This window comes from Populus nigra, chromosome 6 (genome assembly GCF_951802175.1).
Source record: "Populus nigra chromosome 6, ddPopNigr1.1, whole genome shotgun sequence".
Taxonomy (NCBI): Eukaryota; Viridiplantae; Streptophyta; class Magnoliopsida; order Malpighiales; family Salicaceae; genus Populus; species Populus nigra.
In genome coordinates this window covers 9532491-9590142 of record NC_084857.1, presented here as the reverse complement: position 1 = coordinate 9590142, position 57652 = coordinate 9532491, and the positions used below count along the sequence as shown (strand labels likewise).

General features: G+C 34.4%; 5 protein-coding genes and 1 non-coding gene across 8 annotated transcripts; 2 read left to right on the top strand and 4 right to left on the bottom strand.

Moving 5' to 3' along the window:
* Positions 1–384: 384 nt before the first annotated feature.
* Positions 385–4976, bottom strand: LOC133696309 (uncharacterized). The gene is made up of 7 exons (XM_062118468.1): positions 4248–4976; positions 3668–3909; positions 3422–3544; positions 3124–3240; positions 2853–3035; positions 1720–1861; positions 385–812 (listed from the first exon to the last, which is right to left on the bottom strand). The coding sequence occupies exons 1-7, from the start codon at positions 4606–4608 to the stop codon at positions 634–636; spliced, it is 1347 nt and encodes a 448-aa protein (XP_061974452.1). The 5' UTR covers positions 4609–4976; the 3' UTR covers positions 385–633.
* Positions 4977–21897: 16921 nt separating this feature from the next.
* LOC133696583 (uncharacterized) lies at positions 21898–26948 on the top strand. Of its 2 annotated transcripts, none has more exons than XM_062118801.1 (7): positions 21898–22107; positions 23519–23758; positions 23935–23990; positions 24079–24157; positions 24230–24368; positions 25739–25852; positions 26331–26948. In XM_062118801.1, exons 2-7 carry the CDS (start codon positions 23589–23591, stop codon positions 26520–26522), a joined length of 750 nt encoding a protein of 249 aa, XP_061974785.1. In that variant the 5' UTR covers positions 21898–22107; positions 23519–23588; the 3' UTR covers positions 26523–26948. The 2 variants fall into 2 exon arrangements, with proteins under 2 accessions (XP_061974785.1, XP_061974786.1); XM_062118802.1 differs by lacking the exon at positions 21898–22107 and adding an exon at positions 22190–23236.
* A 1326-nt stretch (positions 26949–28274) lies between these two features.
* Positions 28275–30286, top strand: LOC133696104 (WUSCHEL-related homeobox 6). Its single transcript, XM_062118148.1, has 4 exons — positions 28275–28490; positions 28602–28913; positions 29210–29289; positions 29546–30286. The coding sequence occupies exons 1-4, from the start codon at positions 28355–28357 to the stop codon at positions 29966–29968; spliced, it is 951 nt and encodes a 316-aa protein (XP_061974132.1). The 5' UTR covers positions 28275–28354; the 3' UTR covers positions 29969–30286.
* A 6290-nt stretch (positions 30287–36576) lies between these two features.
* Positions 36577–44569, bottom strand: LOC133697594 (protein ESMERALDA 1-like). 2 transcript variants are annotated; one of them, XM_062120249.1, is made up of 10 exons: positions 43837–44569; positions 43368–43437; positions 42334–42401; positions 42112–42200; positions 39914–40111; positions 38801–39005; positions 38519–38686; positions 37671–37838; positions 37397–37587; positions 36577–37203 (listed from the first exon to the last, which is right to left on the bottom strand). In XM_062120249.1, the coding sequence occupies exons 1-10, from the start codon at positions 44224–44226 to the stop codon at positions 37041–37043; spliced, it is 1710 nt and encodes a 569-aa protein (XP_061976233.1). In that variant the 5' UTR covers positions 44227–44569; the 3' UTR covers positions 36577–37040. The 2 variants fall into 2 exon arrangements, with proteins under 2 accessions (XP_061976233.1, XP_061976235.1); XM_062120251.1 differs by lacking the exon at positions 43837–44569 and having other exon boundaries at positions 42334–42423; positions 43368–43430.
* Positions 44570–50498: 5929 nt separating this feature from the next.
* LOC133696711 (10 kDa chaperonin, mitochondrial-like) lies at positions 50499–51373 on the bottom strand. The gene is made up of 3 exons (XM_062118977.1): positions 51075–51373; positions 50823–50962; positions 50499–50693 (listed from the first exon to the last, which is right to left on the bottom strand). The coding sequence occupies exons 1-3, from the start codon at positions 51177–51179 to the stop codon at positions 50645–50647; spliced, it is 294 nt and encodes a 97-aa protein (XP_061974961.1). The 5' UTR covers positions 51180–51373; the 3' UTR covers positions 50499–50644.
* A 951-nt stretch (positions 51374–52324) lies between these two features.
* On the bottom strand, positions 52325–52406 carry TRNAS-AGA (transfer RNA serine (anticodon AGA)). The gene has a single exon. It is a non-coding gene; the product is annotated as a tRNA-Ser (tRNA).
* Between the last annotated feature and the right edge of the window lie 5246 nt (positions 52407–57652).

Genomic DNA, 57652 nt, shown 5'->3' with positions numbered 1-57652 from the left:
AATAAAAGAAAACAAGGTTCACATACTTTTGTTTTAAAGTATTGCAATTGAATCATTTCCTTATTTTTTAAATTTATTTTTGCTTTAAATTTATTTTTTTAATATTTTTTATTTTAATGTATTACTTTTAAAAATAAATTATTTTTAAAAAAACATTTTAAAATAACTCTACCTCACTCCAGGTACCTGCATTTTAGTTTTCCAACATCTTCGAGGCTTGCCCAAAAACTTCAGCTTGATTACCAAACCTTATAGAGCGATTGGACATGCAAGTGGCACGGTAAGTTTATCTTCTGCAGAGCTTTCACTCTAATAACAGGAGATTCTTTTCAGAGAGAGGACAGAAAAAAAAGGAGAAGTTTCCTTTATTCTAGCAAGAACACATAGAAGAAATGCTTAAATTACGAAATGAGAGATTGCAAGAAGGCAAGTATTATGTAGTTGTTTTTTCTGTTTTCCATTCCTTGTATAAATATGTATGTATATGCACATATATACATGTCAGGGTCTTGCTTCGGGGGTCACCAGCTCAGGCCGCCGGCAGCTATTCAAAATTAGGACTTCGGTGCTATACAACTATATAAGATGATATAAAATTTGAGGGGAAAGGGATGATAAGGGTACTGACGTGTCTTACTTTTTTAATATTTTAGGAACATCTTTTTGGGAAATGACCCTAACCGGTGAGGTAGAGAAATCATTTTGCTTATCCGAAACCAGGAGGTGATCCACCTTCTCACTTCTCACTTCATCTTTGCCAGATACACTAGAAGATGATGATGATCCACATATTTGCACCATCAAGCTTCCACCTACAACAAGTTTTGAAAGATTACCACCCGACATCAACAATCAGGGAACAAGAAGCAAGTAAAGATATCTAGGAGGTGTTTGGAGGGGCATTTCAATCGGAGTTTGGGAAAATTTTGAAAAAAAAAAATATTTGTTTCAAATTGATTTTTTTATATATTTTCAAATTGTTTTAATATATTAATATCAAAAATAAATTTTAAATATATATATATATACATATATTATTTTAATGTATTTCTATATAAAAACACTTTAAAAAAACAAGGCATAACACTATCTCATTCACCACCTAATTAGTTAGATAAGAAAGCCAACGTACTCATCCCAGTTCAAGTTATTAGGATGCCATCATCTAGGTAATAATGATATCCACATTTTGCTATCCCCAAGTTAAACACGTGGCTCTTTTCAGTTTCTTGAATCCAGCACAGCATCCGAAGAAAATCTATAATCTATGGGTTCATTTACTTAATAACCAAATCAATTTTTATTTTTTTTTGTTTCTTAAGCTCACATACCTTTTCGGTTATAGAAATAGTTATATTTACAAAAACATATTCTTTCCATCTAAATGAATTTTCTGGGAGGACAAAAGAAAGAGGAAGTGATACATGAATGCAGCCATGAAGCTAAACTGGCAGAGGAGAGGAGAGGAGAGGAGAGTGGCGGTTTAATCCAAAAAGGGTAAGAAATGGTCAGTCTGTGCAAAAATAAACTTGAGAAGGGCATAACCTTGTTAATCTAAATATCAAGAAATCAAATGAAAGAATAGTATGCATTCTAAATTAAAGAAGAAAACTGATTGGCTGACTTTATGTTCTAAGCATATCCTGAGCCACTCTTAAGTATGGCAATCAAAAAATAGAAAGTAACAGCGAACAAGAGCCAGAGGGTGGAAGATTTTACCAAGTACAAGAGCAGCCCCAATCCAACCAGTGGCACCCCACCTTTCACCGAGAAGAAACCATGCAAATCCCGCACCCCAGACTGGCTCCAAACCATAAATTATTGCAGTTTCTGTTGCTGAAACATCTCGCATAGCAGTCATCTGTGTGGTTAAGAAATAGAGCAAATTATGATCACATTTACTTTTATTTGACAGGAAAAAACTTAAAAGGCACAATTTTCTAAAGCCGAATGAAGCCATGTTGTTTGAAACTCAACAATGGTGTTTCAGTCCAGAGGCAGGAGTCATCCTGATCCCACAAATCATCATGCCATGTTAGGGTCACTGAGAACTGGGAGATTTTAATTTCTTTCCCAAACAGATTTCTCATTTACTTTTAATTGAAATCGAATCCACAAAATAATGGTTTCGATGATACCATATAAAATTTGTCTTGCTTGTAAAATATTATAGTTTTTTTTATGCATTTGTAATTTTTGTTATCATGCATGCCCAAATCCCAAATGAACCAACTGCAGTCGTGGAGAATTTTATGCATACCTGCCACAGACAAAGTCCCCAAGAAACACAAAACATATAAAAGAACAATCCAAGGTGCTTTTAATCATAAACATTACAAACATGAATTTTCCATGGAAAGGAAAAAACCAAAGAATCTTTCATCATGAGTCCTCTTTCAACTATTGGCATCAAAAGATCTATAAATCACATTAGCAAAAATAGACACAAACTATACAGGACTATATGGAAAAACTATCAAGCATAGAGAATGATGGATCACAATTAGTAAAGCGCATTCAGAAACAGTTGCACTTGCAAGGGAAGTAACAAAGAGGAATTTCCTGGAAACATGCTGGGAAGGACAAGTGGAGAGGTACAATTGAGGGTTCCGTGATTTACTTGGGACAAAATTTATGAGAATTAAGTGTGAAAAGCCATTATGTTTAAGTCCTGGATGGGCTTTCCCTTTTTTTTTCTTCTTTCAAGTTGGTTGAAATGCAGAAATACAGCAGCATGACAAACAAGAACGAGGAAGGAAAAAGAAAACAAAGAGAAGAAACTTATTTCAGAATTTTGCAGTTTTCTTTGGAATGTAGGCAAATTAAGGAGAGAACCTAATAATTCATCGTACCTCTATCCATAAGCATAGCCCTGTTGAGAATATGCCGGTGTAAAGTGCAGGTATCCATGGGAAAACAGCCAACCAATGCCAAACAATTTCCCATGTCCATGATGATGGATCACAAGTTTGGACATCACCAAACCAGCTTCCAAGGAAATACCATATTGTTGAGGAGATAGCAATAACACATACCTAAATGAAGAATCTGTTTTTCAAACCATGCAAGAAGATAACCAGACTACATTTCTGTGTTGTGTGGACAATTGGGCAGTACACGCACCTCAAATCCAAGAATAGGTAAGAAGTTCTTTTTATCTGTGCTTCTTGATATATGTTCTGTTCTAAGCATATGCACGCCAAAAAACACCGCGCTTAAGAAGTTCAAGAGATCACCAATCTGGCAATGTGCAAATACAAATCCATTATAAAAGGTTAAAACCAAGCTTCCTTTTATTCAAACCAGATGAAGAAAAATTAACATACAAAGAATGCTTGGTCTTCCACTTTGATCATCATCAAGGAAATGCAACAAACATGAAAATAATGAAACAACCATTAAAAACAAGGAGAAAACCTACACTGGGAGGGGACCCACTGGATTCCAGCATTGCAACCCCTACAATGGACATGAGAGCTCCAAACCAGGTATGTGCAGGAACTATTGCTCCTAGCATACCATCAAGCAAAGGAACCACAATTACCTGATAAATTCATACAAAAATGCGCCCAATTTTGTACCTTTAAGTACAATTACCAACACACAGAAAAAAAAAAAAAAAAAACTTTGATTGATATACAACCTAGAGGCTGATAAAGAAACTTACAGTGAACATGGATATAAATGATGCACGACCAGCATCTGATGTGAGCAGACCAAGTGCCTGCGTTAGGTACCCTAGACTAACCCAAAACCCTAACTCTATCCCGGCATTACGGATTCGAGCATCATCCCATGATTGCAAAGCAAATGGCAAGAATGGTATGGCAGAGACAACAAATCTCACAACAGTGAAAGTTGCTGGATCCATTACTGCTTCAATTTCTTTCACAACTGGAATATTACTCGCTGCAATATAAAAAAACACAAAAGGTAATGTGGATATTATACAAGGACATGTATAAAATTTAAAATGGATGATGGAATCTCTATAATTGCATGCTTAAATCTAAAATCAAGAACGTAACATTAATAACAAAAAAGCCCCAATCACAAACCAGTTGGGGTCAGCTAGCATATTTCTGCGCTATCTATCATATGCTAAATCAGCCTTAATATCTAGATAATTTAAAAGAACCAGCATTGATTACAATGAATGCCTCCTATTGATTATATATTAATTCCAATTCGCCACAACAGCAGCAGCAGCGATGTTATAAAAATAAAAAATAAAAAAGGTAACGTACCATAGACAACGGTGATGACATTGAGTAAAATGATGGACCTGACTTTCCTGGACGCGAAAAGTATCCTCCGCCACAAATATTTCTTCCCAAACAATGTCTTAAAATTTAAGCTTTGTCTCTTCTTCTGATTCGAGGCAGAGCAGACTATCGCATTCTTTGATTTCTGTATTCTAACACCTGAAATAGGTCTGCGACGAGAAGAAATAGGAGAGGATAAGGAATTGCTATTGTGCAAAGAGAAGGTGGTGAGACGGTGTCGTTTAGAAGGAGATAAATGAAATGTGAACAAAATTGAAGGAGAGAGCTTAGTGGTGATAGATGCAGAGTAGGCAGGAGCTCTTAATGGACATTTACAAGCCATCGACCTTCTCTCCCTCTCTCTCTAGTATCTTCGATTCCTCCTCTTCTATCTTCTTGTCTTATCTCTCTGTTTTTTTTTTCCTTTGTTTGTCTGTCTTCAGTCTTTTCACCAATTTACTTTTTTTCTTCTATTTTATCAAATAAACCAAACTCCTTGAAGAACAACTTGTAGAACACAACAAAACACTCTCAATCACTAAGAAAAGAAATGGGCGATCATCTAAGCAACCAGGATTCAGCACGTTTCAAGATTTTCTCGTCAATGACTGAAATGCCACTGAGGAGCGCATGTGTTTGTTTTTCATTAGTTGTTTCATGTGTTTTTGTTAGCGGACTGCTGCGGAGAAATATGGAAGTAGAGAGACGGGGCAAAAAAGCATCTTCTGCCCGAGGGCGAGAGAAAAAAATCAAAACAAAAAAACTAATTTTTAATTTTTTTAATATATATAAAAAATATTTAAATATAGATAAATTGTTAAAACAACTTTTTTAAAAATATATATAAATTATATCTATACTATTCAAAAAATTATATTAACAATTTAATTCTTCTAAATAATTTTTGCCATTAAAAATGGTCTGTGATGCCGTTTGCTTTTGGCCCTGTCGTAAAAAAACACGTGTTGTATTTTGCAGGGTCTGCCAGGAATCGGTGGCGGGCAGACCGTGATGTTGCGGCTGAGAGATTGGTCTCTGTTTTTTATAGAAGAAGAGAGAGAGAGAAAATGGAGGTTGGTACGGATTTTTTAAGAATAAAAGATAACAAATAAAAAGAAATGGTGACTTTTTTGCAATGGAAGAGATTGGAATGAGATGTGGGCTGGATTTCTTATTGGGCTCGGCGATCCAGATTGGTTTTCCACTCTGGCTTATAGCCTTAGCTCCTTTCGTTGACCTGTACTGGACCCGTATATGTCGGGCCTCTCATAACGGGGGTTTGGAATCTCCCCGTTAATTGTGAAACCAGTTGAAAAATATTTATTCATAATTAGTCCATATGCAACCCCACTTGGGATTGCGGCCTCCAGCTGATCAACGGTGATGATGATGGTGATGGACGGTAAAAGATGATGACAAAGATGATCATAATATCTCGTGGCCAATTCCATCATTCACTGCTGATTACATTGGCCACGACAGCATAATTGTCCAGGCCTCGGGTGCAAAGAATCCAACCAAAGATTTGTCTCCTCCAGCTCGCATCACGTGCATGATTTGCTCCAGCTTCTTAGATCAAGAGAGTGAGATGGGCAAGCAAGAAGGATAGCCTGCGAGAAAGACACGCGATTTTGATTTTGAAATTAAGTCGCGTCAGCCTACACCCATTACATTATACATTGTAACAGTATAATAATAGTTTTGCTCTTTTCATCAAAACTTACAAAGATTGTAATTGAAGGTAAACTCATCTTTTTAAAAGGATCTATTAGGCATTTCAACATTTAATTGGGAATAAATTGGTCAGTGCAATTTGTTTAGCACATTTAAATTACCTTGTTGGCTTTAAAAGTTAAAACAAAAAAATTTATATGCCTTTTGGTAAGGGTTTTCTTGTTTTTTCAAAATTACTTGCATAGTATATTTACTCTCGTACCCTTGAAAGGAAAAAAAAAAAAAAGACTTGCACAGGTAGGCAGGCTTCTTTACATGATCACCCTTTTCCTTTTGTTTAAACAGTAAATTTACATGATCACCCTTAAATTGAGAAAAAAATGTTGCATTTTAATCCTTTTCTTTTAATTTTTTCATTTTAAAATTTACTCAGGATCTTTTGAAAATTTCAATTGATCAAATAACATTAAAAAAATAAGTTAGTAATACGAAAGGGTTATCACATGATGACCCCTATGCTCTTTTAGCAGCATATGCAGGATCATTTGATTACCGAGTTTCGTCTTCTAGGAAGGTATTAGGAGCGGCATGTCGTTTTTTTCAGACAATGTGGCGCAAGCTTAAAGTGTGGGTGTGGTTGGCTTATAATAGACTATTTTCTCTTTTTCCTCACTTTTGCCCTAGAAATTTACGCTAATCCTTTCAAAAAAATAATTGTATCCTTTAGTTTGTATTTTTATTAATTTTGATCATTATTTTTTTTTTTGTTATTGGTTTTGCTTTTAAAGCTTTTTCAGTTTTATAATTTTTTTTTAATTTCATTGAGAACTTTATTTAATTTGATTTTTGTATTCAATTTGGTCCTTATTATTTTGATTGCTTTTTTTTCACTGTTTTATCCTTCTATTAATTTATTTGTTTTTCAATTTTCATCCCTGATTATTTTATTGCCATTTTTTTAATCCAATTTTGAACCTTATTTTTTTTATTGCGATTTTCTAATCCTTTTTTATTTATCTTTCTTTCAGTTTTATCCCTCAATATCTTATTTTATTAAACTTTTTTTTATCCATTTTGGTTTCTCATTCTTTTAATTATTATTTTTCATATTTTTTTGTTTTTCAATTTAGTCTTTAATTATTTTATTTTATTTATTTTTTATATTAGATTTGGTTCGCATTGTTTAGATTTTAAATTGTTTTGTGATTGAAGATTTTACTTTTTTGTTTTTTCATGTTTGTCTTTCTATAAGATAATTCCAATCTTATGACTTGGGTATGGCTTGAGATCATTTTTTTGTTCTTTTTGTTAGGAATTAGTTTTTTAAAAAATGTATCATTTGACCTCTTTATTGCTAGGTCTTGAACTTTGTTATTTGTTTTTTTTTTTGTTGAGTTCTCTCAATCTCATATCTTGAGTGGTGGGTTAGTCATGTTAACTCGAGTTGACTTATGTTTTTTTCCTCAATGCTGTTTTTCTTGAATATTTTTTTTTGCAATTTTATCATTTGAAATTACATTATTGGCCCTTAATCTCTATGATTCTTTCACTTTTATTTTATGTGGGGTTATACTAAGTGTCGGTTAATCAAGTTAACTCGGGTTAACTCGTTTTTTTTTCAATGTTTTTTTTATTTAACTTCGGTCTTTTTTGCTAGGTTATTCTTTTGAAAGTCTAATCTTTTTATCTCAATCTAATCATAGGTGGTAGGTTAGTCGAGTTAATTTGGGTTAACTCAATTTTTTTCTCAACCTTTTTTTTATGAAAATATTTCTTTAAAATTTCATTATTTGACATTAGATTATTGACTTTTGAGCTTTATTGTTTTTTTGCTCTTTTTTTTGTGAGATTATTCCGAGTGCGAGTTAATCAAGTTAATTTAGACTAGTTCAATTTTTTTCATTGTTTTTGTATTAAACTTCAGTCTTTTTTTACAGGCCCTTGCCTTGAGAGTTTATTTTTTTTTTAATCTTGATCTCATATCACGGGTTGTTGGTTAGTTTAAGTTAACTCAGGATGACTTGTTTTTTTTTCTTTGACATTATTTTTTTTAAAATGATTTTTTTGTTTTATCATTTGAGATTAGGCTATTGAGCATTTAGCTTTGTAATTTTTTTACTCGATTCATATAAGGGATTGCGTGCTAGTAAAGTCAACCCGAGTTAACTTGAATTATCATCGCCTAGATATTTTTTTATGTTAGAAAAAAGTTGACTCAGCTTGCGGCATAGTGCGAGCCTTCTATCTGTAACAATCTGGTGGCATTCATAATTACTTTGCTTGCTACTTGCTAGGCATCTATCTACACATTTTTGAATTAAGTGTATCACATTTACATGTATAGATTCAATTAGGTAGGCCCATGATATGCCATGGGTAACTCAAAATATTTTCAATGTAAAAAAAATTACTAAGATGATGCAAGTATTCCTAGAAAAGAAAAAAAAAGACTCAAATTATTAACTCAATCAGGTTTAATAAGGTCGGCTAATTTAAATAATATGAATAAAACATATAACGGCAAAAAATAAATTGACAAAAAAAATTGATAGTGTAAAAAATATTAAAAAAAAAACCCATATCAATTCCATCTGAGTTAGCATGCCAAATATGCAACCTGGTCATGATATATCAAGGTAACCCCGTCAAAAAACTAAATAAAATTATGAAGTTCAATTATCAAACAACTCAATGTTCAAGGGTCAAACTGAAAAAAATGAATTAAACAAATTATGTCAACCTGGATTAACTCGCTAGTCCCAAGATCACAGGCACAAGATTTGGATAACTCTATAGAAAAAAAAGTTAAAAAAAGCACAAATATCAATTCTCGATGAATCAAATGTTCAAAGATGAAATAAAAAAACAAAGTTAGCACATGTTAACTTTTAAAACTCGTGACTCTAGTCATGAGTCCGGAACTAATTCTATAAAAAGTAAACCTAAAATATAACGAATTAAAATTTCAAAATTTTAAAATAGTAAGGGATGAAATTGAAAAAAAAACAATAAAAAGGCCCCATAAAAAAAGAAACAGCAATAAAAAAAATATAAACTATATTTGATAAAAAAAAATAATTTGAAATCAAATGTCGGTGAATGAAATTGAAAAATAAAAAAATGATAAAAAAATAAAAAATAAAAGAAATATAAATTAATTTTGCTATATAAAAAAGATAAAACATAAAAAAATAACAATAAAAAAATAAAAATCAAATTTAATAAAAAAACAAATGAAAGATACTTTTATGTTTACAGAGAAAAAAGAAAAAAAAAAGAAAAAAAAGAAGAAAAGCCCGACTATTATATCACATGACAGTCTTTACATTGAAGCTTCAAAATATATAAAAAAAATCAAATCATCTCTGATGAATATTTTAACAGATTTTACTTTAAAAAATAATACACTCTTTGCATTCTGCTTTTAAAAGGTTAAAAAATGGAATAATGCTCAATCAATCTCATAACACCGGCTTTCATTTTTTTTTCCTAATGCTTTTATTCTTCCTTTTTTAGTTAAAAATCAAGGTCAATTGTTTGCGTGTTAAATGAGAGGACATTCTCATAAAACACAGATTTGCCAAGGAATGACTAAAACGAAGGCAGATTTTGAAAACCAACGGTAGTGTTAGAAAACAACCACCGTGTTTTTGCCATACTCGAGGCGGAGAATGCGACCTCCATTGATTAACATTAATAGAACCTCTTCGGTGGTTGATGCAGTGTATTAAATTTAGCATTTCTAACCAACCGTACCATTGTGGGCCCCTTCTATTGCTCCCATCATTTTTTTAAATGGTGATAAAAATGATAATAATAGCGCAAAATGAGAAATGCAAGCTAGCAAATTAAAAACAAGCAGGAGCTTGGGTGGGTGGACGCCATAAAAAAGAGTTTTATGAAAGTTGATGAGAGGGAGAGATCGAGGAGGAGGAGGTAGTTGCACTCTCATCACACCCTCTTTAACTCGTACACTTAAATGCTCTATACTGGCCTCAAGCAAACATTCATTTCTCAGGGAAAAACTATCTCCCTTTCCACAAAATATATTAAATTGATCTTCAGTCCTTGGCTTCTCATGCTTCCACAGAATCTTTTGAACTTGTCAATATAGAAGAAAATATCTACCCTTCTCTCCAGCCATTGCATGGAGATTTTCACAGTTCACCAGACAGAACTGATTCCAATGAAAAGATCACACATTGAGAGCTTGCTTTGTCCGAAGGTGACATAATAAGACCAAAAATTAACATGGAATCAGAGAGAGAACGGGGCCTACACAAGTAATTTAACTTCTTCTTTCTTTCTTTTTTTCCAGTAAATAATCGGAGCTACCCCAAAGGGCATGGAATAGAGATTTCCCTCCACATTCAACAAGGGAGTAGTATAGGGATATTGTAGTCATCATACAGGAGGAAGGCGAGGACCCCCGACTGGAGGCTGCTTAATTGACTCTAGGCATACCATATATGTAGAAAACAGACCACTGTTGATTAGACTCCTCCTGGTATTAATTAGTATATTAATATTTGATGGGCGGTACAGTGTCCCAAGACTTGAGAAAGCGTGTTGGCCCAGAATAATGAAAAAAAGGTTGGTTTTTTCAGGAATAATCAACCAAAAGAGCCCTCCCTCCCCCCTCCCCCCTGCCCCAAAGCCAGGTCTGTTTGTGCCACGGTCTCTGAACCAGATACGTGATTGGCATACACCACAACAACATTAATGTTCCAATGGTATCTATTTTCCAATCTACAAGCCGTCCATCTATTCTCCTACCAATATCGAAACGTTCTTGATAATATGTATACTGGGTTGTTAACGTTATGCGAAGACACGAATTTTTTTTTTTCTCTTTTGACGATTTGGTACATGGTAATTTTAATGATTAACATCATAACATCACGGTAATTCTGCTTTGTCAAAAACATATGCTAGGAGTAGCAGCAAGCTAGCACTTCTGTTCTCAATCTCCATGCAAATAAAATATGCATCAAATCCCACTCCTTCCACCTTTTGTTTTGCCTTTTCGGGTACTGAAACTGATGAGTTTTGTTGACCATCCGATCGTATAAAAGAAGGAAAGAAGGGTTAGGCATCTGACCTTGCTCTCCACTTTTGATTAGAAAAAGAAAAGCTCCTTTCAACTGAGAAAGAAATAGTATATTTAATTAAAGTAGAATTTCTTTCTTTTGGGGGAGTCAAAGTAGAAATGTTCTTCACTGCATGAAGCATACACAGACACTGTTTAGCAGGTTCTTCTGTGTATTTTATTATAGCAGGAACTTAAGTGAATCAAGGCTATGAGTCTAGGTTATGCATCCATTTTTTTTGTGCAAATATTATTTGGGTGTTTTAATCTGTAGGGAAATTTTGAACCAAAAATTAAGAATGATGGTGAAAAGGAGAGCAAGAATTCAAATTTAGTTGATGAGATACCTGGACATGTGTGGCTAAGTAGATGAATAAGAGTAACTACAATTAAATTCAAAGACAATGAATTATAGCAGAAGGGTACAGCAGAAGAAAACACTGAAAAAGAAACCAGAGCATTAGCACTAGCCCTCTCATTTGCCCTCATCGATCCTCACACACCATTACTACACTACTGTCGCAACCTTACTAAACATGACTGAAAAGGCTAAAGACAATGCTCTCTTCTCTCTCATACACTCTAATATTCAAAAGGAAACAAAAGTAAAGAACAAAAAGCGGAAAGCAGAAACCATCTTACACATTTATCTCACTCATGAACTTCTAGCACTAAACCTTATAGTAGCTTACAAACGTACCAGAACCTACCATTCTTCCTTCCTAGTTGTGAAGAGGATTAGGACCTGTGTGAATTATCCTTTTATCGTCTTCGTATACTGCGTCTGGATCTCCTCCATCAATGTTCACAGGCTGATCTTGGTTTGGAGATGCATGAAGAGACCCTGTCTCAAAAACCCTGGCTTTTCTTGGCAGGGATTTCACCGGCTTATCAGTTTCTTCATGAACAACTAAAAAGACACCTAACTGAGCAAGAATTAACAGAATCCAGAATAAGAAGATAATCGCAGCTCTAGCAGCCCCAGCATATCTTCTACCTCTTGCTGCTTCTACTCCAACTTTATGGTGAGATATCATACTGCACCAAATATATGTAGCAAATATCAAGGACTACTTACGCCACCCTCAAGCAGACCATAAAAAAGGCTAACTGGGATCTCTAAATTCACACAATGTTAGTTAGTGTAAAAGAAAGTAGTGGGGTTTGGATAATTCTGTGAAATCTTTTATGGAATTTTGAAAGTTGCTTCCAAACAAGAGATCAATAACTGGAGCCTGGAGAGAAATAAGCTTTTTAGCTTTGTTTGCTCCTTATCTCATGGGTCTACTCACATGATCTTGACCCTTGATTCCTGGAACCTTCTTATATTTTCTCAAGTATTTCACACAGTGAATAATCGGACTTAGCACCTTCCACTCTCACGGTCTCACACCACGTACGCTAGTACTATTATACTACTAGATTTGCTTTCTCTTTGCTTTTGGGTATCTGTTGTTTTGTCTTTGTTTTTACTGTTTTATGTAGTTCTTTTTTATTCTCATGTTGCTTGGAGTGCTGTGGGACTGTCCAGTATTAATAGCCGCTGTCTCCGGAGTATTATTCAAATTTATTTGTGTCAACGAATTTATAGAGAAAAACAGGCATTGGTAAACAATAAACTTTGTGTTTCCACTGTATTTTGCATATCATATCCAACTTGTGCTTATCTTAATATAGTTTTTATTTTGTTAATTCTAGTTTAGGGAATTTCTCTCTTTTCTTTGCCCATCTTACTGCAGCGCACATACGTCTTGGAATCACTTAATTGCCCATTTTGTCCACAGCCCTTGTTTTGGTAAAGACTTTTGATCTTCTTGCTCAATGTTTGGATTCAAATTCTACCATAAATATATATAATTCATAACAACTTTACATGTTACAGCTCCAGTATTCTTATAGATACTTTAAATTAATACCGTTCTCCATGAAATTAATTAATGCATCGGGGCAACGAGATTATCTAAAAATTAGTGCGCGCGCGCCATTGTAAGTACAAATTTGTTCGAGATTTTTTGTTATGACAAGGTTTTATAAGATTAATTTACTTAGTAATTAAAATCAAGTCTTTTTTTATGATGTTGAATACTTTCCATGTTAACTTGATCATGCGGTAAGAAGAATTTAATAAATTTTCTAAAATACCAACCTCAAGATTTGAACTCGGAAAATTATTAGGAAAAATGTTTGAGATAGCTATCTACATTTAAACATCGCGTTAAAAAAAATCCCTTAATCCCTCTTTGTCAACTGGGTTTGACTTCTAGGAATTAAGCTTCAATGGAGGCCTTCCTTTACTTTTTTTTACCACATAAGTTTCTACGTACGTACATCGATCTTGCATACAATACATACATTGAAAATCCCAGCATTCCAAGACATTCAACACAACCATACGTACATGTATATCGCACAGTCGTTTTATACAACGTACTTTCTGATCAGAATTAAGCCGATGTTATCCTTTTTCTGTGTCCATACGGTTAATTGTCCTCAGGCAGAAACGATTCTTTCCCTTGATTGCTTTCCTTACGAGTGTAAACGACATTAAATTCTTAACTCTCAATCCTTTTGGACAACGTCAAGTAATTGATGCTAAACCAAGCATGCACGATTAGGGCAGGTAATTCAAGGATCTTATTTATATCTCTATCTCGTAATTAATTTCTATATATACAACCACAAAACTTTAGAGAGATTATTTTTCATAAAATATTTCCTACTATATATGCTCATCACACCAGGAGGAATCAAAAGAAACATAAGAGAAGGTGGTTTTTTTAATTTTTTTCACCTTCGTATTGTTTCCTTCTTTTTTTCTTTCTCCCTGGGAGTACTGGCATGCATATTACATACACACAATATACAGAAGGTAGTTTAAAGTGGGAACCGTATAAACTATACAAATCGGACCCGTTGTATAAAAATACATAGAGAAGCAGCGAGATGTTGATGTTTGTGGCAGCAATGCAAATCGGGAAGGACAGCTAAAACCATCATGATCTAATCTTTTAGTTTAAAGCAGCAAGAGGTACAAGAGAAATGGCCTGTGTATGGGACCGCATGCTTCTCATTTCTCAACCAGTGATACTTAGCTGATTTCATGATGGTTTTGATTTATTTTTTTTAACGCGGTCCGTCCAAAACGTGTTATTTTAAATTTTAATTTTTTTTATATAATTTTAATGTGTTAATATTAAAAATAATTTTTAAAATATAAAAAATATATTTTTAAACAAAAAAACTTTAAATTACCTTTACCGTCGCTGTCTAAAACAGTACGTACTTATCAGGTCTTGATGACACTTCTACTTATTTCTTAGGATACCGGTGGATTGATTGATTGATTGCCAAGGACGGACGGATGCCTGTCTTAATTTGCAGCTATTTTCTTTTCTTATTTCCATTTAAGTAGCACTTATTATTAACATCATATTTTATATCCCCTTTGATTAGCGCTACGGGTGAACTCTGCTGAGAAATATTTATGCCTCTTTTCAAAATAAATAAATAAATAAATTTATGCCCTGTTTGGTAATGTTCCTTCAAAATACGATTTGGACCCTAATGATGCCTTTTCAAAGTAATTTCAGATAATTTTAGTATAAGAACTCCAATATTGATAAAAAATACAGATGAGTCTAAAATTAAATATGATAAATATCACAAGATGCACTGAATTCATTTAAGTCTTATAATTGTGTCCGACAAGTTATTGTGACATGAGAAAAAACCAAACTCCCACTTATGATAGCCAAGCAAAATCTACTCATCTTGTTTCCCCCGCCTCCTAAATCCTATATGCTTCCTAGTTCCTAGCATATTTTGTAGCACGGTTTCCTAGATGAGTTGTCTCACCAGTTTAATTCGAAGTCTCGCAAACCTTTTTTGTGGTCTTTAGCTCACAAACTTTGTTAAGTTTTGCAGATGAGTTGGCTCCCGAGTTTAATTCATTGTCTAGGGATTATTTGGAAACGTGATTTATTCTGTATTTTTAAAAAAATTATTTTTTTATTAAAAAATAAATGTTTTTATATTTTTAAATTGTTTTGATGTGCTAATTTTAAAAATAATTTTTAAAAATCAAATAAAAAATATTATTTTGATGTATTTTTAAACGAAAAACACTTTAAACCACAACCACAACTATAATCCAAAACATACTCTTAATTAAGGAAGCTTATGAGTTTTGAGTTATTAAGTTGAATTTACTTCGAGTTTAAGAGTTTGTTTATAAATTTGAAATGGTTAAAAACCAACTCAACTCATCTAAATTTTTTATTTTTAATAGTGCATCAAAAATGTTTTTTAACAAAATTTAAAAGTACAATCTATATATATTGTTTTCCTTGCTATAACGTCAATACAAAACTAAACTTTGTGTATTATTTGTAAGAACATAAAAAGTTTTTAAGCAAATAATCAAGCATAATTAGATAAGAAATTACAAGAGGAGCGGTAGGGTTTTCGTTGATGCCTTCTATATATTTTTCACCTTCGCCACAGTTTTATGACACCTGTCACATTTTTAAATATTAAAACTTTTAGCCGGTGAATGCAAGCAAATAGGCATTATTTTAACAGCGACAAAATGTATGGGTTTATGGATTCAACAGCGTCCAACAATTTTAGTTGCCAGCAAACAATTATTGAATCAAGGTCGAATTAATAGACAGACGGTACTCGGAAATAAAAGAGCTGACAGTTTGTGGTCCTAAAGGCAAATATATATTTATTTATAATATTCCGCATGCTTAAAAAAATAAAAATAAACAGAAGTAGCACATGCATACAAGAGTATTGTACAAGTAAGTACCTCTACACTTGTAGGACAGATTATGAATTGGGAATTTAGCGTGTTTGGTATTGTTGTATTGAGTGTTTTTTTTACTTGAAATATATTAAAATATATTTTTTTATTTTTAATACCAATACATTAAAATAATTAAAAAAATATAAATTCAATTTTTCAAGTAAAACACTTTAAAAAAGAAAAGATAACACATTCCTAAACACTCACCTACAAAGAAAATCCAATCTTGAGCTAAAACGGTTTACAATATCTCGGAAGATAAACCATAAAATTCATTTATTAAAATAATTATTTAATAAAACTATTTGAAATTGTTGTGAAACATCTCGAGCCTTGCCAGGCATGTCGTCAACCTGTATAAGGCTACAACCTCCAGTCAAAAGTTTTGGGTCACGAAGATGCAGGTGTTATGAAAAAAGGTTTTTGATAGATTATGATACTGTTATGGTTTAAATTATTTTTTATTTAAAAATATAATAAAATAATATTTTTTAAAAAATATTTCTGAGATTAATATATTAAAATATCTAAAAACATAAAAATTAAAAAATACACAAAAAAAGTCTGGTTTTCCCGTAGCGGGATGCGCTCGAGGTCGTGTCCAGCTGTCTGGGCTGCGTTATTGGGGCAGTTCAGTTCACATGGGCTAAGCCTAGGCGAGCTCGATCAGGTCTTTTGTTATTTTTTTCGCTTGGTACATCAGACTCATCCTGATCCCTGCCTGGAACAAGATACAAAAAAACTTGCCTAAAGTAATCATGAAAAAGAACCGATAGCTCTTCCAGGGAGGATAATAAACCACCGTGGAAAGCATACGCAATGTAAATAAACAGCCACAGGAAATAGTAACAGTAACTAGAGTAAGTTTTATTGACTCCTTTGACTTTTCAAAGGTTAGAATAACATTTTGTTTCTTTAATTCCATATTAGCTGTGGGAATATAAACTTTGGTTTTGTATAACCTAATTTATGAAATTCTGAAATAGTATTTCTTGTATTCATTAAATTCCACGTGTACCATTAAAAGTGACCGGAATTAAAAAAATACTGTAATAGTAAAGTGATTTTTAAAAATAAAAAAATTATACATAAATATTTTATTTACTCTTACATTTCAAAAACATTTTATTTTAAATTATTTTTAAAAATATATTTAGATTATTTTAATAAACAGAAAAATGCAGGAGTAAGAATCGGATTGGTGGTTTTACGGGCTTCTTTATCTGGTAATGTTGGATTTCCTTGTGAGAAGTAGATGGGCCTTGGTGTTGGATTCTGTTAACTGTTTATTGCTTAGGGCTTAATGAAGGAAGGGAGCAATGCACCTACCTTACTTAAAAACAAACAAAAAGAAAATGGCTGTAAATTTGGACTCCGAAGAAACTCTTAAAAAGACTCAATAAAGTAAACTTTCTAATATATAAAAATCAGTTTTAGATAAAGACTAAAAATTCTACTTAGCATAATATTAATCACTAATTATAATAATAATTTGCGTAATGCAGGCTTTTCTTAATAGTTATGAATTAAGTGATTTTGTTTGGTAAAATAGGTTCAAGTTTTAGTAGGGGTGACAGAAAAAAAATTAAAAAACTGAGAAAACTGAGAAAATAAAAAAAAATAATTGTGAAAAAAAACTGATTAAAATTTTTAAAAAACCGACTGGTTCGGTTTTATAAATCTAAAACCGAACCCAAACCGGCTTGAACTGGTTTTTGTTCTAAAAAACTGAACCAAACTGAAACTAGCCGGTTTGAACCGATTTTAATTTTTTTTAAAAATAATTTAAGTTTAATTACTGTTTTTTTTAATAAAAACTGAATTAAATTGAAAATAATCATCTCTAAATTTCAGTGATAGTAATTTTATTGTTACATGATAAATGAGTTGTTGCGTGCTGTAAAAGCAATGTTGATCTGGATATCAAGTTAAATTAAAAAAAAAATATTTAATCCGGTTTCCTTGCAAAAGAAAAAAAAACTACCCTATCAGTAGTTGCAATTAAATGCTGGAAACTAATTTGGTTTGAGCTTTAGATTGGATTTGACTTTAATAAATAATACATATTTCATCCATATTAGAATTTATTTTAGATTGTGTTTATTTTCGGGTAAAAAAGTGGTTTTGAAAATTTTTATTTATTTATTATTTATTTTTAAATCATTTTGAAAAAAAAATAAAAGTATTATTTTAAAATATTTTTCAAACAAAAAAATACTTTATAAAATAATAAGTAACACATTAACCATCGTAGACTCAATCCAATTTTAATCAATGGTATTGAATGAAACCATTAGCTAATAATTGGGAGTGTGCAAGACAGAGAAGATTTAGGCCATTAACTAATATCTAAATGATGTGGGGGAATCATTGTTCCTCCACGCCCAAAACTATTATGGATTACAACAGTAATCTATAGTGCTTTATTATTTTTTTTCTAACTCTTTCTTTTTTTTGTTTTTTTTCATTTATTTTATTTTCAAAATTATTTATTTTATTTTACTTTTTAAATATTAACCTGGTTAAAATTTTTACTTTGTAATTTTTTTTCTTAAAATAATGTGGATTGTTGTGATGTTTTTCCACATAGTTTTTCTATTTTATTTTTTTATTTTTCAAAATTATATTTGTCAATTTTTTTTTAATATTGAGCTGATTGAGAATTTAGTTTTGTAATTTTTTTCTTTAAAACATTATTGATTGCTACAGTGTTTCTCCGCATGGTTTTTTTAATGATTTTCTCTGAAATTATTTTTTTTTATTTTATTTTTTAATATTTGGCTGATTAAAAATTACAGTTACAATATGTGAGGAAAGCACTGTAACTTTCCTCGAAAATTATTGTTGATTGCTACAGTGTTTTTTCCCACATGGTTTTTTTCCTGTTTTTGTTATGTTTTTTCCTAAAATTATCTTTGTCAATTTTATTTTTTAAATATTAAGCTGGTTAAGAATTGCAATTACAAGTAAATACAAGTTTTTCCTCACAAAACACTATGGATTGATACAGTTTTTCCTCACATGGTTTTTTTCCAGTTTCTTTTGTGTTTTCTTTTTTTGTGATATTTTTTTTCAAAACTATCTTCGTCGATTTTTTTTTAATATTGAGTTGGTTAGAATTTCACTTTGTAATAAATCTTAATCATGTGGGGAAAACATTGTAACTTTGCTTATAAAACATTGTGGATTGCTACAGTGTCTCTTCGTATGATTTTTTTTTGTTATAAATTTTTTAAATTATCTTTTTCAATTTTATTTTTTTAATATTGAGTTGTTTGTGAATTACAATTACAAGTCATTACAAATAAAATCAAATCATTTAGGGAAGCACTGTAGCTTTCATCACAAAACACTGTAAATTGCTATAGTGTTTCCAACATGATTTTTTTTCCTTTTTTTGGTGTTTGTTTTGTTATTTTTTTTAAATTATCTCTATCGATTTTTTTTAATATTGAGTTGATTAAGAATTTAGCTTTGTAATTTTTTTCCTTTAAAACACTGTGAATTGTTGCAGTGTTTTCCCATGTGATTTTTTTATGATTTTTTTCAAAATTATCTTTGTCGATTTTTTTTGAATATTGAGTTAGTTAATAATTATAATTACAAAAAAGCTAAATCATATGAGGCGTTGTAGTTTTTCTCACAAAACACTATGGATTGCTACAATATTTCTCTAAATGGTTTTTTATTTTATTTTATTGGGAAAAACGCTATAGTTTTCCTCACAAAACATTGTCAATTGCTACAACGTTTTTTCTCATGAGTTTTTTTCCTTCCAAAATTATTTTTGTTGTTTTTTTTTAATATTAAGTTGGTAGAGAATTTAGCTTTGTAATTTTTTTTCTCTTTATTAACTGAAAAGCTAAATCATGTGGCGAAAGCATTGTATCTTTTATCACAGAACACTGTAGATTGCTACAAATTATTTTGTTCAGTCTCTAAGTTTTTGATCACCAACACAATTTTTTTTCGTCATGAAATATTTGCTCCATCATACCTTTAATTTGCATTACTTATTTAGCGCTGATTCACAATTATAACACTATCAAATGCATCTGTTTTATAAGCCCGCGGCAGTGTGCGGGCATGTCATCTCGTCATTTTGATTTTACGTTGCGGGTCCCTTTTTGCTTTTTTTACTCGTACATATAACTAAACCGTGTGAGGGATTTATTGTTCCCCAACACACAAAACACTGTGGATTACAACAGTAATCCACAATGATTCTTCTCCCTTTTTTTTTATATACATTTCCCTTTCTTTCTCTTTTTTGTTTTTTTTTTCAAATTTTTTTGTTCAACTTTCTTATTTTTTTCATTTATTTTTTTTTCAAAATTATTTTTGTTGATTTTACCTTTTAAATATTAACCTGGTTAAAATTTTTGCTTTGTAATTTTTTTCTTTAAAATACTGTGGATTGTTGTGATGTTTTTTCACTTAGTTTTTCTATTTTATTTCTTTATTTATAACTAAACCGTGTGGGGGATTTACTGTTCCCCCACACACAAAACACTGTGAATTACAACAGTAATCCACAGTGATTCTTCTCCCTTTTTTTTTTTTTACTTTTCCCTTTCTTTTTTTTCATTTTTTTTCATTTTTTTTTCAATTTTTTTTGTTCAACTTTCTTTTTTTTGTTCAACTTTCTTTTTTCAAAATTATTTTTGTTGATTTTACCTTTTAAATATTGACCTGGTTAAAATTTTTGCTTTGTAATTTTTTTCTTTAAAATACTGTGGATTGCTGTGATGTTTTTCCACTCAGTTTTTCTATTATATTTCTTTATTTTTTAAAATTATATTTGTCGATTTTTTTTAATATTGAGCTGATCGAGAATTTGGTTTTGTAATTTTTTTCTTTAAAACATTGTTGATTGCTACATTGTTTCTCCGCGTGATTTTTTTCTCCAAAATTATCTTTTATTTTATTTTATTTTTTAATATTGAGCTGGTTAAAAATTACAATTACAATATATGAGGAAAGCACAGTGTTTTTTCTCACATGGTTTTTTTTATATAATTTTTTTCAAATTATCCTTTTCAATTTTATTTTTTTAATATTAAATTGTTTGTGAATTACAATTATAAGTAACTACAAATAAGGCTAAATCATGTGGGGAAGCACTGTAGCTTTCATCACAAAACACTGTGAATTGCTAAAGTGTTTCCAACATGATTTTTTTTTCCTTTTTTGGTGTTTGTTTTGTTATTTTTTTTTTCTTAAATTGTCTCTGTCAATTTTTTTTTTAATATTGAGCTGATTAAGAATTTAGCTTTATAATTTTTTTTAAAACACTGTGAATTTTTGCAGTGTTTTTCCATGTGATTTTTTTATGATTTTTTTCAAAACTATCTTTGTCGATTTTTTTTTTAATATTGAGTTGGTTAAGAATTATAATTACAAGAAAACTAAATCATATGAGGAAAGAGTTGTAGTTTTTCTCATAAAACACGGTGGATTGCTACAATATTTCTCTAAATATTTTTTTCTTTTATTTTATTGGGAAAAGCGTTATAGTTTTCCTCACAAAACATTGTCAATTGCTACAATGTTTTTTCTCATGGGTTTTTTTCCTTCCAAAATTATCTTTGTTGGTTTTTTTTTAATATTAAGTTGGTAGAGAATTTAACTTTGTAATTTTTTTTCTTTTTATTAACTGAAAAGCTAAATCATGTAACGAAAGCACGATATCTTTCCTCACAAAACACTGTAAATTACTACAAATCATTTTGTTCGATCTCTAACCAACACATTTTTTTTTCGTCATGAAATATTTGCTCCATCATGCCTTTAATTTCTATTACTTATCTAGTGCTAGTTTATAATTATAACACTATTAAATATATTTATTTTATAAACCCGCGGCAGCACACGGGCATGTCATCTCGTTACAAATTATAATCGGTTGTCAAGAACGAAATTAAGGGTAACTTTTTTTCAATAAGAAAAAGGAAAGAAGAGAAAAGAAGGACGAGGCAACGATGGTGGCAATGGCAGGGAAAAGTAAAACCAATATGGCACATTTATTGGCGAGGTGGAATATGCGGAAAGTAGAAATACAAAAGAGGAAGAAGATTCGTGGGATTCATGCGCATCTCTCCCTCTCATATTCTCTTCTCCTTCCTTTTTTCTTGTCCAAGTGCCCACTTTCCCACTCACCTTCCCAATTCAACTCCTCCTTCCTGCTGTCCTCTCCTCCTCCTCCTCCTCCTCATAAACACTCAACCCCTCCCGCCTCCCTCCTTAACTCAGCACGCACATCTTCTGGGGTATTTTGTCTCTCCATACCACAATTATATATCTGTTTATTTATGTCCTTTTGTTTCTGCATGTGTTTATGTTTATGTTCTAATTAATCGAAACTCTAAAATGGTCGTGCTTGTTTGTGTCTGCTATGCTTAGTGTGATATTCTCAGGACCCATTGTCACTTTACAACGTTGGGTTTTTCTTTCTTTTATGGAACTAGTTAAGAAACGGCTTTGCTTTACTCTTCTCTTCTCTCTCTTTTTTATTCCTTCAGGAAAAATAAGGTTTGTTAATTAAGTCCTGCGTTTAACACTTCTTGATTAAGGAACCGATGACACACTAGAGGGGTTTTGCTAGAAGCAGCTTTAGAGTTTTCTTGAGTAAAATTTTGGAATTCTTGCGATTGAACAAGACATCATGAGTTTGGACTCGATCCATTCCAATAGGAATAGCATTGATAAGTTTGGATTTCATTAACATTTAGATGAATGTCACACCAATCTTGATTCTGATATAGTTTCTCACATACGCTTGCTAATTGGCTCCACAAACTTCTTTGCTGATTTTAGTGATTTTGTGGCCAAGAGTACTCGCTTTTTACCCCATTATATTCACGTGTTTATGATAAGTTTTTTCTTGATTAGATTTTTTGAGTAGTTTTGCAGCCTCCTCCTTCTAGCCAAATGATCAAATTCTTATGAAGGTGGAGGTTATGCTAATTATAGTAGGTCGGAAAAAAATATTGTCTGAGATGACACGTCCGTGCAAAACAACGGCCCTATAAATGAATGTGTATAGAATATTGATGTGGTGAGGGTGGAAGGTATAGTAATGTGGGAAAAAATGATTTAGGTTAGAAAAAATGATTTAGGTTAAATAGGGTAGTGAGTTTTAATTTCTCAGAATCTTTTGGAAAATATGGCCTTGGATGGAGCAAAAGGATTGAAAAAAATAAGATTGACCCATTTAGTTTGAGATTATTTCTTTGCTCCAAGACTTGAGTTATGTAATATGTTGCTCGAAATGGTAGGCCGGCAGTTATGACTATTCCTAGCCGATAAACTCCTTCAACATGATGAAAGGGGGACTTGGACTCCAAGATTTTAGTACTATCTACAGATTCTATTAGAAGCAAGGTCACAATTGTGAAGGTTGTCCAAACACTATTCAAATACTTTTTCTTTATTTACTACATATAGCGCAATGGTTAGTTGATGTGCCCTCTCTGTTCTAGCTGCTCATGTAGAATGCACAAGTTCTGAGCTTATTTTCCTGTTTTGTTTGGTAATATGATCAGGTCAATATTCTCTTTCCTTAACACCCTTGATATCTCCGCTTCTAAGGACACTTGCAGACAAATAAAGAGTAGTTTAATTTCTGATAGACCCAAGTACGTGTGCTCTCTAATGAATTCATGTTCTGTTTTGGTGCAGAAATTGAGAAGAATATTCAACTTTTCCTTTTGATGCCAGCAATCTTGCTGGTAATCATACTTATGACATTATGAGTCACCAGACTACATTCAATCCCAGTAAAACCCTAGAGGGTGTGCATGGCATCCATGTTGTCCCTCATTCTCCATTTGCTTTGAAAGAGATCAATCAACAGGGGGACTTCTCCCAATCAACCTGTGAAAGTTCAGGCAATGGATTGAATCAGCTGCTGTTGATGCAGTAAGTGTAAAACCTTTCAGCCAATGTAAAACAAGTTTCACTGCTAAATTACCAGTAGCACCAATGCAAAATCTGTTTATCCCCACACATAAGATATATTCAGGTCTACAAAGTTATGAAACTGTTAAATTGGTGAGATCCTGCCAACAATAACTTGTCTTTTATTTCTTCTCCAGGAGAGTATGGCAGCAAAGACCAGGATGTTTGAGGCCTATCCAGGGCTGTATTCATGGTATTACAATTATAAATACAAACCTTTTAATCTTGGTAATTCATTTATTACATTTAATATGCGCTCTAATGTATAATACTTTCACTAGGTGATCAACATCTTGCAGAAACAGTTGCCAATGTGATTACTTCTCTTCCTTTTATTGCTCTCGGTATCCAGGCTCCAAGGTAGTAATATTTTTCTGGGAGATGCTTTATAAACATATCCTTTTCTGATTCTTTTCTCTATTGTATATACAGGAAGAACTTGAATACTAAGTTGTATGCTAACTCATTAATTGGAGTTGGAGTTGCCTCAAGTTTGTATCATTCTTCAAGAGGAAAGCTGAGGAAGTATTTGAGATGGTTTGACTATACAATGATAGCCACAGCGACAGTAGTATGTTGTCTAAATTAACTCTTGCATTTTAGCAGAACTATACTATCAAGGTTATAGGCATGCGTGGATTTGAATATATATGCTGAGCTGGAATGTTATTTGTGGAATTAGATGTGATACTTCTCAGCTCTGACACTCACGTATCTGGTTTAGCACCTTTTTTTCAGTGTTAAATTCAAAAACAACAATGACGATGACAATGATTAAGCGGCTGAAGTGTTCATTTGCATTATGTTTGATTCGGTTTTATGCTATATTAGGCAACTGGGCCACGTGGTGTAATCCCTGGCATCCTCATATATTGAGTGTTCTTTTTATCTTTTCTTCCCCTCTTTTTGTGTTCCGAATTCAGTCATATACTTGTCTTATGACCTGTTTGAATACCCCAAGTTACAAATCTACAAAACATCGATTTTCATTTCATGGAAGCCATCACTCACCTCACCTCACATCCGCACCTCTCGTCTCCACAGATTTCCCTCATATAGCTGTATACATCTTCCTATGAACGAGTGCACTTCAAATCCTATTCTTTTCTTTGTTGCCTTTTAGCATTCAAGTCTTCCATGTTTCAGATGCACGTGTTCTACATGCCTTTTTTTGACTTCTTAAATAATGTTGCACCCCTGTAAAATGTTATGTTTAGTTTCACACATGCACGCCAATCTTGCAACGTTCTTATAACTACTCTTGTCCACCCATCAGGGTGTAATTCTCGTAGAAATATTCTCTCTATTCTTCATCCTTAAGGGTGCCTAGATTGTAGATTATACTTCCTTTCTCTGTTATAGAATTTCCTCTGACATGGTGGAGTAGCATCTTCATTAGCCGGAAGGGAGTTCATTGCTTCCCTTGTTTCCTTCCCGGTGGCCCCGTCGCTTGTTTGGCACTTTCTTCCTCTTGCAAAGGTCCAGATCAAATCCACAACTTGCACTTGTTACCATCTTGGGTTTCACGAAGTAGAGGTCTTGAAAAAGTAATTTCACTTGAACACAATAGACCAGATGTGGATAGCATGCCTATTGCGTTGTTGAGTGCCCCCTAGACTTAGTCCCAAAGCACAAAAGCTCGTTTGAGGATACATTGACCACTAACCAAAAAAAAGAAGGAAACAAAGAAGACCCTCAAAATTTACTCTAGCAACACAATTCAACTCCAGTTTCTGACCTCAAAATTGAAGCAAACTTGCAAGGAAATCTCTTTCAATGCACGATGACAAAGTAACTGCAAATAGAACTTTTTTTGAAGCTCTGCTCTGCTGTTTGGTTTAGTTATTCCTTTGCTAATAAGTAATGCTTTCTTCTCACACTTTTACTTCAAGTATTTGAGCTACACGGGCATGAATTTGATAACTGAATTATCTTTTGCAGTGTTTGTCAAGGGCCCTACGAAATGAGAACCCAAAGTTTTTGATGGCTGCATCTGCAGCATTATTGCCTATCCAGCCTCTGATGGTCTCTGCTATTCATACAGGGATGATGGAGGTAAATTACCTCATTTCTTACCTCTTAAAAAGGTGATTAGAGTTCAGTTTGCCTTGGTCTACGAATCTTGTGACTAAAATGATGATGCCAATGACAGTTTCCATTGTTGAATATCCAGGAACCGAAATAATTGGTGAAAATGTATTTACATATTAGACTGGCATTTATTTTTCCTTCATGCTTGGTCAGCTTGGTTATAACTACGATTTCAAGAAATTATTAATTACTGAACAGCATCTTGTAGTTTGAATTCCAGCAACCTGCTGAGTGCAGGGCACGTCTATATTGCTGAAGCCAATGACATGACCAATGAAAACTTGAAAATCAAAAGCCAGTGTGGATTCACACTGCTATATTCACCAAGATTAATATATTGATTTCCTTCATTGGTGGCAATTTGCTCAATTGGGTATGTCAATTTTTTATGGTTATATTCGTGTTGCTAATAATTGGATTTCCCTTGAATTATTCTTTCCAGGTAGCATTTGCAAAAAGGGCATTAAAAGATCCAGATCTAAGGATGGCACATAATTTGCATAAGATGTCATCGTTGTTGGGGGGTGTTCTTTTCATTGCTGATGATTGCTTTCCCAGTACTCCTTTCCTTCATGCTGGCTGGCATCTTGCTGCAGCTATTGGTGTTGGCACCTGCAACAAGCTTCTTAAGTAGTGTATATATCTCAGATCACTTTCTTATGATTCATTTATCCTTTGGGCTGCAGCTTCTCCTCAAACACCAGGATGGGTATAAATTTCATGCCTTCCTTCAACCAGGTAAGGAGAGGAAGGGATAGATTTGCTCTTTTCAGTTAGATTCTTGCAGCTCAACGGTCCAACTATTGTTGGGTTTTTGTAATTTCTTCCGGTCTAGTTTCATTTAGCCATTCCCAACATCTAAAAAGAAATGCAGTTGCAGTATTTATTCAGCACAAGAGCTATTTATCTGATACTCTAATTAGAGATGTGTGGCATTTTCATTTTCTGTTTATATATCACAATCAGCAGTATGAAAGAGAGAATTGCTTCATCTGCTTTTGATCAAATGTAGAACCCAGCTAACAATTGCTATTATCAATCAGTTATATTTTTCACTCAATAGCAAGGAATGGCATGTAGATGATCGCACAATGACCAATAGTTGATCGCATGCCTGATCTCACCTTAGCTTGATCTGTACTTTTGATTTGATCATGAATGTCAACGTGCATGCTCAACACATCCTAGCAATTGATTAATATGATTATGGTTCTAAAAAATGTCCCCAAGGGGGACAAAACACACATTTGCCTGAAAGAATTTGCATCGTCCGGTCTATTATGATGACCCAGCTGAAGCTAAACAGATCCTTCCTGGGAACAAGTGATAGAGAGTAACTGTTGGGGACATGCATGAATATATCAGAGCATAATCTGCTTCGTTTTTCTATTTCTGTTCGATAAAGAAGAGTTTGTTTCTTTAATTTCTCAACAAATAGACCTGTCATGGTTCACGAGAGAGCTGCATGCAGTGTGCTGCTGCTGCTGCACAAGGTTACACAGAATGTGTGGAGTAGCCCTGTATATAATAAGTGTTGCCTGCATTCTAGATTTGTGCAGTTAGCAATGAGTGGATAAGAACTGAAATCATGAACGGATTGCACAAGACACGATGAAGTTTTAGTAGAGTAATAATAACGATTGTAGTGTGTGGTGCTTGGAGGTTAGCTAGGCACTGTGGTTGATTCAAATGCAAAAAGGAGACACTATACACGTGATTCTTAATTTGTACAAGACTCTGATAGTAATATAGTTGGCGAAATACAAGTCAGGAAATATAAAAAAAGAACAGGTTAAAAATGAAGATGGGCTTAACTAAAAGTTAGGATTTTTTTGATGAATTTTTTTTGCCTTAAATCCAGCCTTATATATAATTAAGTGCGTGTTTCCTCTATTTAGACATTGAGGTTTAGATTTCGTATTATATTTTAAAAAGTAAAATTTGCCTCACTCAATCCCCTAATTACGGCGTGGATAATCTCTATCTCTATATTCCAACTGAGCACTGAAAACTAATAACTATTTAGAAAAACATATTTTTAATATCTTTTAACAAGCGTTCAATTGTTCATGGGACAGTCATTAATTACCCATGCTGAAAGAATGTTGACTTGATAAATATTTTTGCTGGGCTCGTCTCGTCTCCCAATGTCTCGCAGATTCATGTAACCCTTTGTTTTGTCCTCTCCCTCTCAGCGTGTGTTTTTCGTGAGGGCATGGTCAACATACAGTCCTCTTGCACCCAGAAGAAAAGAAAAGAAAAGAAAGGAGTGCACTGCTCTTTTCCTCTGGGGGTAAACCAAAATGCCTTGATTTTAAGTTTCTCCATTTCTTCATCTCCATTAATTTGCTGTCGCTAGTGCAGTCTATGAAGAGATAGATCATTCCTAAAATACACAGAGCATCCAGGCCAAACGGAGAGAGAGAGAATCAGGGTAATTAATTACGGGTAGCTAGCTTCTTCACCATGTGGATGATAAATGGTGGTGACAGCAATGAGCCTAGCATGAACGATTTCTTCAACCCAAAGCCCAACACTACTACACTTTGCACATATACTACTGCAACTCCTCTCACCTATGTAGGACTAAAACATCATCTCGGTATGCCTGCAACATATCTCTCTTAACAGTTTTTTAAGCAGCAACTTAGTTTTATTATACATGTGCGTTTACACACGTATATATATATATAATTAATATTGATGCATGCAGCCAAAACAAGTGAGCAAAGCAGGGGGAGAAAACTCAAAGAGCAAGCAGAAGCAACGAGAAGTTCGAGATGGAACCCAACAGCAGAACAGCTACTAGCACTAGAAGAAAAGTACAGTTGCGGAGTTCGAACTCCAACAACTAACCAAATCCAACAAATAACTTCAGAACTTCGAAGGTTTGGGAAGATTGAAGGGAAGAATGTGTTTTACTGGTTTCAAAACCACAAGGCAAGAGAAAGACAAAAACACCGTCAAGTACAACAAAAACACAAAAATACTGATCATGAAAGCTCGAATAAGATGAAAGAATCAGGTATTAATTTTGCTTGCTTTCACAATATTTCTACCTTTTTTTTCCTGGCTAGTTAGGGTACACATACTATATATATGGTTGTGTGTAACTACCAGAAATGTCTAACATTCTTGTAATCTTGTTGGTCTTCTCATAAAAAAAAAAAAACAAGCACAGATAGAGGGAACAGGTTTTTTTGCCCATTCTTCTCTTGGTTGACTGATTGCTGCCTTTATTGGTTTTGCAGTGATTCAATTTCTTCTCTTGCTTGACTCTTTGAGATGTCATTTTCTTTGTTCTGTTTCACTTGTTAATAGGTCCGAGGAAGACAGTTCTTGGAGTTGATCAAACAAACAACTTGGCACCTCATTCAAAATGCAGTACTGATCATGTAGAGGTTTGTACATCATCTTTGACCTATATATGCCATTTGTTTCCAATGGTTAGAGTAAAGATACACCCAAAGATCAGCGAAATAACAATTATTTGATCACGAGTTCAGAGACAAGTTAATTAAAATGTTTTTGCATGTCTGAACGGAAGATGCTCAAAAGCTGCATTCCTCGTTATCATGCAAGAACTCAGAAATTCTTGGACTACATTATAAGAGTGCACTTGGATTCTTATTTATTACTTTTGTATTTTTTTTTAAGGGACCTGTTTCAGTGAATGGAGCAGCAATAGCAGAAAGTGGAACACATGGGTGGTCAGAATTTGAGGAGAGGGAATTACAACAGATGAAAAGTATCAGTCTTGATATGCATGCCATGTGGCAAACTATGGACTTGTCTTCCTCTACTCCCGTCCACCGCTTGACTAGCACCATGACCACAATAGCGTCAAAATGCTCAAGCCTTGAAGAGCACAGTTCGCTGTTGAGACCCACCAAGACAGCAACTCATGCAAATCATGATGGTGAAATTAGGGAAGTTCAAACTCTTCAGCTGTTTCCACTTTGTAGTGATGATGGTAATGGTGCTAATGGTACCAATAATGACAGAAATGTACCCATCAAGACCATAAATACGACCTTCACCCCAAGCCAGTTTTTTGAGTTTCTTCCTCTGAAGAACTGAAAGGAAACAGCAGCTAACCCATGTGACTATAATGCAGCTCTTAATTGCTTTGCTGTATATGCAATGTGGTTGATATGTTCACGTTTGTTTTCTAGTAGGAGATTGGGTGCTGTTCTTTCTGTTCACATCATGCTCAGAGCAACTGTAGGATAAGGACATCTCTTAGTATTGTTTGAGATGTTGCCTTATGCATTTGGACCTTGTTGGTTAGCCAAGGTAGACCTCCACTCTTTCCTACAGAGGCGTTTTCCTGACAAGATTTCTATTATGCAGACATTGTAGTAGATGGATGTGAATGAGTTTGTCGTTGAATTGAAACTTGAATCTAGACTCGCTGTAGATGTATGCATTTTTTTTCTCTTTAATTACAAAGGAGAGGTAGTTTGAACACAAAATTTCTTAAGGAAAAAAGAAATCTACTGTCAATTGAGCTACGTATGCATGTTGGTTCATAGGATTTATAGTAGAATAAAGTAGAATATTTTATTCCTATCGAGGGGATAGATACAATGCTTTTCTTATACTATAAATGAATTAAAACCGACGGCACTTTTTTTTTTTATATATATTTTTGCTGAACTCGATTCAATATATTAACTCCAAAAACTCTCAATTTTATTTTTAATTATTTTTAATTTTAAATTAAATTATATAAAAATTATTTTAATATAATATAATTGACTTAACGAATGTAAAAATAACTTAAATGTTTGATAAAAAATATAATTTAATTTTTTTTAAAATAATATATTTTTCATTGAGATGAGAGTACATGAGTTTGACATTAGGTTGACATGGACTTCGTGACTTAACCCAAACTTCCAAACTGAATCTTGCATTCATTTTTCTGCAAATCACACTAGCAACAGGGAAATTTTCAGGTTGGTCAAACTGGTTAATACTTGTCCTCCTGTTCTTAAAAAAGCCACGCTGTCTTTTTATAATTTACAGCTTCAACTAACAACAGTCCATGAAACTCATGCACCCGAAGACCCCATTGATCATTTGCTGAGAGGGAGGTGGGGTGCCCACAAGTTGTTGCTGAAAATTTTGCAGGGTTTCTGTCACTGAATGTCTGGTGCAAGGTTGAAAAAGCAGACAGAAAAAATACCAGTGAGGAGAATGGTACACGAAAACACAGCACTTAGAAAAAATAAAGATAATTAATTAATAATGGTACATACCATAAAAACGAGGGCAAAAATTTTACCTGAAAAAAAACAAAAACCCCACACGTATGATGCAGTACTGAAGAATCACCAAAACTTGGCATGGGTGAGATGTTTTTTCACGTCAGACAGAGTTTTTAGATTGCCTTTGTTTTCATTACTTAATTCTCTTTACTTTTTCAAATATTTGTTTCATTTTAAACGTGATTTTAATCTTTGTGTTTATTAAGTGCTGAAAAAAACTGTGTTTAATCTATTTCCATTCATTATGAATAACTCTTTGAGATTTGTAGCTGCGATTTTATTTATAGAAAGAAATATATATATATATATATATATATATATATATATATATATATATATGAGAGTTGTAAGAAATGTAGAGAAGAAGAGAGAAAGTGAGGAGCTGCAATGGCAGCAACCTTGCTGTCATTGCAGCAGCTGCAAATACAGCAAGAGAGTTGATGAGTTGAGTAGAATGGATGTAATCCTTCTCCTCTACATGTATTTATTGTATCATTTCTCTATCTCTAATATAATGAACCTCTCCCGTGGATGTAGGCGGTTTTGCCGAACCACGTTAAATATTGTGTCAGTGTGCTTAGCCTCCAATGGGCAAATATCAGTACATCACCAGTCGGAATCCCCAACAATTGGTATCAGAGCACATGGTTTAAAGTGGTGTTTGATTTTTGCTCAAAAATGAAAGTTGTCAAAATTATGTTTTGACCATACCACTGTGTAGAGGAGGCCGAGACGAAGCCACTGGTGAAAACAACATCAAAATCGAACGTCGAAAAACGGTCGCACGGGCCGACGAAGAGACTGCCCAGTCAGCGTGCCACGTCAGCGCCAGTCAACAGACACGTCAGCGAAAGTCAGCAGACACTTCAGCGACGGTCAACAGACACATCATCGACCAGTCAGCAGACACGTCAGCAAAGTGGGACCCACCTGCCACATCATCAGTCGCGAGCCGAGCCGAATTGGAGCCGAGCCGAGCCGAGCCGCGAGCCGAGGGACAGGATTCAGTGTAGCTGATCCTATGTGCAACCGGATCTGAGATTGAATCTGAGCCGTTGATCAGGCCAGAATTGTTTTGATCAAATCTTAGCCGTCTGAAGTGCGATTTGGACGATTTCAGACTTGTTTCCAGCTAATTTGATCGTTCCGGATGCAATGGTACGGTCCGATCATTGAGATTTGAGATCGAAAGTGGTGGTGGTGAATTATTAAAGAGAGATTGCCCGATCAGGAGGCATCTGAAGGTCATCATGGTGGTCGTTAAAGAGAAGAAGAAGAAGGTGCACATGTTTACCCAATTACATGTGCTAAACTGCTAAGTGGGGAGAATTTTAACTGCCTTGAGGGAAGGCAAATTTGGGACACTCTGGACACCCGGTTATGTGGACAATTTGACGTGAAGAGTGAAAATTGACGAAGACCAATCTTAATGAATCTAAGAACTGGTAGTCTCGCCAGATGTTGAGAAATCATGTATTAAACCAGTATATTCCAGATCACTTGTAAAGGAAAGCCGCAACAAAGCTAGCAAATGGTTGTATATACGGAAAGACAGTACGATGGATAGATATGGCCTGAGAAGTTCTGTCTAGGAGATTGGGTTTTAAGCGGGACCAATGTGACCCCTCCAATCTTTCCTGGGAACTTGCTTGGTGGAAGGATTATCCATACGGTACTATTTTCATATATATAGCAGTTTGTAATGAAACGATTGAAGACTAGCAGGATGACGGCACAAAGGAACAGTTGGGTTCCGTATGATCAAGGATCTGATAGAGTGGTGATTTCTCCAAAGCAGTTAGATTCGGTGACTGTGATTTCTCGAGGGGAGAATTGATAAAGACCCTGATAATGAAAGAGAAATACAGCAAGGGGATAAAGATTGACACCCTATTTTGACTTGAACAGGTGTTGTGACAGGATGAGCTGCTGTCAAACATAAGCAAGGAATAAGGGAAAATCTGGAGAACATAAATTGCACGAGGGCACACGGAGATTATACAGAAGTACCCGTAGGATCCAACGAGGTAGTGTAATGAGACAACAGGTGCAAGGAGAAGAAGTGTTCCCAGATGAAGCTCAGAGCAGAGACTGTTAACGTTTGTACAATAGGAAGTCTTTTATGCTCTTGATGAAGACAACAGGCGAAGACCTTTCCAATGCATGCAAGGATGGAAAGAGAGCTGTTGCAGAGGCACCTAATTGAGGGGGTGCAAACGCCTGTGATAAAAGGCGACCGCCTATGACGAAAGGCGAAGACACCAAAGAGAGTTGGTGTAGGTGGAGCTGTCAAGCAGAAAGACATAGAAGCTTCAAACATAGAAATCGAGGTGGAGGATTGCGAGGAGTATACCGCAAGTTTCTCTTTCTATGTGATTAGTGGCAGCTATCTCTCCCATAGTGCACATGGTGGTAGAGAATTCTGGAGCCACTTTGAAGCATCTCAGCTGAAGGAGGATGCGACCACCTATGAAAGGTGAAGACACCTTAGATGGAAGGTGTGTGAGGGCCGTGATAGAAGCCCCAGTTTAGACCACCGCATGATGACGAGCGGAGACACCTAAGGAGAAGGTGTGTGGGCCACGATGTAGGCCCAGTTCAGAACAACCCCAGAGCCAATGTGATGGCTAGATATGAGTGGACAAGTGTATAGCCAATGAAGTGGCTATGATGAGTATGGAGACAAATGCAGGATTGACTTTCATGGATATTGCCCCCATGCTAATGAGCTAGAAGACATTTGCCTTGGACAATAAGTGTGTGACTTGTGGAGCACTAAGACGCGACTGCTATGAAGAAGCAGAAGGGCATGCGCAGGTTCCGAGAACGAGTTGACTCTTGTCAAGGTGGTGAGCTCGGTAATGGCATTGTAATACTCAGAGTATGAAGATAGATACGGATCAACCTTTAATGGGCTGCCCCATGGTTAAAGGTGGAAAGCTACCTGGACTCTTACGGCTAAGAGCGAGAGACTCAAGGAGAAGTAAGGCGTGGTTCCTAGGGAGGAACAGAGGGCAGGCGCAACTCTTGGATGAGTAGACTCTTGGAAGAGTGGTGAGCTCGTGATCATATTGAGATACTCAGATAATGACTGTCGCACTTGGAAACATAAATTTCCGTTTGAGGGGGTGTTGTAAGCCTTGGTGTAAGGCTTGATGAATCATTCCGGACCGAGCATGGTTGATACGCTCGAAGGGGAATGTTGTGTTCCAGAGACAAGCGTTAACACTCTTCAGATGTGATGTGGGAGACTATCTGGTCGTAGTGATCCTTTTGTGTGAGAAAAGGTGTGCTTTGGTAACTCTGATGATTGAAAGGTTTGGCGAGTACCTGTAAACTCGGCCACAGACGCTCTCAGAATGGTAAGCTTGGAAGAGCTGCAAGATGCAAGCCTGTGCTGAAGAAGCAAGAGGACAGTTGCCCCACATGAATGGCAAAAGGGGTGATTGTTAGGTTGGTTGCCATTAATGTGCAACAACCATTGACTATTGGCAGCCACCTTTGTTGAAGAAGAAGAGGAGTTGGCAGCCACCTTTGTTGAAGAAGAAGAGGAGTTGCCATGAAATGCCTATAAAAGAGGCATGATTTTAGAGAGCAAAATTGTGAGAGTTGTAAGAAATGTAGAGAAGAAGAGAGAAAGTGAGGAGCTGCAAATGCAGCAAGAGAGTTGATGAGTTGAGTAGAGTGGATGTAATCCTCCTCCTCTACATGTATTTATTGTATCATTTCTCTATCTCTAATAAAATGAACCTCTCCCGTGGATGTAGGCGGTTTTGCCGAACCACGTTAAATATTGTGTCAGTGTGCTTAGCCTCCAATGAGCAAATATCAGTACATCACCGGTCGGAATTCCCAACATATATCAGTATAATTGTTGGAAATATAAACAGCTGGGTAATTCATAAAATCAAAAACCAATACTATTTTGAAAGGAGAAGGGATTTTAGTTAATTGTAGGATGAAAGAAATCTATTCCAATTGATCGATCTAGAGTTTGAAGGGGGAAACAAATATATTTACAACGAGACAAAATCTTACAAGGCAAAATAATGAAGCAATAATGGTGTCTCCTATGAAACGAGGGTATCTAAAAATCTTAACCTGCCTCGGAAAAAAACATAACATCGCATGGCAAGATATGGCGTGGGAGAGCATTGAAAGTCTTGGGAGAGTTTTTGTTGCAAGCTACTTCTTGTTTTTTAGCCACCAAGGGCCTGTTTTATATTTTTGTGCTTCTGTTTTAAAGGTGTTGTTTGGTTGATACATGTTTTCTTTTAAATAAATAAAAAGGTGTTTATTATATTATCTATTTTTTTAATTAAAATAATAAATCTTTTTTTTATAATTATTATTTTAACTACTACTACTACTACTACTCATACGAGATATGTTAATATTTTATGTAACTTGATTTTAAAAAATATCATATCATTGATTTCATTGAAATGATATGTCTATATATATTATTATTATATATTTTTTAATTTTTTGAAATTAAAAATTACTTTTATTAAAAAAAATAGATTCACGTCATGTTTAATAAGTTATACATTATTTAATATTACTAAAAAAATATTCATTAAAATATTTCCAGTATGTTAGAGTTCTTGTTGATGATTTTATATCTTAAAAGCGCAATAATAAATTTCAATTAAACACTATTTAACTGCTTCAAGTGTAAAGCATGATAATCAGTTATCAAATATTATTTTTACCCCGGCGAACTGCATCATAACACCAAACAACATAATGTAGCAGTACCAAACAAGCCCATTATTTGGATCCCAATCTCTATTTTTTTTTTATTAACTATATTTGGATCCATCGTGACTTCAAAAACATGAGAGGGTCCAAATCCAAAAAGATACAAGAGAGCTTTTATAATGAAAAAGACAAAAAAAGAAAAGGGAAAATTTTATCTAAACTATTTAATAGCTTTAATTATTCGCTTAACAAGGGATATTTTGCTCCTAAACCAAAATTAAATCCTTTTCTAATTGAATCTCAACCCCTTTCTAATTGAGCCAATTTTCATAGAACAAGATTAAATCCTTTTCTAATTGAGTTTTAAATAAATCATCCAAACTGGAGCATTTACAATAAAATACCTTTTTGCCTAGAGTTTGGATAATGCTGATTGCTCAAACGAGGAAAAACATGTTCATGACTAAATATTTTGGCCGACCAAAATTTGAAATTCCAGATCATTTTTTCTTCAAAATATACAATTGCAAGACATTATTGGTCAAGTGGCCAGGCTCGGTGCCCAGCTAGTTGCCCAAAAATGTCAGAGCAGAAGATTAGGCATCGATAGCTTCCCTTAAAATCTTACCAAGAAACAGGATTCACTAGACGAGCAATCAAGAGGCAAGGCAAGAACATGTATGCAACTTACAAGAAAAAGAACAATCAAGCTACGAAAAAAATGATACCCTGAATTTTCACAAAGGTACACAATTCGTGTCCTTTTTCTAGGGTCTTGCACGTCTATCAAACGTCCAGCTAATTTACAAGCAACGAGAAAACCAGGGTACAAAAGAATCTGACTAGCCATTGTACAGCTTGTTAGATACAGCAGCTGTAGCAGTATGTATGATAACAATGCTCAGTTAATACCCGGGGCAAAATGTAGTCTGCGTCCTCTGGCATCATGTACAAAAAGTTGCAGCTTCCCCATTTCAAGTCCCGGGAAATAATCTGATGAATGCGAACTCCATTAAATCCTTGAAGCTCCCAAAATTGAAGTGTAAGCCCTCCCACCATGCAGGAAGGGGAAAAAATGAAAGAATCGCGAGATGAAAAAATTGGAGTCATCAGCAAGATGTGTCCACAAAAATAATCGTAGAAGAAACAACAATCAAAATCTATTCCGAAGCAGGTCATGTAACTGAAGATGATCTTGAATCTTCTGTTCTGTTCACACGGCACATGCAATCTGGGCATGGATAGGAATATACGGAGTCATTTGGCCTTTTGAGTTCAAATCCTTTAGAATCGCTGTGAGACCGCATATTCATCATGTGTCGCTTGAAGCTCTTCCATCTGCCAAAAAAGAGGAAATACAAAATAGTGAGTACTTGTTTCTGTACAATAATGTGCATTCTAAACAACCAAACATGTTCAGACTCCAGTCCCCTTCAATTCTTTATCCGATCATTTTAGTCTAGCACCACATGAAATGCAGGATCAAAATCAAACTCAAGGGTGCTATCTTTGCAGCAATATAAATACATACCCGATTTTTGGATTATCAAAGAGCAATGCTAACTTTCGCTTGTCTGGCCTGATTGTCTTCGAGTGTCCACCATACAAGAATCTTCTATGACCCATCAAAAAATGGGGGAAGTTGCCACCCTGAGTTGTCACAAATACCTCACTGTGAAGACACACAGTGTAGTCTATTGCAGCCATCCTGGAAGAATAATTCTGGAAGCAGCAACTCAAGTCAAATCAATGACACTTAATCAGGCCTGAAAGATGGATGAGAGAAAACCACAAACCATACAGACCTTGAATGGATCAAGTTCCTCATCCAATGCCAGCATGTCTTTAGTCAACAGATTTGGAAACATTTCCAACAGCGGGGCCATGTATTTTTCAGAATTGTAAATCTTTCCAGAGGCCAAATAGATATGCGTGTTTTTATCAAAACCCATGCCCCTAAGCATCAATCCAACCTGAGAAGGTTTAAAAAATATCATGCTATGAGAAAACTAAACCAAAATCTACAAACCTACAGGCACATGTATAAGAAGCTTTACAGTTACATAAGCAGATGGAAGTTTTATTTACACCTCATTATGTTGAGAAGTCTCAATTTAAGGTAAGAAAACGATCAGCGTGTTTCATATGCATTCACCAGTACTTCCTGGTTGGGTCAATACCTGCTTTCCTTTGGACTTCAAATTTAAACTAGTAGTGACAAAATACAGAATTTGCATGATAGCTCAAGAGAATGTGAGGTTATGGGACCACAGTTTCTTAGGCCATACACAGTGTAGTTACTTGAAGACATGTTGAAAGCTGTTTGTGCTTCCTAGGTTGTAAAACTGAACCCATTTCTCAGTCATCTCAGAGCTAGAAGAACATATACACCTACTTATCCACCAACTTTTAAGATAGTGACAAAAAAACAGCTGAAATATTTCCAGTTTACTTTAGAATGTCTCAACAAGGATTCACAATAAGGGAAAAACATTGGCAACGATTAGCATTCACAATAGTTTCTACCGAAGTGTCAAACATAAGTATTTTACACCTATTTGACCATGAAGATCATGTAAAGAGAACACATGGAATTGAATTCTGAGTATTGCTTTTCAATGGAATCGAGTAACAGAATATGAATGTATATTACCTCTAAAGGAGTAAGAGGACACTTCCCATTGAGCCTAATTGCCCCAGGACGTATAGTCCGACCAGGCTTTGTAAATTTTCCTTTCCAACCCCTTTCCCTCGCTTCCTTCATGTCTTTGGCTTCTTGCTCTCCACCATCAAATACACAGCAAGAGAAAGCAACCATGTCCTGCAAGTGCGCATTTGCGACCAATTTAAGATTTCACTCAAAAAATACAAAACATTGTTGGTTGTAATAGTAAACAACACTAGCATTGAAACTGCTAATTTAATGACAGCTAACCTCTTCAAAGCGAAGATGAATAGAAACATACTTTCCACCATGGCTTGCACTGCGTTCTTTCATTCTTGCTACCAATGTTTCTCCCATAGTTAATATGGGATTTGAGAACCTTAAAGCTTCATAATTTGCCAAACATCTAAGCCGTTGGACAGCTGGAGGAACGTCAAATGATAAGCGATTTGCAAAAGGAGAAATCCTTATGACCCTGAGACGGTTTTCAAAAATCATTGCTTCAAATTAACAATCATAAAAATTGATTGCAATATATTCAGCAGTCATCGGTAATAGACACACAGTGAGACTCGTGAAACATCATCAGAATGTGCCGGAGTCGTTCCAAAGAAAGACATCATTGTGGCATAGACACACCAACAAAACCAGAAACAAGAGAATTAATTCTCTAGAAGAAAATTCATCTTTTCTAATATCAATATATGACGTTCTTTATGAATGTCTGCATATGGTGCTTATCTATAGGCAACAAGACAAATAAAATAAGAAACCTACTAAATAGAATTCCTAAACAGTCAAATAATAATTCCCAACGTTGTTTTTCTTCATCCCCCATCACTGCCTACCTACACTTCGAACATGTTTGCATCATATATTGGTTATAATAATCTCTCGAGATAAGCAATCAAAATAGGGAAAATGCATCAGAGTAGTCAGGGTCAGAATCTAAGGTTTAACATCAATACAGTGATGCAGGCAATTTCAATGTTAAGATGTATTTCTCTTATACAGAGTGAAATAAACTGTTATAAAGCAATACAAGAAAGAAGTTATCAATTAATTACAATAGATTAGATTAATTTGACCAAAGAAAGTGATCAATTAATAATGACAGATTAAATTAATTTGACCTTGACAATCATTCATAAACAAATACCAGCACGTCCAAAATTTATTTGTGTAACCACCACGGGGGCTGCCCACAACCACATCTTAAGGCATCAATGGATGGTATGGTTATCAGCACAAACTGAAACATAGAATGAAATGAGGGAGGGGGACACCTGGAATGACTTGCTGTTTAGATGGAACACAGAGTAGGCAAGTTAAAAGGTGGGAAATCTATGTTGTAACAAATAAGATTACAGCTTTACCACTCACCTTTCTTCTAATAGCTTTGGAAGGACAACATCCCTGTAATACTGAACAGGTGCCCATGCTTTTACTCTGAAGTTCTGGACATTAGTCATGTTGTTATCATAACGCTCCATAAGATATTCAGGAATCTTATCAACCACCCTTACTACATTTTCCAATGTACTGATAAAATAGTCCTCATCATATATGTCTTCGAATTTGCTGCACAAGTGAAACCCCGTCTCAGCTGCTTTGGTCTATATGAAAACAGGTCTCTTGGAACAAAATATTATTATTTACACATAAATTTCTCATAAACTGTGGAATAAAAACAATAAAAGGATTCCACTTGTAGACAATGTTGTGCTTTGTTCACAACACAATCAACAAGTACAAAAATAAATAAAAATCATCAATTTGTTTGCCCAACTTCAAAACTGCTCTTTTTCTCAAATAGAAATTTTAGATCATGGATAATTTACATATGTATCTCTCTCATTCATGAGCTAGTTCAATGAAAAAGGTAGAAGATAGTCAAAGGAACCTCTCAAACCAAATGCACACCTTGCAGAAAGCATACCTAACAATAAGAAATCAACTTAAATATTTCTCACAAAATATCAATCTCCAAGAACCAGATTTTTCAAGAGGTAACATGTGATAGGGTGGGAGCATCTAGCAACCACTAGACAAACCAGCTTGGAATCTCCCTCATAAAGGTACAAATAAAACAAGCTAGTAACCACAACACAAACCAGTATGAAAATCAAAATCATCTATCATGATAAATAATCCACCCAAACTACCCATATGTAATTTCTTTTGACCATATTTAAAATAGACCAAAGCATCTTATTTCTGTCAAGAAGATAATTCTGTTAGGAATTCAAAAAACTGAAGTTTCACAACTTTGTGTGCTTGGTTGAATACAAAAGATTTAAGGAAAAGGTGGTAAAGTAGTTGCCCACTACCCAACAAAATGCCCATAGTTTATAGAAGCTAACATCTGCCACGAAATCTAGTCCACACGGACGAAAAAAGTGGGAATCGATAGCACATCAATCAGGCTCAAACTTTTACAATAATGCACAAGGAAAAACAGGGCAGTTAACTGCAACCTACGCCAAAAAATTACTTTGATCAAACCTGACATATATAATAAAGTTGCATCATATACAATTATCCACCATAACTGCTAACTGAATTCTCGCCTTAATTGTTGAAACTACAGCTAGGGTCAAATGAAGAAAGCGGACAGCTCCAAAGTTTTAATATAAGCATGCAACTGTTTGCTCATCCAGTCAACCCTCAAGCTAATTTTTCAAAGCAAACGAATATGCATTTGATTTGTTTATCAATGAAAATGTCCGAAAACAAAAAAAATCATCCAAACTATACCCTCCTAGAAGCCAAGTTTGAGTGATTTGAAATTGATTCTATCATGGCCAACTTTTATGGCAGGTCTTACAGAGAAAGTGCAAAGGGGAACTCTCAAAAAGTATTCAAGTATATCTGACCAGCATATGTAAACATGCATGAAAGAATTAAAATCCAAATAACTAAACCAAATCATCCATTATTTGCATGCCTCGATAGATTGTAAATTATCTCCAACAGAAAACTCGTACTATCTAACATGACCTATGCATGAAACAATCAACCACAATCAACAGGATCAAGGGGAGGAAGATGACAAATCCAAACAGTGTCTAATAGATAATCTAATGGAAACTCTAGTGCAGAATTAGTGTCCTGATAAGAGTTTTTCTGCCCATACAGAGTAAAGGAAATAGTTTTTATAATATATTTTGGCTGATAAAATGTTGACAGGCATCACACGAGCATCACACGAGCATGAGCTGTTGTAAGTTTATTTGATTTTAGCGTGCATTTAAGCAGTAAGCTAAGCAGCTTCTTATGGTATTGACCAAATTGGGAAATCTGAGCATTTGTATGCAGAATGCAATGGTTAATTTACAGAGGCCTTTTACAATAGTTAGGTCAACTTATAGCCATATTAATATCCCGACATCATGAGAACCTTTTTATCAGATTAAGCTACTTGAAAAGGGATAATACAGCATATGACATGGTATTCCTACAAGTTACTTCAGTAGTACAGTTCACGAGTCAAACCAATAAAATCTCGTACTTTTTTCTCTATTACGACATTATTAGGCATATGGTCCAAAAAGATTACTGAAGAACAGGTGTTGACTAACCTAGGATCTCTCCAGATGCTATGATAATGAAAGTTAGGAATGAGGAGAGTTGCATTAAGAAAGCCCGCCACAGCAACCGCATTGCATATCTACAAGGATCCACAGCAATTGCGTTGAGAATACAAAATTGACAATTTGTTAAATGAACAAGAAGCTTGCATACTAACAAAATCATGAACATTTATGACTATGAAATAAGCAAAAACAAAGAATGAAACCAACCGAAGTTCTCTGCTGATTCAGACCACCATTTGCCTCAACATAGATGTAGCCATTTGATTCAGGTAAGCCTATCATGAAACATCCACAACACTGAAACTTGGTAAACATAAAGACAAACATGACTAACACTTGGACAAGTATTTATAGTGAGGAAAACATATTATTTATCTCTAACCGATAAGAAAAATCCTCCTGATATTCTATGGCATAAAAAAAATTCTTGAATGATATTGAGACTGAAACAGGTTGTTAAAGGTGGGAGCTACAATAAATACAGTCCTGTATTAAATGACAAAGGTAGCATTGGTTTTCTGTTGTTTCATAGCAGTAAGAGTGACCACAAGAACGGGTATTCATGATGCAAAACCAGAATTAGATGTTATGTTTGCAATGGTGAGCCAAAAAAAATTAGTAGCAATGATTTGAATATAGTAAAATAATATTATTCCAGTAATAGTCCAACTTATGATTATTAACCATATAAATACCAGAATGACCAATTTCAATGAGGCCCAGCTTCTTTTGACAGAAGAAAGCAGGCACTGAATTGAAATGCAGGATGAGTATAAACAGTGAGAAGTCAATCCCATTCCTATGCAGCATATCCTATTAAAAACATCTGAAGACCAACTGCCTCAAAACAACTGTGACCATTATATTCAGACAGACTTTTTCATGTTCCTGTACATTCTCTTTATCCATACAAGAATGATGCAAGCCTAAACAGAAACAAATGCCACGCACAAGTGCACACAATACAGCTACTGTTCAAATAAATGCAACAAAGCTTCATTAACATCCAATTACATCTTATGAAGGAAACCATATTTCTGCGACTAAAAAGATCCAAATCCAAGTATCTCTTACAGCAGAGATGCATAAAACTAAAGCAAGCAAAAATTAATTGATATTGATAAAAGGTTTATATCAAACAATTGCAACAATTAAAACCCTACATGCTATTCGCAACTCTACACTTCAAAGACCAGCTGGTCAAGATATAGCATAATGAAGCTCCTTGACATAATCCATACCTTCAGAAGACTTCTTTATGCACTGTCTCCACTCACCACTTCTATACGAGTTTTTCCATACAGTTGATAGCTACAAGGAATTCAATTTCTTATCAACACGGACTAAAACATGAGTAAAGAGTAAATCATAAACATAAAAACCAATGCAGGAGTGATTCTATAGATAGCCATAACAAGCAGCCAAGCACAAATATATATATGGCATTTAGAACTATAATAATGCATTTCTCAGAAATAAGTTCTATCCAATTCTATAGACATTGCTATACATATCACAAATTGGAGCCAGCAACATCAAGCTGCCCCGTTTTAACAATGAAACAGAACTAAGTGATAATTAAAAATTTAGATAGTTAAATCACACTTTGATTCTGATTTACAATTCATGCGATGCCAAATAGTTTCTACTGCAAGATCCCAACTTTCCAAATCATGCAGAAAATAAAGAAAGAAATAATAAAAAGCGCACCGCATCAGCTGAAGAATTATCGGCATCCATTTCCGGTCGAAGCTTCTCATAAATCTGAGGGCTCCGATAAACCGAACCAGGAGCAGGCTTATGGTCAATTACAGGGCCAACATCGAACGACACCGTTCCCATGTACAAAAGCATACCAGAAATATAAATGAGAGGAGCGAAAAGGAAAATCCCCTGGCGGCGGAGGAGGGCAGAGAGGAGGAACCAAGCGAGGCGGTGTGCGAGGGACCTTCCTGGCGGGAAGGAGGAAGGGGTGAACCGGCCAGACTTGGACCGGCCTCCTCCTCCACTTCCGTGACGGTACCTAGGTGAACGGAGCGGCGATTGAGGCGGTGACGGTGTTGTGTGGCCGCTGCTAGGTATTCTATTGTAAGCGTGCATTTAGTAGAATTGCAATAGTAATTCGATTTGGATCTTCGTCGTTTTGATTACTAGTTCTTTCCTACGACGTGTCGTCATGCATATCTGTGTTTTCAGTGCTCTCCCTCTACCTCTCCCCTCTCTTTCTTGATTTCTCCCCCCTTTTCTCTCTTGTTTGGAATGGTTTTAGAAGGGGAAAGACACAGAGAGAGTGAGAGAGAGAGAGAGAGAGCACGTGGTGGTGGGGAGAGATAGTGCAAGGAAGGAATGTATTTAAAAAGAAAAAGAAAAGAGAGGGAGTTTTGATGGTGGGACTCGAGAATGGCTTCCAAATGCTGTTGTTCTCGATGAGAAATATAATACGTTTAAGATTAGATCGATGTTGTTTTCTCTCTTTTCGCTATTTCTTTGTTTGAAAATTTAAATGACGCTTCAAGTTAACTTTAGCATCCCTTGACCTCTTTTCTAATAGGAAGATTTTAGAATATCCTGGAATAATTAATAATATTAATTTTATAATTTTTTTTTAAAAAAATCACATCCTAATCTATAAAAAAATATTTTTATTTATATTTAGAATATATATATATATATATATATATATCTATTTTATTAATTTTAAAATGTTTTTAAAAATATATTTATTTTAAAAAATACCAATTTAATTTTTAGTGTTTTTTTTATGATTTTGATATAATAAAAAATATTTTTAAAAAGTAGTGAAATCACAATATTTTATACGCGCACTAAAAAAAAACAAGCATAAAGAACACATGATATTATTTTGTTTTTGCACTTGTATTTCAAAGAAAATTGTTGTAAATTTGAATCCCTCTTCAATATCCTATAAAACGAAAAAAAAACTACGTAAATGCAATAGATTTAAAATAAGGGATAAAAATAATCTAATCAAGGGGAGTTTTATTATTTCAATAAAAAGTGTTAAGCAGTGAGTTTGTGGAGGAAATCTGTTTTTTTTTTCTTAGTTTGAATCTTGAAAAAAAGAAATTTATTTTTGATTGATTAATATGAAAAGATTTTTTCTTAAAATTATTAAAAAATAATAATAATTTCAGTTAACGTATAAACAATCCAAAGATATATATATATAACAGTATCATTTCAATAAAAATTCATCGCCCTACATTCAGTATTAACAACTCATGTGTCCGTTGACCGAGAACACTTTTCATTTTCTTATTTATTTATTTCTCAACGACGATCCACCTATTGCATTTTATTCTCGCCTTTTATTATTTTTTGTTCTTTGTACAATTAATTAATCACATGAAAAAGTTGTTTGGATTTTGCCAAGATTTATAAGCAGCTTGGGAACAAATAGTCTTGCTCCCATTTTCTTGACGAAACCAAGAAAACTAATGGAAAGGAATTGTAATATGCGTGAGGCTGCTTTTTTATTTTTATTTTTATTTTTATTTTCTTAACGTCAGCAAGGCTGCATCAATCAACGAAATTAGAAGAGAAGGCAGTTGGCACAGGAAAGCACCTGTAGTGCAAGTCATCATATGCTATCAATGCCCCTTATTTTAGAAGGGAAGCACGTGCCATGACGAGGCACAGTTGAGACTGTTGAGTGGCGTCACTGGCGCGTTGTTGGTTGCCCTCTCCTTCGTGTCTGCTACCAGCGCACAACAATAGCACATGCACTCGGTGGTTATTTTTTTAGAGTATTTTTTATTTATTTTAAATTTATTTTTGATATTGTATATCAAAATCATATAAAAACATATAAAAATTAATTTAAAATAAAAAATTAATTTTTTTAAAAAATATTTTCAAGCTACAAAAATAAACAAACAGTGATCTCAGCCATCATCACAGCGCCCATTTTGCCTTCCAATTTTTTTGTTCTTTTTATCTTAAGCTATACTCCCCACGTTGTGATATTTATTTAAACCCAGAGATGACTGATAAAAAAAAATCTCGTGGAAGTACCAATTGCCAGTAGAAATCCTGCCAAAAACCTTGGAAAATAAACCACTAAAGAAACATCCCCAGTGGCTGGAATGTAGGAACTCTAAAACATTCCTGACTGAAACGTAAACTTACAAGTTCGAATGTAGCTCGCAGGGGACTGATTTGAGCTTTAATTGCCTGGTACGATCACCTTGTCTTGTAAAGGAAGTTTTTAAAGTGTTTTTTATTAGAAATATATTAAAATAATTTTATTTTTATTTTTAGTTTTTAAAAATTATTTTTAATATTAGTATATCAATATAAAAATATTAATTTAAAGAAAATAAAAAAATCAATTTAAAAAAAACACTTTTAAATTATAAAAACAATCAGGTACTAAAACAGGATAAAAAGGATGCTAACTTTAAAGACAGACATTAAATTTGGAGAATATCACAACCTTCATCCCTAAACAAATGGTGCCTTTTATTTTAATCATGCCAGATTCATCACAGGCATGTGAATTGAAGATAATGCAGGGAATTTTTAAATCAATGGAAGCAAACTCATTTATGGGGACACTCTGTGCTGCGACACCTTTATTATCACCATTGGCTGGAAAACTTAAATAATTCTAATCCAGGTGCTTCTAGTAGTTATTTTATGTTCTTGCATCCATACGGCAAGTGCGCATGGATGTCTTACAGAAACGCATCACTGCAGTTTTGTCAGTCATGACACCCTCTTCAAGTTAATTATTTAATTTAATTTAACTACTGATCTCTTTTCTTGCCCTGTTTCCCCCTGTTGGTTGGCCTGTGATTGCTTTATTTCACAGATTTGTTGGTCTACCAATTTTTTTCTTGCATGAAAAAGACACGAAGCAAAAATTTACAAGAGGGCCAATTTGATTTCAGGACAGGCAAGTTGGGTTCTCGGTACGTGCTCCACCAGTGAGTAGTGACCAGACCTCTATTCATTGCCAGCTCTGTGAAAAACCCCAGCACAAAAAAAGACAAGTGGCCAACTAATTTCCTCGTCTTCCCCTTCGTAATACGCCGCCCCACACCAAAACGGGTTGGATTGGGATCCTTGGTTTTATTTTTTAAATCCTGGCCTTCAAATTTATAACATTGAGGTCATTGTATTTCCATTTCGAGGTGAAGCTGTTACTGAAGTAAAAGGGAAAGAATTGGGCAAATAAATGCAATCAAGATTTGTATTTCCTTTTTCAGTATTAAATCAATGATTAAAAAAAATAATTAAAACTAAAAATAAATATGAGAAAAAATAAAGACTTAAAAGAAGCATCAGATAAAGACTTAGGCTACGTTTGGAAACGCGGCTGCGGCTGCGTTCCTAAAAAATTAAATTTTTTTTTTTTACTAAAATTTAATATGGTTTGTACGTCTTGGATCGTTTTGATGTGTTGATATCAAAAATGATTTTTAAAAAATAAAAAAATATCATTGGCATATATTTTAGCACGAAAAATTATTTGAAAAACACTCACAACTATACCGTTAAATACGCTCTTAAAAGAAGCATCAGATAAAAACTTAGAAGAAGCATCTCTAAAGAGAAAACATTTTATTTGCTTATAATATGTTTTTCTTTCAAGATGTTAGAGTTTTTAAAAGCAACAAAAATTCTCCAAATCTTTTAATCATTTTTTTAGTTAATAAAATATATATATATATATATATATATATATATATATATATATATAAAATATGGTGAAACTTGAGAGAATTATATATATAAAAAAATTAAATTAAATTATACTTCCAAATCCTTGTTTCTATTTCAACTCAACTTTTAGTTTAAAAAAGTTTAGCAATCGATCTAAATTGAAAGCTAGGGTTCATGTCACTTTATCTCAATCACCTCCAAAGCATTCCATCTGCCAAGAGCAGCAGTTTCCTAAGATTTGCTCTTACGAGGAGACCATTAAATGAACCAACCATGCCTACAGCTCACGGTCTAAAAGCAATTGATAATGAACGGGGACACCATGTGTTGCTTTTTCCATGATCAAACGAGGCAGGCGAGGTTGGCTTGAAAAGTAGCCTCTCCTCGTGTGCTCGATAAGAAAGCAGCTCTTCAAACTTTGGTATGGGAGGCGACGGGAAGAAATGGAAAATCGATTTTCATCGCGGGTATTCTCGTGTAAGCTAGAATACATTTTCTTAAATCATTTAAAAAATATTTAGTTGTTCTTGTTGACGCGCAAACTATCCTAGAGATATTCTTTCCACCCCTGAAAAAAAAAACGCAACACATGAAATTTGCCACCGAAAAGAGCACTTCTCTTGGCAAATCAGGACAGCGACTCACGTTATGGCCACTGAGATTTTCCAATCAGACAGTTCATTGCCTACTTAGCCTATACATTACACTTTCTCACTATGTTGTTGTGGGGCTACTAAGAAACTAACTTCAGGTTGTCCAGTTGTCTTCCTTGTTTATCTCCTCAATCACGGCCTCAGGAGACGCAAGCACACGGACATGGATGTGAGAACAGACAGTACTAGAGGGGTCAACCATGTAGATTGGAATTTTGGGCCTCACAAGATGATTTTGCAAATTACTAGGCTGGCACTGAGATTGCAGTTGAGATCAGTTTTTTTTTTTTTTAAATGTAACTAAAAATTTTTGTGTTATAAAAAATTATTTGATATTATTATTAAATCCAATATAATAGATTAATTTTAAAATCTCTCGACTTGAGTAGGTTAAAATTAAATTATAAAAAAATTATTTTGATATAATTCAGTTGATTTGATCGGTTCAAGAGCAACCCAACCAAATAGTAAAAAGATATAAGAATGAAATTTAAAAAAAAATAACATAAAAAACCTTTTTAATCCATATTATTGCTTACCTCGTGTTTAAAATTAATTTGTATAAGAGTTTTATAGACATGACTTGACCAATTTAAAAACAATTCAACCACTTGAAAAAGAAAAAATAAAATTGACAAAACAAAAATTCTTTCTACTTGATTTTTTACCTAACTGGTTGAAATAAAAAAAAAGAAGATGAAATTAAAAAGAGAATAAAAACAAGAAAAATAAAATGGAGCAATACAGAGTAGAATTAGCATCGCCAGTTGCAATGTACTGTCAGGTGGTCCGAGAGATGTGGATTGCTCCAACACTTTGCCCGGAACAAATTCATCACCCTTTAATGCAATGCCAGGCATGCCGATCATCACCAATGAATATTCATTCTTTAAAATGGTGCAGATCTTATGACAATTATAATCATAGTTAAAAATCAAAATGCCGTACTTTTAACCCAAAAAAAAAATCAACACATTAAAAACCAGGTTTTGTCCCGAATCAACAGGATCTTAGATCAACTTAAATTTGGCAACCCATGGTCATAAATCAACTTAAATTTGGCAACCCATGGTCATAAATCAACTTAGATTTGGCTAATTCAACCATTCCTCTATTTTTCAACCTGGACAGATTCAAACTCTGGAAGAGCAAGATCCAGATCAAGCCTTTCAGGTTTCATAACCATGACCATCCCCCCTATTCTGCCAACAACTTTAAAATGCAAAAATCTCGAAATTTCAAGATCCATATCTCAGAACGGACTGGTTGTCTGGGAGTGGGAGTCGCATATCTAAATTCCAAAAAAGAAATCATGTTTTCAACTGAGTCTCCGACTCTCCATAGACACTAAATAAAACCTTTACTGTTGAAGTCTCTCCGAATAATTAAGCTTGAATCTTTTAACGATCTCCCTTTCGTCCATAATGCATAATCCGAATTTTAATTTGCTGTACATCTAAACCTCACTTAGCATCTCATGGCACACGTGCCAAACTATATTCCTCAAAGCAATAACCAATAAGAGAATAAAAAGAACAATAATCCTACCATGCATTCTCACAACCAAGCTAGCATCTACGAGATATAATCCAGTTATTTAAATCGAGTTACATCCACAAATGTCATTGAAGTATGATATTGGAATGATCAATCATTAGTCTTGAAAAAAATCAGAAGTGCAAACACCAATTCACTGGCATTTAACATTTCAATCATTGATAGCATATATAGCATCAACGGATAGGCCAACCTATCCGTTCATCCACGACCCATTTGCTCTAATCAGTAAGTCAATGCTGATTGTTTTTAAGACACCAGCACATATGCTGACAATAACAACGACAAACTCTAAAGCAAAATCTCAGAGCCATTTCCACCATGAACTCGAAAGTCATCGTCAAATTAACCAATACTTGAATCAGTCATTTACTTATTCCCATACGGTTCTGTTTCAGTCTAGTTAAAGACGAAAATAATGCAAAAACAAGGGGGAAACCCCCAGAAAACAGAGACAGATAATTGCCATTCTCATATTCTAAAGAAGACTAACTTTAATTCAATTTTAAAAAACCCAATCTGTTAACAGTTACATCCATAGAAACCAGGGCCTTAACCCCAAAAACCTAAATAGAGTTCCCAAAAAACAAAAACCCATTTAAATGAACAGCAACCAATTTCTACTCATGTAAAGTGCCCAAGATATCCTCGTCCCTGTACAAAACATACCTGCAAAGGAAAAAAGAACAACCAACACAGACCCAACAACAACAAAAATAAATAAATACACGGATAGCCAAACCATTAAAAGAATATCATAATACACAAAAATTAAATCAATACACATGAAGCACTTACTCTTTTTCACCAAGCTTGACTTGGGTACCCCCATATGAAGGCAAAAGCACAGTGTCACCTTCCTTCACAGCTGGAGGGATAGTGTTCCCTTCAGGGCTCCTTAACCCAGGACCCACGGATATCACTTTTCCTGAGTTCAGCTGTTTTCATCCCAAGCAAATCACCACCACCCAAATTCAATTATAATATTAAATGTAAGGAGGAAACAGATTAACGCTGAAATATAGATAAAAGCAAAAGTGAATGAGATACCTTAGTAGATGTCTCGGGGAGGAGAATTCCAGCAGTTGTTTTGGAGGGAGGGACGATCTTCTCCACCAGGACGCGGTTGAGGGTAGGAATCAAGCGCCTGGCCATTCTTTTCTCTTTTGTTAAAAAAACTGTTTCGGCAAAGTGAAAGAAAGAGTGGAGCTGCAGTTCTGGATGTCTCCTTTTAAAACAAGAGGGATTGCAGGAGGAGGAAGGGGTTGGGGGATCAAGTTCCTCTAGAGAGAAACAGAAGGTTCTAGACTTAGATCCTAGGGTTTTGTTAGGGTTTTAACTGGAGGGCTGCGTGCCATTAATTATGGGCATCCATGTTTCGAGTCTGCGTACCGGTCGCCCAATAACCAATCCCAAATTCTACCCTGTCAAAAAGGTTTTGCCCAGTATCCGGCCCATATATTTTAAAGAATCACTCCACAGATCCATATCCTCCCGGCCCGGCAATATGCATGCCTGTTCCATTTACATAGCTGGCTTGTCCCAGCTAGAAAATAGATTTTCTGTTCATTTTTGTCTCTTTGGTTTTCAAAAAAAACTATTTTAATCCTCGTGTTTAATAATATTATACAAATCAGTCATCAATTGAAAGGTTCTTGGTCCTCGTATGTTTTCAGAAATACATATAAATTCTTGCAGTAAAATAAATGGATTTAGATCCAAAACATGTTAGATCGTGAAATTCAAATTAGAATAGAATCTCAATTATGCTATTTAACCGATTTGAATTTTTAAAAACATGATTTGTCATTTTCCTTACAAGAATAACAAAGGATCTCATCCCAAAAAACTCCCATGTATTGAGAAAATATGACTTAACATGGGAGTCCACACAAAGCATATTCTACACATAAACATTCTTTTCTTTTCGTTTACCACGTGAATGAAATAAAAAAAATAAATAAAAAAGGGTTCGAACCAGGTGACTCGCACTGTGACATGTTATTTCAGAATGATAAATTAAGATTGAGGCATATAAATTCTTTGTTTTTAATTGATTAAATGCTTTCCATTTCATAACCACATCATGTTCATTTAACTCAATAGTGGCGATGGAGACTAATTCATTTATGGATAGCGAGTACAAGGTCAGAAAAACAAATGTATATAAATCGATCCAAGATAAAATGAAAAGTGTTGGATGATTTGCACCATTAACCTGCTCTGAATTCCTTAAGAAATATAATCCTGGGGTTCAGGGAAAAATACAGAGGAAACATAATAAAAGATACATGATAACGCGTGAGCGGCAGGATTCGAACCTGCGCGGGCAGAGCCCACATGATTTCTAGTCATGCCCGATAACCACTCCGGCACGCCCACTTAATGATGAGAAGATGATTACTTATTGAACTAACTTTACTACATCGGGCTGGCGTCCCAAACTTAAGCTGTAAGGAGATTTTTTTTTGTGACTAAATTACTAAAATTGATGGCGTTTAAATGCTAAAAAATATTGGTATCACAGTAACAGTTATTTTTTATGTTTGTATATTAAAATGATATGAAAATATAAAAAAATAATTTTTAAAAAAGATTTTTTGAAATACAAAAATAAATAGTGTAATTAGATTTTTTTTAATATAATATTATTAAAAATTCAAATCTTAACCGAGACCGAAGAAAAAATATTTTTTTATGAATATATTAATTCAGATATGATTAGACTTCTTAAAAATCTACTGAGGAGAGAGATTCACCTTCAATAGGTGAAGTGTGGTTTGAAAATATCTTTATTATTAAAGAAAAGAAAAGAAAACTAAAATTGGTTCCACGATAACAGTTTTCGCATCAGAAAGAACTGCACATCTTGACGTATCACTGTGATCCTTGCCATCTGGAAGGAGTATCCCTTGCTACGTGGCAACTAGTTAGAGTATTTGCTATCCATGTTGCTCTAAAATTTAAATTGATATAATTTTGAAAATAATTAGAGAATAGTATATTTGATGACATTTAAAAATGGTTACATGCTGCCGTGGAAAAAAGAAGCTGATGATTTGACCTCACAAACTTGGATCTATCTTAAGACACATGCATCATACAAGAGGGACAATGACAGCGTTCCAAGACCCCCATTATTGCCATGATGCAGAGTTTTAGACAGGTTAAGATGAAAAGTTTAGATACAGAGAATAATTGATGCAGCTGCTAGAAACGTTGATTCGCAGGGACCAGGATTCACATTTCGGATTAGTATCAAAATCCAAGATATTTATGGATAAAATGATACGTCAATAATTAGTTGAATAATCTGATATATTTTTTATAGTTAAAATATCTAGTTATATTGATATAAAAAATTGCAAAGGGTTGGTAATTAGTAACAAGTGATATTTAGTAAATTAGGTAATAAATAGCATGTAATGTCCTCTAAACTTGGTACCTGTAAAATATTTTTTTTTATGGACGTGAATTTTCTGTAATGGTAAAATTAGTTACTTTACAGAAATAAAAAGTACAATAATATTTTTAAAATAAATGCTCTGAAAAATACATATATATATATACAACAAATAATGAAGAGATTGTGAATCTTTTTTTAAAAAAAAATTTTATAGTGTATTTATAACTTATAAGTCTTATTATTTTATGATGAGGAAGAACAAAAACATAATTTTATATTTGTGATATTTTAAGTTATATTCTACTATATATTAAATTAATATAAATTATTAAAGACGTGTGGAATCCAGAAATTTAAAGTAATATTAAAGTAGGGGATACAACAAATATGCTAAAGTTTTTCGCCACTTGTGTGTTTTGTAGCGAAAAAACTTTCTCCACCAATACAACAAATAGTAAAAAAGAAAAAAGAAAACATAGAGAAAATTTGGAAAGCCTACAAAAATAGAAGAGAAAAAAGATACATTAAAACAACCGTTCCCATAGCGTGGCGACGGCGTGAATTTCTACTTGCAATGATCAGAACAATATGAGTTTTGTGGTGGTGAGGGTTTTCCAAGCTTCCCGTTTACATCTCAAGTTTTACTTTTTTTACAAGTCATTTAATTTTTTGTATTTCAACCTTTTCTATTTCTTTGCTTTGTTTTTCTCAACTTCCAATTCTTTTACATATTTTCTTCTGATATCTTGGGAGACATTTTCATTATAATTAAAAGGTGATATAAAAGAGGACCTGTTAGAGGATAAACACGTGAATTAAAAAAGGACCTGTTAGGGGATCCCAAGGAGCAGTTCAGGGAATTCTCCTAATTGTTAAGATCCATTTTTCAGTTGATGTTGGGCTGTGGAGTGGAATTCCTGAGGACATGTTCACGGAACAGGTATATCCACACGTGAAAATAAAGTTAGAACCACAACTTTTAATAAAATGTGATGCTACTGTTCGTATAAAGTAGCAGTTGTCTTTAATTAGATGTTGAAAACCTTTTGAAACGGCGAAGACAGGCCATATGTCTTGGGCGGCAAGGTGATGAGAGATGGAATATAAAAAGAAGGAAAAAGAAGATGCGGTCCTTGTAATGTCGTCAACCATACTTGAGAAAGTAGAGCTTGGTGCGAATGATCGATCCTTCTTTTGAGAAACAAACAACTGGTGGTGGCCGAGAAGAAAGACATGTCTTTCATGCCTTTGTACGTATGATCAGCTGCAATTACAAGTTGGTGCAGTTACATGGTCGACTGAGAATTTCTTATAGTATGTTTATAGATATTAGTCATAGGATTGCTGCGATAATGCTGATCTATTCGGGTGAGTCTTCGAAGTGGCTGTCCATTTCATAATCTTCACTGAATATTCATATCCTCATCGGTCTCTCTCGCAATAACTAAACAACTGGAGATTTTTTTAACAAGGTTTCAAGCAGCACAATAAATAAGTATTTTCCCATCTCTAAATTTTATCCCTTCATTAAAAAAAAATCTCAAAATTCAATTAATATGTTGTTCCTCGAATGCTAGTAGCTAAAAAAAAATACAAAACCTACGATGATGAATAGTACAGTTTCATGGGATTTGAGAAGGGCATTCAATTAATTATAACATAATGCAAAAAAGAAAGAAAAAAAAGGAATGCCAGATGCTTCTTTTTCCTGGGACCCTTTCTGACATTTGAGCATCCATTTTGGCCCCAACATCCGGCGTTTGAGGACCATTTTTCTTACAACTTCGACGCCAAAGAAAGTTAGCAACATTTTTGGTAGTTGTAGTTATTCAGAATGTCAAGGGCTTCAAAACTGGAGAACAAAAGAAATTGTGTTCCGTGTTGTTAACACATGCCATTTTTCTCAAGACTTGTTCGGATTATCCTACATAGCATTGCGATACGGAGCGTCTAGTGGTCTTCCACCAGCAAATTACGAATGCTTGTTTTTTTTAGCCTGGTTCAAGGATGAGCAGGCAATAATTAAGCTTGAGCAAATCATGAAATTAACTAGAAGGTCCTTACTTTGTACCTTAAACTGCGCATTGATGGCTTATATCCTTCACTCTCAAAGTACAAAGTCATTTTCTTTTGCTACAAAAGATAACTTAAAATCAACCAATAACCTTCTGGGAAGGAAAAAAATGTGTGTGTCGTCATTCGAGATAGAAGCTCATGTTTCTTGAAGAGTTGGGTTCGAAGTAAAAGGAGTATGTGTTCTGGCATCTCAAAGCAGAGCACCTTGATTTGGAAAAAAAATCATGGAAGAAAATAATCCCAAGTTACTTGAGACGATGGCAATTATGTGTTTTGGTGGCGACATAAGTCAGCAGTCACAATTATTGACAATTGTGTGACTCTGGACCATCTATATAAACACCATAACCATACAAATCCACAACCTACACAATCTAGCAAGCAATGTAAGTGCACCGACCATGATCCAATTTTAGGCTGATTGTACTCAAGACTAGTGGCCCGTGGCCACACTAGCTAGAAAGTGAGCTGATGAGTGCATGGCTTCAATCAGATAGATGAAAAAACAAAGAAGATAAGCACCTCAAACAATCCTTTGTTTTTCTTTTACTTGGACCTTAACTTTATGTGTCACATTGTCAATCCTTTCCACACAAAAAAAAATGATTACTTTTTTTCTTTTCCAATCCCTTCTTCTTTTTCTATCCTTTAATTTCTTTAAAACCTTATCATTCTTGAGTTTCCACAACCAAGCAAGTGCAAGGGAATCGCCAAGCATGGGAGAATAAAAGAGCTAGCTTTGATGACGATTCGGAAATCCAAAGCCTAACTTATCTCTTGTCACAGTCGAGGTTCAAAAGGGGTCATTCATATGAGCTTCGAAAATAATTGTGGTGCATATAATAAATTATACATTGGCACTTACAGGTGGCCTTCCCTTGTAAGGATGATCTGAAAAGGTGAAACCACTTTCCGGTGGGTCCAAATTGCCACTTGAGATATTCTTACACAAGGATAAGCTAGCATTATTTAATACAGCCACTCCCCTATAGAAAAGCTTAAGCATTAAACATAAGCAAGTGGAATAAACTATGCTAATTGGATTCGAAAGTGAAACCTGCACCCCACTCCACTGATACCAGTCTATTCAGTATATTCTTGCCTGATAGGGGTAGTGTGATTGCCTCTGATCAGTATTCGAGGTCAGGGCTCGGCCGATATTACTCACACCTCTCCCGTGACACGACAAATATAGTATGCTGATCAGTCGAGTAATTAATTAAACTGAATGAAGATTCCCTACTCCGTGACGTAAAGAGTTACTTGCGTGTAGATTTGTCTGGTATCATTTGCATGTTGATTTCTTATCCTATATTCAATCATCCAGCTTGGAATGGTAGGGTTTCTTTCATATCGTAAGGCACATGTTTTTGTGCAATGAAGCAGCAGATTCGGTCGTTAACATATTCTGACAGGAGTCTGGGCCAAGGAGATATACAAACTCGACTTATCGGTGTTCGGACTTCGCATCGCAGTTCAAGAAAGCACAGGAACGGTGGCCATCCCAATATTAAAGAGGGTCACTAAGACTTTGCAGCTAAATTCCATCAGGACCACGAACAAGAGCATAAGTGTTCCGAGTAAATTTATCTGTAAATCAAAACTTAATAGAGCTATAGTCTTTTCATAAATGCAAGAGTTCGGGTATAAATTTTTTATTTAAGATTCGAACAATGAGGCATTTAATCTCGATACTCAAAACTTGTGCAAATATCCATTAAATAAAAATAATAATAATGTAGAAAACCACGAATGGTCGTTGTTTTGTGGCATGTCATGGCAGCTGAGGTGTGTGGCAACTTAGGTTTTCTACAGACGGTCTACTTAGTGGTACAGAATGCACACGATGTCCATCTCTGTATTGTATTGAAGGCTTGTAACCATCTTCATAAAACCCATAACCAGCTTACAGAGAAACGCACCATATCTGAATTGGAGACAAAATTGAAGACCGGGGAGGCAGCACATTCTTCAGGATATTCCAACTTCGGCAAGCCACATTTGCCACATGGCCAACTCTAGGGCATGCTCGTTAATGTTGCCTTCAATGTTCATTACTCCTCTCTTAAATTGCAAACTCAAATTTTTAGAGATGATGATCACGGGCCAGTTAATTCACATGTTAATAATCTGCCGGCAAAAGAGG

Coding starts and splice junctions, on each gene's coding strand:
- LOC133696583 (XM_062118801.1), top strand. CDS start 23,589: ATGAGTCACCAGACTACATTCAATCCCAGTAAAACCCTAGAGGGTGTG. Junction 24,158..24,229: donor CTCGGTATCCAGGCTCCAAG/GTAGTAATATTT, acceptor TTGTATATACAG/GAAGAACTTGAATACTAAGT. Junction 25,853..26,330: donor TTCATACAGGGATGATGGAG/GTAAATTACCTC, acceptor TATTCTTTCCAG/GTAGCATTTGCAAAAAGGGC.
- LOC133697594 (XM_062120249.1), bottom strand. CDS start 44,226: ATGCACGCTTACAATAGAATACCTAGCAGCGGCCACACAACACCGTCA. Junction 42,201..42,333: donor TGAATCAGCAGAGAACTTCG/GTTGGTTTCATT, acceptor GGATCCTTGTAG/ATATGCAATGCGGTTGCTGT. Junction 37,839..38,518: donor GTCCTCTTACTCCTTTAGAG/GTAATATACATT, acceptor AAACCTTCTCAG/GTTGGATTGATGCTTAGGGG.
- LOC133696104 (XM_062118148.1), top strand. CDS start 28,355: ATGTGGATGATAAATGGTGGTGACAGCAATGAGCCTAGCATGAACGAT. Junction 28,914..29,209: donor GAATAAGATGAAAGAATCAG/GTATTAATTTTG, acceptor ACTTGTTAATAG/GTCCGAGGAAGACAGTTCTT. Junction 29,290..29,545: donor GCAGTACTGATCATGTAGAG/GTTTGTACATCA, acceptor TTTTTTTTTAAG/GGACCTGTTTCAGTGAATGG.
- LOC133696711 (XM_062118977.1), bottom strand. CDS start 51,179: ATGGCCAGGCGCTTGATTCCTACCCTCAACCGCGTCCTGGTGGAGAAG. Junction 50,963..51,074: donor TCCCCGAGACATCTACTAAG/GTATCTCATTCA, acceptor GGATGAAAACAG/CTGAACTCAGGAAAAGTGAT. Junction 50,694..50,822: donor GTCAAGCTTGGTGAAAAAGA/GTAAGTGCTTCA, acceptor TTTCCTTTGCAG/GTATGTTTTGTACAGGGACG.
- LOC133696309 (XM_062118468.1), bottom strand. CDS start 4,608: ATGGCTTGTAAATGTCCATTAAGAGCTCCTGCCTACTCTGCATCTATC. Junction 3,910..4,247: donor TGTCATCACCGTTGTCTATG/GTACGTTACCTT, acceptor TTTATATTGCAG/CGAGTAATATTCCAGTTGTG. Junction 3,545..3,667: donor CATTTATATCCATGTTCACT/GTAAGTTTCTTT, acceptor TGAATTTATCAG/GTAATTGTGGTTCCTTTGCT.